The sequence below is a fragment of the Anomaloglossus baeobatrachus genome, chromosome 10 (genome assembly GCF_048569485.1).
Source record: "Anomaloglossus baeobatrachus isolate aAnoBae1 chromosome 10, aAnoBae1.hap1, whole genome shotgun sequence".
Taxonomy (NCBI): Eukaryota; Metazoa; Chordata; class Amphibia; order Anura; family Aromobatidae; genus Anomaloglossus; species Anomaloglossus baeobatrachus.
The window spans coordinates 67600951-67673039 of record NC_134362.1 but is presented as its reverse complement, the minus strand read 5'-3'; the positions used below and the strand labels follow the sequence as shown (position 1 = coordinate 67673039).

General features: G+C 44.0%; 1 protein-coding gene across 1 annotated transcript; it reads left to right on the top strand.

Moving 5' to 3' along the window:
- The first annotated feature begins 38993 nt into the window (after positions 1-38993).
- LOC142254351 (1-phosphatidylinositol phosphodiesterase-like) lies at positions 38994-69833 on the top strand. The gene is made up of 3 exons (XM_075325396.1): positions 38994-39029; positions 47603-47756; positions 69127-69833. The coding sequence occupies exons 1-3, from the start codon at positions 38994-38996 to the stop codon at positions 69831-69833; spliced, it is 897 nt and encodes a 298-aa protein (XP_075181511.1).
- Positions 69834-72089: the final 2256 nt, after the last annotated feature.

Genomic DNA, 72089 nt, shown 5'->3' with positions numbered 1-72089 from the left:
CAGATATTTTCTTTTAATATTTTACGTTTTGGGTTTTTTTACTTAGTCCCTTTATAGGACATTACCTCACAGTGCTCTGATTGCAGCTGCACTATACTGCAATGATCGATCCCTGCAGTACAGTGTAGCAGGTAGAGCTGCACTGTGAAAGCTTCAATGATCCAGTCACCTTGGGTTTTCATGGTGATGACCAGGCCCTCGTGATTACATTGCGGTCACATCAGTTGGAGGGGAGAGGGAGCACGAATCCTTTCCCAAACCCCTACGTGCGGCAATCAATCTCGACTGCGGCATTTAGGGAGTTAAACATCCAGGGACACCGTGTGGACCGTCCCTGGCTGTGAGATACGGGACTCGCTGTTGGGGTGCAGAGTCCCTGACGGCGGTCACAGCAGTGATGCCTGTGTAATCACCAGACGTATATATAAGTCCTTGGTTGGGAACTACCTCCCTTCCAAGACGGATAGGTGCGTCCTAAATGGGTTAATGTCACATCCTGCTCCTTTGGTTTGACTTCCCAAACCAGGCTGCCATTCAGTGGCAGGAATTTATATCCCTATAGGCGTCAAGTGTTATCTTTTTTGTGGGACGAGTTGTACTTTTGAATGGTATTAATGATCATAGTATCATAGTTTTTAAGGTTGAAGGGAGACTCTAAGTCCATCTAGTTCAACCCGTAGCCTAACATATTGATCCAGAGGAAGGCAAAAAAACAAAACAAAACCCCAATGTGACAAACAAGTTCCAATGGGGAAAAAATTTCCTTCCTGACTCCACATCCGGCAATCAGACTAGTTCCCTGGATCAACACCCTGTCATAAAATCTAATATACATAACTGGTAATATTAAATTTTTCAAGAAAGGCGTCCAGGCTCTGCTAAAATGTTAGTAGTGAATCACTCATTACAACATCATGCGGCAGAGAGTTCCATAGTCTCACTGCTCGTACAGTAAAGAATCCTCGTCTGTGATTATGATTAAACCTTCTTTCCTCAAGACGTAGCGGATGCCCCCGTGTTCCAGTCGCAGGCCTAGGTGTAAAGAGATCTTTGGAAAGGTCTCTGTACTGTCCCCTCATATATTTATACATTGTGATTAGATCCCCCCTAAGCCTTCGTTTTTCCAAACTAAATAACCCCAAGTTTAATAACCTGTCTTGGTATTGCAGCCCACCCCTTCCTCTAATAATCTTGGTGGCTCTTCTCTGCACCCTCTCCAGTTCAGCTATGTCCTTCTTATATATCGGTGACCAGAATTGTACACAGTATTCTAAGTGCGGTCGCACTAGTGACTTGTACAGAGGTAGAACTATATTTTTTCATGAACACTTATACCTCTTTTAATACATCCCATTATTTTATTAGCCCTGGCAGCAGTTGCCTGACACTGTCCACTAAAGTGAAGTTTACCATCCACCCATACACCCAAGTCTTTTTCTGTGTCTGTTTTACCCAGTGTTCTACAATTAAGTACATAATCATAAATGTTATTTCCTCTACCCAAGTGCATGACCTTACATTTATCTACATTAAACTTCAATTGCCACTTCTCAGCCCAATTCTCCAATTTACATAAATCTCCCTGTAATATAAAATTATCCTCCTCTGTATTGATTACCCTGCAGAGTTTAGTATCATATGCAAATATTGAAATTCTACTCCGCATGCCCCCAACAAGGTCATTAATAAATATGTTGAAAAGAAGCGGGCCCAATACTGACCCCTGTGGTACCCCACTATGAACTGAGACCCAGTCCGAGTATGTACCATTAATAACCACCCTTTGTTTCCTATCACTGAGCCAGTTTTTAACCCAGTTACACATATTTTCCCCTATCCCCATTTTTCTCATTTTATGTACCAACCTTTTGTGTGGCACTGTATCAAAAGCTTTTGAAAAGTCCATATACACAACATCTACTGCATTTCCCTGGTCCAGGCTTGAACTTGCCTCTTTATAGAAGCTGATCAAATTAGTTTGACAGGATCGATCCCTCATAAACCCATGTTGATACTCTGTCATAAGGTTATTTTTCTTGAGATACTCCAGTATAGCATCTCTCAAGAACCCCTCAAGGATTTTACCAACCGTAGAGATTAAACTTACCGGCCTATAATTTCCTGGCTCAGTTTTTGTCCCCTTTTTGAATATTGGCACCACATTTGCTATGCGCCAGTCCTGCGGTACCGACCCTGTTATTAAGGAATCTGAGAAGATTAAAAATAATGGTCTATCTATCACAGAACTCAATTCCTGTAGTACTCTGGGGTGTATGCCATCCGGGCCCGGAGATTTGTCAACCTTAGTGATTTCGAGGCGGCGGGTTAAGCAGGTAATATTAAAGGGTGAATTTATGGCATCACTGGTCATGTCATCTGCCATGGCATTTTCTTGTATAAAAACCGTAGAAAAAAATTCATTCAGCAGGTTGGCTTTACCCTCATCCCCTTCCACCATTTCACCAAAACTATTTTTAAGGGGGCCAACACTATCGCTTTTCAGTTTTTTACTGTTTATGTAGTTAAAGAATATTTTAGGATTATTTTTACTTTCTCTTGCAAGTAGAAATGATGGGTGAGAACAAAAGCACTCGACTGCTCTTTCTTTACCTCTTTACTCCAGACGAGCTGATCGGACGCTCAGATGGGCTCCACTCAAGTAACAAAGATTTCAATTACTGCTGTCATCAAATAGTTAATTTATTTCAGTAATTCAATACAAAAAGTGAAACGCATATATTATATAGAGTCATTACACACAGAGGGATCTATTCCTATATATTATATAGAGTCATTACACACAGAGGGATCTATACCTATATATTATATAAAGTCATTACACACAGAGTGATGTAGTCCTATATATTATATAGAGTCATTACACACAGAGGGATCTATTCCTATATATTATATAGAGTCACACACAGAGGGATCTATTCTATATATTATATAGAGTCATTACACACAGAGGGATCTATTCCTATATACAGTTAGGTCCAGAAATATTTGGACAGTGACACAATTTTCGCGAGTTGGGCTCTGCATGCCACCACATTGGATTTGAAATGAAACCTCTACAACAGAATTCAAGTGCAGATTGTAACGTTTAATTTGAAGGTTTGAACAAAAATATCTGATAGAAATTGTAGGAATTGTACACATTTCTTTACAAACACTCCACATTTTAGGAGGTCAAAAGTAATTGGACAAATAAACCAAACCCCAAAAAAAATTTTTTATTTTCAATATTTTGTTGCGAATCCTTTGGAGGCAATCACTGCCTTAAGTCTGGAACCCATGGACATCACCAAACGCTGGGTTTCCTCCTTCTTAATGCTTTGCCAGGCCTTTACAGCCGCAGCCTTCAGGTCTTGCTTGTTTGTGGGTCTTTCCGTCTTAAGTCTGGATTTGAGCAAGTGAAATGCATGCTCAATTGGGTTAAGATCTGGTGATTGACTTGGCCATTGCAGAATGTTCCACTTTTTTGCACTCATGAACTCCTGGGTAGCTTTGGCTGTATGCTTGGGGTCATTGTCCATCTGCACTATGAAGCGCCGTCCGATCAACTTTGCGGCATTTGGCTGAATCTGGGCTGAAAGTATATCCCGGTACACTTCAGAATTCATCCGGCTCCTCTTGTCTGCTGTTATGTCATCAATAAACACAAGTGACCCAGTGCCATTGAAAGCCATGCATGCCCATGTCATTGAAGCGACCGGTGGTAGGACCGCGGGTGTGTGTGTATGCTCTAGTCCAACAAAATTTCCATACTCAGATTTTACCGGTAGTAACATTTCTTTACTAGGAAACATATTTATAATACAATCAACCGAACTATCTGCGCACATGAGTATAGTGGAGTCCCTGGATTTTCACTCCTTCCGGGTACGCAGCAAGAAGAAAGGAAAAAAAACAACAAAGAAATGGCGGCAACTTTCCCTACAATCACGTACCAGTCTATCCCGGAAGAAGATGCCGCTCCCACGTCGCAGGCCTGGAGTCTCACGATGATGGGTCCCGGTGCAGCGCTGAAGGGATGCAGCTCCTCGGTCTTTTCCTTTGATCTTCCCCCGCTGGTAACGGATTCTAATCAGTCTTTTAGTTCCGGGGCACGCCGAGCAGAAGAAGGGAGATCACAGCCCCTGCACTTGCACTCTGGGTGCGATGCTCTGCAGTCCGGTTAGATCCTTGGTGAAAACAAAGTCCTGCAGACCGGGAGTGGCAAAAACCACTTCCACAGGGTGATTTCTCCAAGACTCCGGTGGCAAAAGAGCCCTCTGTTCAGGGAGACCACACGCAGCTCTCCTCTGGCTGAGCTCTGGAGCTGAACAACCTTCCCGCACTTTTTTTTTCTTCCTGGTTTTCACACACAAGCTGCAGTAGGGGATTTCCCACCTCTGTGTTTGTGATTGCACAGTCTGACACTGCCCCCTTGTGGGCAATTGCTGAAACAGTATTCAAATCCATTTCTACATTAATGATGCAGTCTGAATTGTTGATCCCATTACACCATCACGTTGCCTCCACCATGTTTTACAGAGGATGTGGTGTGCCTTGGATCATGTGCCGTTCCCTTTCTTCTCAAAACTTTTTTCTTCCCATCATTCTGGTACAGGTTGATCTTGGTCTCATCTGTCCATAGAATACTTTTCCAGAACTGAGCTGGCTTCATGAGGTGTTTTTCAGCAAATTTAACTCTGGCCTGTCTATTTTTGGAATTGATGAATGGTTTGCATCTAGATGTGAACCCTTTGTATTTACTTTCATGGAGTCTTCTCTTTACTGTTGACTTAGAGACAGATACACCTACTTCACTGAGAGTGTTCTGGACTTCAGTTGATGTTGTGAATGGGTTCTTCTTCACCAAAGAAAGTATGTGGCGATCATCCACCACTGTTGTCATCCGTGGACGCCCAGGCCTTTTTGAGTTCCCAAGCTCACCAGTCAATTCCTTTTTTCTCAGAATGTACCCGACTGTTGATTTTGCTACTCCAAGCATGTCTGCTATCTCTCTGATGGATTTTTTCTTTTTTTTTCAGCCTCAGGATGTTCTGCTTCACCTCAATTGAGAGTTCCTTAGACCGCATGTTGTCTGGTCACAGCAACAGCTTCCAAATGCAAAACCACACACCTGTAATCAACTCCAGACCTTTTAACTACTTCATTGATTACAGGTTAACAAGGGAGACGCCTTCAGAGTTAATTGCAGCCCTTAGAGTCCCTTGTCCAATTACTTTTGGTCCCTTGAAAAAGAGGTGGCTATGCATTACAGAGCTATGATTCCTAAACCCTTTCTCCGATTTGGATGTGAAAACTCTCATATTGCAGCTGGGAGTGTGCTCTTTCAGCCCATATTATATATATATAATTGTATTTCTGAACATTTTTTGTAAACAGCTAAAATAACAAAACTTGTGTCACTGTCCAAATATTTCTGGACCTAACTGTATTATATAGAGTCATTACACACAGAGGGATCTATTCTATATATTATATAGAGTCATTACACACAGAGGGATCTATTCCTATATATTATATAGAGTCATTACACACAGAGGGATCTATTCCTATATATTATATAGAGTCATTACACACAGAGGGATCTATTCCTATATATTATATAGTCATTACACACAGAGGGATCTATTCTATATATTATAGAGTCATTACACACAGAGGGATCTATTCCTATATATTATATAGAGTCATTACACACAGAGGGATCTATTCCTATATATTATATAGAGTCATTACACACAGAGGGATCTATTCCTATATATTATATAGTCATTACACACAGAGGGATCTATTCCTATATATTATATAGAGTAACACACAGAGGGATCTATTCTATATATTATATAGAGTCATTACACACAGAGGGATCTATTCCTATATATTATATAGAGTCATTACACACAGAGGGATCTATTCCTATATATTATATAGAGTCACACACAGAGGGATCTATTCTATATATTATATAGAGTCATTACACACAGAGGGATCTATTCCTATATATTATATAGAGTCACACACAGAGGGATCTATTCTATATATTATATAGAGTCATTACACACAGAGGGATCTATTCCTATATATTATATAGAGTCATTACACACAGAGGGATCTATTCTATATATTATATAGAGTCATTACACACAGAGGGATCTATTCCTATATATTATATAGAGTCATTACACACAGAGGGATCTATTCCTATATATTATATAGAGTCATTACACACAGAGGGATCTATTCTATATATTATATAGAGTCATTACACACAGAGGGATCTATTCCTATATACAGTCATATGAAAAAGTTTGGGCGCCCCTATTAATGTTAACCTTTTTTCTTTATAACAATTTGGGTTTTTGCAGCAGCTATTTCAGTTTCATATATCTAATAACTGATGGACTGAGTAATATTTCTGGATTGAAATGAGGTTTATTGTACTAACAGAAAATGTGCAATCCACATTTAAACAAAATTTGACATGTGCATAAGTATGGGCACCTCAACATAAAAGTGACATTAATATTTTGTAGATCCTCATTTTGAAAAATCCCAGCCTCTAGTCGCTTCCTTGAAGAAAAAACAAAAAGCCAGCACCAAATGTGCACTTCAGCACTAAACATTCCAAACTGTACTTATTATAAAAATTTTGAGATTTTTGGCAAAAAATTGCAATTTCTTGAGCTGCCTCGCCACGTCACTTTTGGTCCCTTGAAAAAGAGGAGGCTATGCATTACAGAGCTATGATTCCTAAACCCTTTCTCTGATTTGGATGTGAAAACTCTCATATTGCAGCTGGGAGTGTGCACTTTCAGCCCATATTATATATATAATTGTATTTCTGAACATTTTTTGTAAACAGCTAAAATAACAAAACTTGTGTCACTGTCCAAATATTTCTTGACCTAACTGTATTATATAGAGTCATTACACACAGAGGGATCTATTCTATATATTATATAGAGTCATTACACACAGAGGGATCTATTCCTATATATTATATAGAGTCATTACACACAGAGGGATCTATTCCTATATATTATATAGAGTCATTACACACAGAGGGATCTATTCCTATATATTATATAGAGTCATTACACACAGAGGGATCTATTCCTATATATTATATAGTCATTACACACAGAGGGATCTATTCCTATATATTATATAGAGTCATTACACACAGAGGGATCTATTCTATATATTATAGAGTCATTACACACAGAGGGATCTATTCCTATATATTATATAGAGTCATTACACACAGAGGGATCTATTCCTATATATTATATAGTCATTACACACAGAGGGATCTATTCCTATATATTATATAGAGTCACACACAGAGGGATCTATTCCTATATATTATATAGAGTAACACACAGAGGGATCTATTCTATATATTATATAGAGTCATTACACACAGAGGGATCTATTCCTATATATTATATAGAGTCACACACAGAGGGATCTATTCTATATATTATATAGAGTCATTACACACAGAGGGATCTATTCCTATATATTATATAGAGTCATTACACACAGAGGGATCTATTCTATATATTATATAGAGTCATTACACACAGAGGGATCTATTCCTATATATTATATAGAGTCATTACACACAGAGGGATCTATTCCTATATATTATATAGAGTCATTACACACAGAGGGATCTATTCCTATATATTATATAGAGTCATTACACACAGAGGGATCTATTCTATATATTATATAGAGTCATTACACACAGAGGGATCTATTCCTATATACAGTCATATGAAAAAGTTTGGGCGCCCCTATTAATGTTAACCTTTTTTCTTTATAACAATTTGGGTTTTTGCAGCAGCTATTTCAGTTTCATATATCTAATGACTGATGGACTGAGTAATATTTCTGGATTGAAATGAGGTTTATTGTACTAACAGAAAATGTGCAATCCACATTTAAACAAAATTTGACATGTGCATAAGTATGGGCACCTCAACATAAAAGTGACATTAATATTTTGTAGATCCTCCTTTTGAAAAATCCCAGCCTCTAGTCGCTTCCTGTAGCTTTTAATGAGTTCCTGGATCCTGGATGAAGGTAGATTTGACAATTCCTGGTTAAAAACAATTCCAGTTCAGTTAAGTTTGATGGTCGCTGAGCATGGACAGCCGCTTCACATCATCCCACAGATTTTCAATGATATTTAGGTCTGGGGACTGGGATGGCCATTCCAGAACATTGTAATTGTTCCTCTGCATGAATGCCTGAGTAGATTTGGAGCGGTGTTTTGGATCATTGTCTTGCTGAAATATTCATCCCCTGCGTAACTTCAACTTCGTCACTGTTTCTTGCACATTATTGCCAAGAATCTGCTGATACTGAGTTGAATCCATGCGACCCTCAACTTTAACAAGATTCCCGGTGCCGGCATTGGCCACACAGCCCCAAAGCATGATGGAACCTCCAGCAAATTTTACTGTGGGTAGCAAGTGCTTTTCTTGGAATGCCATGTTTTTTTGCCTCCATGCAAAACGCCTTTTTGTATGACCAAACAACTCAATCTTTGTTTCATCAGTCCACAGGACCTTCTTCCAAAATGTAACTGGCTTGTCCAAATGTGCTTTTGCATACCTCAGGCGACTCTTTTTGTGGTGTGCTTGCAGAAACGGCTTCTTTCACATCACTCTCCCATACAGCTTCTCCTTGTGCAACGTGCGCTGTATTGTTGACCGATGCACAGTGACACCATCTGCAGCAAGATGATGCTGCAGGTCTTTGGAGGTGGTCTGTGGATTGTCTTTGCCTGTTCTCACCATTATATTATATAGTCATTACACACAGAGTGATCTATTCCTATATGTTATATAGAGTCATTACACACAAAGGGATCTATTTCTCTATATTATATACAGTCATTACACACAGAGGGATCTATTCCTATCTAATACATAAAGCTGAATGTGTGTGTGTGTGTGTGTCCGGCATTGGCATCCACACCGTCGCAGCTACAGCCACAAAATTTTGCACACTCACACTTCTGGGCCCCGAGAGCGTCATAGGCTATGTTTTGAGGGGAAATTTTAACCCCGCTCCTTACAGTTATTCACCAAAAAATCTGCCTCCATTAAAGCGAATGAAGCTGGGAGCCACAGTGCAGCCAGAACTTCAGAAGAATGCGCAGCCACGCCCTTATATGGAATGTTGGCGTGCAACAATGCAGCCAGAGAAAGAGACAGACACAGACAGGGAAAGAGGCAGACACAGACAGGGTAAGAAACAGACATAGACAGGGTAAGAGACAGACACAAAGAGACAGACACAGACAAAGAGACAGACTGACAGGGAAAGATACAGACAGGGAAAGAGAGGGAAAGAGAGAGACAGGTTAAGAGATAGACACAGACAGGTAAAGAGACCGACACAGAAAAAGAGACAGACAGACACAGGGAAACAGACAGACAGGGAAAGAGGGAAAGAGACAGACAGAGAAAGAGAGGGAAAGAGAGAGACAGGGAAAGACAGACAGGAAAAGTGACAGAGATAGATAGACAGACAAGGAAAGAGATAGATAGACAGACAGACAGGGAAAGAGATTGAGACAGACGGAGATAGAAACAGAGACAGTCAGAGACAGACAGGAAAAGAGACAGACAGACAAAGAGATAGAGAGAGAGACAGAGAGATATATACAGAGGGGGAGACTGACAGAGAATGGGAGAGAAACAGAGAGCGATAGTTACTATCCCGGGCGTTAATACATTCTATTTTGTTAACAGCAGTTATTAACCCGGGCAAAGCCGGGTAGTACAGCTAGTCTAATATATAGGAATAGATCCCTCTGTGTGTAATGACTCTATATAATATATAGGAATAGATCCCTGTGTGCAATGACTCTATATAATATATAGGAATAGATCCTCTGTGTGTAATGACTCTATATAATATATAGAAATAGATCCTCTGTGTGTAATGACTCTATATAATATATAGGAATAGATCCTCTGTGTGTAATGACTCTATATAATATATAGGAATAGATCCTCTGTGTGTAATGACTCTATATAATATATAGGAATAGATCCTCTTTGTGTAATGTCTCTATATAATATATCAGAATAGATCCCTCTGTATGTAATGTCTCTACAGTGCCTACAAGTAGTATTCAACCCCCTGCAGATTTAGCAGGTTTGATAAGATGCAAATAAGTTAGAGCCTGCAAACTTCAAACAAGAGCAGGATTTATTAACAGATGCATAAATCTTACAAACCAACAAGTTATGTTGCTCAGTTAAATTTTAATACATTTTCAACATAAAAGTGTGGGTCAATTATTATTCAACCCCTAGGTTTAATATTTTGTGGAATAACCCTTGTTTGCAATTACAGGTAATAATCATCTTTTATAAGACCTGATCAGGCCGGCACAGGTCTCTGGAGTTATCTTGGCCCACTCCTCCATGCAGATCTTCTCCAAGTTATCTAGGTTCTTTGGGTGTCTCATGTGGACTTTAATTTTGAGCTCCGTCCACAAGTTTTCAATTGGGTTAAGGTCAGGAGACTGACTAGGCCACTGCAACACCTTGATTTTTTCCCTCTTGAACCAGGCCTTGGTTTTCTTGGCCGTGTGCTTTGGGTCGTTGTCTTGTTGGAAGATGAAATGACGACCCATCTTAAGATCCTTGATGGAGGAGCGGAGGTTCTTGGCCAAAATCTCCAGGTAGGCCGTGCTATCCATCTTCCCATGGATGCGGACCAGATGGCCAGGCCCCTTGGCTGAGAAACAGCCCCACAGCATGATGCTGCCACCACCATGCTTGACTGTAAGGATGGTATTCTTGGGGTCGTACACAGTTCCATCCAGTCTCCAAACGTCACGTGTGTGGTTGGCACCAAAGATCTCGATCTTGGTCTCATCAGACCAGAGAACCTTGAACCAGTCTGTCTCAGAGTCCTCCAAGTGATCATGAGCAAACTGTAGATGAGCCTTCACATGACGCTTTGAAAGTAAAGGTACCTTACGGGCTCGTCTGGAACGGAGACCATTGCGGTGGAGTACGTTACTTATGGTATTGACTGAAACCAATGTCCCCACTGCCATGAGATCTTCCCGGAGCTCCTTCCTTGTTGTCCTTGGGTTAGCCTTGACTCTTCGGACAAGCCTGGCCTTGGCACGGGTGGAAACTTTCAAAGGCTGTCCAGGCCGTGGAAGGCTAACAGTAGTTCCATAAGCCTTCCACTTCCGGATGATGCTCCCAACAGTGGAGACAGGTAGGCCCAACTCCTTGGAAAGGGTTTTGTACCCCTTGCCAGCCTTGTGACCCTCCACGATCTTGTCTCTGATGGCCTTGGAATGCTCCTTTGTCTTTCCCATGTTGACCAAGTATGAGTGCTAATCACAAGTTTGGGGAGGGTCTTAATTAGTCAGAAAAGGCTGGAAAAAGAGATAATTAATGAGCTCATTGTTCTGTTAATGTGAAGCTCATTGTTCTTTGTGTCTGAAATACTTCTTAATACTTTAGGGGAACCAAACAGAATTCTGGTGGATTGAGGGGTTGAATAATAAATGACCCTCTGAATAAACTTTTCACAATTTAAAAAAAAAATTAAAAAAAGAAATAACATTCTTTTTTGCTGCATTTCACACTTCCAGGCTGATCTACAGTCCAAATGTCACAATGCCAAGTTAATTCCGAATGTGTAAACCTGCTAAATCTGCAGGGGGTTGAAGACTACTTGTAGGCACTGTATATATATATATACAGTTAGGTCCAGAAATATTTGGAAAGTGACACAATTTTCGCGAGTTGGGCTCTGCATGCCACCACATTGGATTTGAAATGAAACCTCTACAACAGAATTCAAGTGCAGATTGTAACGTTTAATTTGAAGGTTTGAACAAAAATATCTGATAGAAATTGTAGGAATTGTGCACATTTCTTTACAAACACTCCACATTTTAGGAGGTCAAAAGTAATTGGACAAATAAACCAAACCCAAAAAAAAATTTTTAGTTTCAATATTTTGTTGCGAATCTTTTGGAGGCAATCACTGCCTTAAGTCTGGAACCCATGGACATCACCAAACGCTGGGTTTCCTCCTTCTTAATGCTTTGCCAGGCCTTTACAGCCGCAGCCTTCAGGTCTTGCTTGTTTGTGGGTCTTTCCGTCTTAAGTCTGGATTTGAGCAAGTGAAATGCATGCTCAATTGGGTTAAGATCTGGTGATTGACTTGGCCATTGCAGAATGTTCCACTTTTTTGCACTCATGACCTCCTGGGTAGCTTTGGCTGTATGCTTGGGGTCATTGTCCATCTGTACTATGAAGCGCCGTCCGATCAACTTTGCGGCATTTGGCTGAATCTGGGCTGAAAGTATATCCCGGTACACTTCAGAATTCATCCGGCTACTCTTGTCTGCTGTTATGTCATCAATAAACACAAGTGACCCAGTGCCATTGAAAGCCATGCATGCCCATGCCATCACGTTGCCTCCACCATGTTTTACAGAGGATGTGGTGTGCCTTGGATCATGTGCCGTTCCCTTTCTTCTCCAAACTTTTTTCTTCCCATCATTCTGGTACAGGTTGATCTTTCTCTCATCTGTCCATAGAATACTTTTCCAGAACTGAGCTGGCTTCATGAGGTGTTTTTTAGCAAATTTAACTCTGGCCTGTCTATTTTTGGAATTGATGAATGGTTTGCATCTAGATGTGAACCCTTTGTATTTACTTTCATGGAGTCTTCTCTTTACTGTTGACTTAGAGACAGATACACCTACTTCACTGAGAATGTTCTGGACTTCAGTTGATGTTGTGAACGGGTTCTTCTTCACCAAAGAAAGTATGCGGCGATCATCCACCACTGTTGTCATCCGTGGACGCCCAGGCCTTTTTGAGTTCCCAAGCTCACCAGTCAATTCCTTTTTCATAATTCAATTCAGAATGTACCCGACTGTTGATTTTGCTACTCCAAGCATGTCTGCTATTTCTCTGATGGATTTTTTCTTTTTTTTCAGCCTCAGGATGTTCTGCTTCACCTCAATTGAGAGTTCCTTAGACCGCATGTTGTCTGGTCACAGCAACAGCTTCCAAATGCAAAACCACACACCTGTAATCAACCCCAGACCTTTTAACTACTTCATTGATTACAGGTTAACAAGGGAGACGCCTTCAGAGTTAATTGCAGCCCTTAGAGTCCCTTGTCCAATTACTTTTGGTCCCTTGAAAAAGAGGAGGCTATGCATTACAGAGCTATGATTCCTAAACCCTTTCTCCGATTTGGATGTGAAAACTCTCATATTGCAGCTGGGAGTGTGCACTTTCAGCCCATATTATATATATAATTGTATTTCTGAACATGGTTTTGTAAACAGCTAAAATAACAAAACTTGTGTCACTGTCCAAATATTTCTGGACCTAACTGTATGTATGATATACAGCTTTGGCAAAAATTAAGAGACCACTTCCAAATTTTCAGTTTTTCTGATTTTTCTCTTTATAGGTATATTTTGGAGTGAAATGTAAATTGTTCTTTTATTCTATAAGCTACTGACAAAACGTCTCCGAATTTCCAAGCAAAAAATTTTGGATTTATTTTCTGAAAGATGAGAAATGGTTCAAAATAACAAAAAAATGCATTGCTTTAAGACAACTCAAATAATGCAAAGAAAACAAGTTCATAATCATTTAGAAACAACAATACTAATGTTTTAACTCAGGAAGAGTTCAGAAATCAATATTTTGTGGAATAACCATGATTTTTAATCACAGCTTTCATGTGTCTTGGCATGCTTTCCACCAGTCTTTCACACTGCTTTTGGGTGACCATATGGAACTCCTGGCACAACAAATTAAGCAGTTCTTCTTTGTTTGATGGCTTGTGACTATCCATCTTTCTCTTGATTACATTTCAGAGGTTTTCAATGGGGTTCAGGTCTGGAGATTGGGCTGACCATGACTGGGTTTTGATGTGGTGGTCCTTCATCCACACATTGATTAACCTAGCTGTGTGGCATGGTGCATTGTCCTGCTGGAAAAAACAGTCTTCAGAGTTGGGGAACATTGCCTGAGCAGAAGGAAGCACCAGTTTTTGCAGGATAACTTTGTATGCGGATTGATTCATACGTCCTTTGCAAAGATGTTTGTTGAATTTTCTTTACCTAATTTTCAGCTTTGCCCAACACCTGGTTGTCTAATGGATAGACGAAGACCTGGAGAGGCATACAAGCCACAGTGACTTGCACCCACTGTGAAATTTGGTGGAGGATCAGTGATGATCTGAGGATGCTTCAGTAAGGCTGGCATTGGGCAGGTTAATCTTTGCAAATGACATATGAATCAAGCCGCATACAAAGTTATGACAATTTGGAAGTGGTCTCTTAATTTTTGCCAGAGCTGTATATGTGTGATACATATGTGTGTGATCGGGGTCGGATGGTCCACTCGGGCACCGGGGAATCCCCCGGTGGGCCTCGGGCCCTCATTGGGCCCCTGTGCCTTCTATAGTGCAGGGTAGCTGTACAGGGCCATTGGGCCAGCTGTTTCTCAGGGCCGGCATTTATTGGTGGGTAGGCTGGGCAGCTGAACCAGGGCTCCCACTCTGAGGGGCCCCCAGCCTTTTAATCATAAACTTCAGTGATAGTACAAGTTCTGTACTATCACTAAAGTTTCTGCAGTTGCAGAATGACCTTTGGTACCATCACAGTCATGTGATTCTTCAAAGGTCCTTAACGCTGCACTGTGGGAGTCCAAGCCTTCACATATGCGGTGTCCAGGACCTGGAGAGGCGGGGGCATGCATACATTTGAACAGTGAGGTGACAGGACTGAGGCAGAGGAGATTCTCAACCCCGCACTGACATACCATCATCACTGGGGCTGCAGCTGCAGAGCAGAAGAGGATGCGCAGGAAGCGATAAGAGATCCATGACGAGCTGAAGATGACAAGTACAATAGTTTTAGAAGACGGGGCTGTGGTGGGGCATGAGCAGTGTTACTTTACGAGGGACCTTATGGGGTGATGGGGGACTTTTATGGGGCACATTATGAGGCAGTGAGGGACATTATGGGTTAGTGGGGGACATTATAAAGCAAATTGTCACATTATAAGACAGTGGGGACATTATAAAACAAATTGGGACATTATTGAGCAGTGGGGGACTGTCACGTTGTTCAAAGGGCTAGTAAGACGTAGTACAGCGTATTCCCCACTAGGTGGCAGCAGAGTAGTGAAGTCGGAAGCCGAGGGATAAGGAATGCAGAGGGAAACATAAACAACAGACAGGAGCGGGAAGTCAGGGACTGGGGCAGACAGCCGAACGGGGGAGGGTACAGGTCAGGGCACAGTAACAAGGAGTCAGATAAAACAGGAATCTCACCAGAGCCAGTCACAGGCTGCAGAGCAAAACTATACCCAACACAGGAATGCCAGTGCTGAGACCAGATATATTGTCTCCTGAAACCAGAGCGAGGCTGATGGGAGTTAATTCCTGACATGACCAGGCCAGGTCTGGGAAACTCTGGAGCGGAGAATACCGGTCCTGGATCATGACAGGGACATTATTAATCAAATTGAGACATTATGGGGCAATGAGGGACATTATGAAGCATATTGCGACATTATGGGACATTGGGGGACATTATATTGCAAATTAGGACATTATGGGGCAGTGGGGGACATTATAAAGTAAGTTGGGACATTGTGGGGCAGTGGGGGACATTATGGAGTAAATTGGGACATTGTGGGGGCAATGGGGGACACTGTAGGGCAACGAGGGACATTATGGAGCAAATTATGATATTATGGGGAAATGGATGACTTTATGAAGCAAATTGGGACATTAAAAAGCAGTCGGGGATATTATAGAGTAAATTGGGACATTATGGGGCAGTGGGGAACATTATAGAGTAAATTGGCACATTATGAGGCAGTGAGAGACATTATGGGGCAATGGGGACACTATGAGGCACATTTGGACATTATGGGTCAATGAGGGACATTTTAGGGCCACGGGAACATTATGGAGCAAATTGATTGGGACATTATGGGGCAATGAGGGTCATTATAAGGCAATTAGGAAGGGGATTGTGAAAGCCAGCATAGTATAATGGGGAGCGGGGGGGGGGGGGGGGGGTTGATTTATGCAGTGATGTAGTATCGGGCAGATATTACAGAAAGGGCAAGTTTTGGGGGGGAATTATGGAAAGGGTCACTTTGTGGGGCTTCTTTGGAGAGAAGTAGTGTGTGGGGGGATATTTTGTGCAGGAATCAATTAACAACCCGTTCCGATTCCACTTGTTTCCCTAGACATTATTGAATAAAGGGGGCCAGGATGGGGGACATTATTAAATAATGTGTGTGATATATGTGTGCAATATATATGTGTACAATACATGTGTCTGATATTTGTGTGTGATATGTGTGTGATATCATGTTTGTGATGTATATGTGTGACTTAACGTCTTATGATTCCATTGGTTAATATGCAAAATTATAGCAACATGCCAAAACCTTGCACCCTATTACCAGTACATAAACCTTTCATTCACCAGTGGCAATGGCTGAGTTGCTGCCATCCAATCCTGTACCCTGTCTAAGGTGTCAAAGTGGCTTTTTGACACCCTCCTTGCCACATGCCCCACTTGCACCCCCTAACACCCCCGTCTCATAGTAATGCAATACGGGTAGATATCATCTTTCTATGCTCAAATGTTAGCTAAAATATCCAGCACTCGGGTACTTTGCACGCTGCGACATCGCTAGCCGATGATAGCGATGCAGAGCGCGATAGTACCCGCCCCCGTCGCACATGCGATATCTTGTGATAGCTGCCGTAGCGAACATTATCGCTAAGGCAGCTTCACACGCACTTACCTGCCCTGCGACGTTGCTCTGGCCGGTGTCCCGCCTCCTTCCTGAGGGGGCGGGTCGTGCGGCGTCACAGCGACGTCACACGGCAGGCGGCCAATAGAAGTGGAGGGGTGGAGATGAGCGGGACGTACACATCCCGCCCACCTCCTTCCTTCCGCATAGGCGTTGGAGGCAGGTAAGGAGATGTTCCTCGCTCCTGCAGCTTCACACACAGCGATGTGTGCTGCCGCAGGAACGAGGAGCAACATCGTATCTCCTATTGGTGCGACATTATGAAAATGTCCGACACTACACAGATCATCGATTTACGATGCTTTTGCGATCGTTTATCGGCGCATCTAGGCTTTACACGTTGCGATGTCGTTACCGGCGCTGGATGTGCGTCACTTTCGATTTGACCCCTACGATATCGCAATAGCGATGTTGCAACATGCAAAGTACCCCTTACAGTTGATGTTCCTTTGATGCTTGAGTAAAGTAATTTTTTGTATCAAAATTTTATTAATTAAAGAGGACCTGTCAATTTATATTGTTTAATTTGGTGTCAATATCTCGTTCCTTCTGACTATGTGGTTGCTTTTCTTTTCTTCCATTCCTGAAATATAGCCACTACTCCCCTATATGTAAATCTAGCCTTGTTAGCTGGCGGTGTGATCCTTAAGAAGACCGTGATAGAGAAGAGTTAGTGGCCAAACCTATTTGGTAGAAATACTAGATTTACATACATGGCAGAGGAGCCATATCTCAGGAATTGAGTGGCACGGGAATGAAACAATGCTAAAACTAGGAGTACTGCAACATTTACACCGGGTAAAGAAATACAGTCAGGGCCAGAAATATTTGGACAGTGACACAAGTTTTGTTATTTTAGCTGTTTACAAAAACATGTTCAGAAATACAATTATATATATAATATGGGCTGAAAGTGCACACTCCCAGCTGCAATATGAGAGTTTTCACATCCAAATCGGAGAAAGGGTTTAGGAATCATAGCTCTGTAATGCATAGCCTCCTCTTTTTCAAGGGACCAAAAGTAATTGGACAAGGGACTCTAAGGGCTGCAATTAACTCTGAAGGCGTCTCCCTTGTTAACCTGTAATCAATGAAGTAGTTAAAAGGTCTGGGGTTGATTACAGGTATGTGGTTTTGCATTTGGAAGCTGTTGCTGTGACCAGACAACATGCGGTCTAAGGAACTCTCAATTGAGGTGAAGCAGAACATCCTGAGGCTGAAAAAAAAGAAAAAATCCATCAGAGAGATAGCAGACATGCTTGGAGTAGCAAAATCAACAGTCGGGTACATTCTGAGAAAAAAGGAATTGACTGGTGAGCTTGGGAACTCAAAAAGGCCTGGGCATCCACGGATGAGAACAGTGGTGGATGATCGCCGCATACTTTCTTTGGTGAAGAAGAACCCGTTCACAACATCAACTGAAGTCCAGAACACTCTCAGTGAAGTAGGTGTATCTGTCTCTAAGTCAACAGTAAAGAGAAGACTCCATGAAAGTAAATACAAAGGGTTCACATCTAGATGCAAACCATTCATCAATTCCAAAAATAGACAGGCCAGAGTTAAATTTGCTGAAAAACACCTCATGAAGCCAGCTCAGTTCTGGAAAAGTATTCTATGGACAGATGAGACAAAGATCAACCTGTACCAGAATGATGGGAAGAAAAAAGTTTGGAGAAGAAAGGGAACGGCACATGATCCAAGGCACACCACATCCTCTGTAAAACATGGTGGAGGCAACGTGATGGCATGGGCATGCATGGCTTTTAATGGCACTGGGTCACTTGTGTTTATTGATGACATAACAGCAGACAAGAGTAGCCGGATGAATTCTGAAGTGTACCGGGAAGTACTACAATGCACAGTAAGTCTGGGTTACAACACCTCACTAGACCAGTATAGAGAAGCTATAGCTGGCATTAAAAGAAGTGTCCAGCCAACATATATAGGAGGGAAGCAGCCTCTTTCTTATAGAGAGCCAGTTACCATGGTTGACTGAGCCAAGCGTTCCTGTGTACGGAGGAGCCAGGAGAGCTAGCAATTTTCAGCTTTCCAATCTGTAATGGAAGGCTTTACAACCAAAAGATACCTCTGCCACCACCTATCAATGGAGAGACGATGGATGAGACCCATATGGATGCAAACACTCCAGTCCTTGATTCTCTTGCCCCAGCGCTTGTTGATGGCCACATTTTCCATCATAAGATGCTTTCCAGCCATCCTTGTTTATGGCTTATTAATAGTATTATTGATAGGAGCCATGGCCGTTCCTCTCTGGGACTCTCGCCAGGTGCGCAGCATCTGATTAACCTGCTAATTTTACCTGCGTTCAGAGGACACAGATTGTTTGTTTTCCATTTCACTTTATCAGAATTTTCTCCGGATTCTCGGCTGACATTTGTTTTGAAGGAATCTTGAAGTTTCGATCACTTATTTACCTCCTTGGGTATATAAGGTCCAAAACTGTAAAAAAAAAGTAACTGTACAAAAAGTAAAAAAAAACATTGATGTGAATATAAAATGATGGCGTCATTTGCTTGAGGTTGTCTGAGTTATTGGAAGTTTCATAAGATTCTTTTTATCAGTTGAAAATCTACTTTTCTTTTTGACATCGGTGTAATCAACTCACGGCATTTTTTGTTTAAGTTTCCAGACATTTATTAAAGATATTTTTAGTATCTTGAAGTCTTACTGTGTTACTCTTTTAGTTGACGACTTCTAGGTCTTTAATGCAAAAAAAAAAAAATGTCCATACTCCACCTGTCAATCACACCGTCCCCCTCCTCACCTCTCCTCTAGAGATGAGCGAACCGGTCCCGGTTCGGCTCGAGGTCGGTTCGCCGAACGGAGGCCCCGTTCGAGTTCGGTTCGTCGAACGTTCGACGAACCGAACTCGAACCGCATAGGAAACAATGGCAGGCATTCACAAACACATAAAAAACGCCTAGAAAACACCCTCAAAGGTGTCCAAAAGGTGACAAACAACTCACAACACAACACAAACACATGGGAAAGTGACAAGGACATATACTCATGCGAAAACAAAAGAGCAGGACAAGGAAAAAGAGGAGACACAGATATAGGCATGACACGCCCTTCTAAAATCATGTAAAACACCGCAAGGTGACTCCAAGCGGAGTCTCCCTTTTTTCCAAAAATTGGGCCCCACACACACCCACCCCTTCAGTGGCAGCAGTTGTGCCCCAGTTGTACACTTCACAGCTAGATTTGCATCGAGCACATTCAAAAATACGCCATAATTAACCTGTCCCCAGGATGACACCGGGGTAGGTAAAAGTCTTTGCTGAACCATGACTTGTTCATCTTGGCTCCTTTTAAAAAACACAGCAAGCAAGGGTTACTACAAGCGGAGTCTCCCTTTTTTCCAAAAATTGGGCCCCACACACACCCACCCCTTCAGTGGCAGCACTTGTGCCCTAGTTGTACACTTCACAGCTAGATTTGCATCAAGCACATTCAAAAATACGCCATAATTAACCGTCCCCAGGATGACACCGGGGTAGGTAGCAAAGTCTTTCCTGATCCCAGCTCTGTTCATCTTGGCTCCTTTTAAAAAACACATCAAGCAAGTGTTACTCCAAGCAGAGTCTCCTTTTTTCCAAAAATTGGGCCCCACACACACCCACCCCTTCAGTGGCAGCAGTTGTGCCCCAGTTGTACACTTCACAGCTAGATTTGCATCAAGCACATTCAAAAATACGCCATAATTAACCGTCCCCAGGATGACACCGGGGTAGGTAAAAGTCTTTGCTGAACCATGACTTGTTCATCTTGGCTCCTTTTAAAAAACACATCAAGCAAGGGTTACTCCAAGCGGAGTCTCCCTTTTTTCCAAAAATTGGGCCCCACACACACCCACCCCTTCAGTGGCAGCAGTTGTGCCCCAGTTGTACACTTCACAGCTAGATTTGCATCAAGCACATTCAAAAATACGCCATAATTAACCGTCCCCAGGATGACACCGGGGTAGGTAGGTAGCAAAGTTTTTCCTGATCCCAGCTCTGTTCATCTTGGCTCCTTTTAAAAAACACATCAAGCAAGGGTTACTCCAAGCGGAATCTCTTTTTTTTCCAAAAATTGGGCCCCACACACACCCACCCCTTCAGTGGCAGCAGTTGTGCTCCAGTTGTACACTTCACAGCTAGATTTGCATCAAGCACATTCAAAAATACGCAATAATTAACCGTCCCCAGGATGACACCGGGGTAGGTAGCAAAGTCTTTCCTGATCCCAGCTCTGTTCATCTTGGCTCCTTTTAAAAAACACATCAAGCAAGGGTTACTCCAAGCGGAGTCTCCCTTTTTTCCAAAAATTGGGCCCCACACACACCCACCCCTTTAGTGGCAGCAGTTGTGCCCCAGTTGTACACTTCACAGCTAGATTTGCATCGAGCACATTCAAAAATACGCCATAATTAACCGTCCCCAGGATGACACCGGGGTAGGTAAAAGTCTTTGCTGAACCATGACTTGTTCATCTTGGCTCCTTTTAAAAAACACAGCAAGCAAGGGTTACTCCAAGCGGAGTCTCCCTTTTTTCCAAAAATTGGGCCCCACACACACCCACCCCTTCAGTGGCAGCAGTTGTGCCCCAGTTGTACACTTCACAGCTAGATTTGCATCGAGCACATTCAAAAATACGCCATTCTTAACCGTCCCCAGGATGACACCGGGGTAGGTAAAAGTCTTTGCTGAACCATGACTTGTTCATCTTGGCTCCTTTTAAAAAACACAGCAAGCAAGGGTTACTCCAAGCGGAGTCTCCCTTTTTTCCAAAAATTGGGCCCCACAAACACCCACCCCTTCAGTGGCAGCAGTTGTGCCCCAGTTGTACACTTCACAGCTAGATTTGCATCAAGCACATTCAAAAATACGCCATAATTAACCGTCCCCAGGATGACACCGGGGTAGGTAAAAGTCTTTGCTGAACCATGACTTGTTCATCTTGGCTCCTTTTAAAAACACACAGCAAGCAAGGGTTACTCCAAGCGGAGTCTCCCTTTTTTCCAAAAATTGGGCCCCACACACACCCACCCCTTCAGTGGCAGCAGTTGTGCCCCAGTTGTACACTTCACAGCTAGATTTGCATCGAGCACATTCAAAAATACGCCATTCTTAACCGTCCCCAGGATGACACCGGGGTAGGTAAAAGTCTTTGCTGAACCATGACTTGTTCATCTTGGCTCCTTTTAAAAAACACAGCAAGCAAGGGTTACTCCAAGCGGAGTCTCCCTTTTTTCCAAAAATTGGGCCCCACACACACCCACCCCTTCAGTGGCAGCAATTGTGCCCCAGTTGTACACTTCACAGCTAGATTTGCATCAAGCACATTCAAAAATACGCCATAATTAACCGTCCCCAGGATGACACCGGGGTAGGTAAAAGTCTTTGCTGAACCATGACTTGTTCATCTCTGCTCCTTTTAAAAAACACAGCAAGCAAGGGTTACTCCAAGCGGCGTCTCCCTTTTTTCCAAAAATTGGGCCCCACACACACCCACCCCTTTCAGTGGCAGCACTTGTGCCCTAGTTGCAAACAGGATGTTTTGATTTGCATCAAGCACATTCCAAATCCACAAGCATTTACTCTCCCCAGGATGACACAGGGGTTGTAAATTCCTTCTGGATCCATGACTTGTTCATTTTGATGAACGTCAGTCTGTCCACATTGTCACTGGACAGACGCGTGCGCTTATCTGTCAGCACACACGCAGCAGCACTGAAGACACGTTCAGAGACAACGCTGGCAGCTGGACACGACAAAATCTCCAAGGCGTAACTGGATAGCTCTGGCCATTTTTCTAGATTTGAAGCCCAAAATGAGCAAGGCTCCATTTGCAAAGTCATGGCATCGATGTTCATTTGGAGATACTCCTGTATCATCCTCTCCAGCCGTTGACTATGTGTCAGACTTGTTGTCTCTGGTGGCCTTGCAAAGGAGGGTCTAAAAAAATTATGAAAAGATTCCATAAAATTGCTGTTACCAGCACCAGATACGGTCCTACTATGTAAAAAACAAGACATGCGGGAGGGCACCAAAGATAAGAGAAAATATGTAAATGGGATCAAAAACCACTAGCACATTCTAAGCGAACAATTGAGTACACAAGAGGAAAGAAAATGTGCAAAAAGTGGGATCACCAGAAATAACCATACAATAGCGTTTTATTATATCAAAAAAACATACAAACACACAGATGTTCATTAAAAACAATTAAAAAGCCAAAGCTTATACACATGTTTGGTGCCAATGGTATATGCCACCAAAATACACCCCACCCTCTCAACAAGCCACAAAAAAACCCAAGATAATAAGTCAGGGCAAATGTGACAGCCAAAAAACTTTGCTCAATCAGTAACAAGCAGTAAGTATAACATGATGAATACGACTCAAACAAACAGAGAATAATACTACATACGATTACCTCCAAGCCACATAATAATGACCTGCCTTAGAAGCACATGTCTGGAACAAGTTTAAAGCATGGCACACACCCAGAGAAATTTTGCAAGGGGTAAATGGCAAAACGATTGCGTGAGAAGGGTGGGGTGGTCAGCTTTGGCTTTTTAATTGTTTTTAATGAACATCTGTGTGTTTGTATGTTTTTTTGATATAATAAAACGCTATTGTATGGTTATTTCTGGTGATCCCACTTTTTGCACATTTTCTTTCCTCTTGTGTACTCAAAGATACGGTCCTACTGGTACGGGTAGACTGTTGAAGATGACGAGACCGTCCCATGTTTGGCAAGTTACAACTGGGAGAATCACTCCCTGCACCTGCACGGTTGTTTGGTGGAAAAGCCGAGCTAAGATCGAGTAACAGCTTCTGCTGATACTCCTGCATACGTGCGTCCCTTTCTATGGCTGGAATTATGTCACAAAATTTGGACTTGTACCGGGGATCTAATAGTGTGGCAATCCAGTAGTCATCATCACTTCTAATTTAGACAATACGAGGGTCATGTTGGAGGTAGTGCAACAAGAAGGCACTCATGTGTCTTGCGCAGCCATGCGGACCAAGTCCACGCTGTGTTTGTGGCATAGAGGTGCTAACCGTTCTTTCTTCCTCTGACATCTCCCCCCAACCTCTTTCAACAGAAATTTGACCAAGGTCTCCCTCATCCGCTGAGTCTTCCATGTCCATGGACAGTTCGTCCTCCATTTCTTCATGTTGTCCTGCACCTTCCTCAACATTTAGCCTGCTACCATGCGCCCTTGTTGATCCCTGTCCCCCATGGTCCCATGCCTGCCGCGTTGGTGATGATGAACGTCTGGACCTTGGTAATGTTGTTGTCCCTTGCGCATATGAATCCTCCTGTAGTTCCTCCCCTTCCTGTTTTCCCACCCCCTGACTCCGAATAGTGTTCAGCGTGTGCTCCAGCATGTAAATGACTGGAATTGTCATGCTGATAATGGCATTGTCAGCGCTAAACATATTCGTCGCCATGTCGAAACTGTGCAGAAGGGTGCATAGGTCCTTGATCTGAGACCACTCCATCAGGGTGATCTGCCCCACCTCTGCATCTCGTTGGCCCAGGCTATACGTCATGACGTATTGCACCAGGGCTCGGCGGTGCTGCCACAGTCGCTGTAACATGTGGAGAGTTGAATTCCAGCGTGTCGCCACATCGCATTTCAGGCGATGAACCGGCAGGCCGAAAGACTTCTGGAGCGATGCAAGTCGCTCAGCTGCGGCGCTTGAACGGCGGAAGTGAGCAGACAGTTTTCGTGCCCTGTTCAGAAGGCCATCTAGGCCGGGATAGTGTGTTAAAAATTGCTGGACAACAAGGTTCAACACGTGAGCCATACAAGGCACGTGTGTCACCTTGCCCAGGCGAAGGGCTGCACCCAGGTTTGCAGCATTGTCGCACACGGCCTTACCAGGCTGCAGGTTGAGTGGAGACAACCATTTATTAAACTCGGACCACAGAGCTGACCACAACTCCTCAGCTGTGTGACTCTTATTCCCAAGACATGTCAAGCTAAAGACCGCCTGATGCCGTTGCGCTCTGCTGCCAGCATAGTAATGAGGCGTGCGTGATTCCTTCTGCGCAGTGAGAACGCTGGTGGCCTGACCAGGCAGGCTTGGGGTGGAGGTGGAGGACCCAGATGAGGTGGAGGAGGCAGAAGCAGTGGCGGAACTTGGACAGACAGAGGATTGACACACAAGTCGTGGTGGGGACGGCAAGACTTGTGCAGCAGACCCTTCAACATCTATCACCATAGTTACCCAGTGCCCAGTCAGCGACATGTAACGTCCCTGTCCATGCTTACTGGTCCAAGTATCGGTGGTGAAATGCACCCGTTCACACACAGAGTTTCTCAAGGAAGCGGTGATGTTGTGTGCGACATGCTGGTGTAGCGCGGGCACACCTTTCTTAGAGAAGTAGTGGCGACTAGGCATCTGGTACTGGGGCACAGCGACAGACATAAGGTCTCTAAAATCCTGTGTGTCCACCAGGCGGAAAGGCAGCATTTCGGTAGCCAAGAGCTTACAGAGGGTAAAGTCAACCTCTTAGCTTTGTCATGGGTCGCAGGAAGTGGCCTTTTATTTGACCACATCTGAGGGACAGAGATCTGGCTGCTGTGTGTAGACGGTGTTGAGTAGGGTGTCCCTGGAAAAATGCAGGTTTGTGAGGAAAGTGCAGGCGGAGACATGATGTTGCCTTCATCCAACGTTGGTGCTATCGATGTCTGAGAGAGCTGTACACACTCACTTGTTTCCCCTTCCAAACCAACTGACGACCTACCAAGCAAACTGCCTGTTGCGGTTACAGTGGTGGAAGTTGTGCGTGGAAAAACAGGTGTGACAGCTGTCCCCACAGTCCTAGAAGATGAAGAGCGCGCGGATGCACTGGAAGGGGCAGGCGGTGGATGGTTCGCTCCGCTAGGCCGCATTGCAGCAAGGTGAGCTTCCCACCGGGACATATGATATTTATTCATGTGACGATTCATGGAAGAAGTTGTCAAACTGCTGAGGTTTTGACCTCTACTAATAGAACCATGACAAATTTTACAGATCACATAATTTGGGCGATCTTTTGCTATGTCAAAAAAGGACCAGGCTAGGCAAGGCTTAGAGGGTATGCGACCTGTTGATCCACCCCGACTAGTGCTCAGAGGCAGAGTGGTGGCTGAGGATGCAGTTGTAGACGTGCTACCAGTACTCCGACTCTGTCCAGGAAGGCGCAAGGTAACTTCGTCATCAGTTGCATCCTCCTCCACCACCTCTGTTGACCTCCTCGAGTGCCTGACTGTGGGTTGACAGTAGGTGGGATCTAGAACTTCATCATCAATTGTTGTGTTTGCACTCCCCTCCCCCTCAGACCAAGCCTCTTCTTGCCCTGACCGAATATTTAAGTTGTCATCCCAATCGGGTATCTGCGTCTCATCTTCATCAGTATGTTCCTCATTGTCTATAACCACAGGTGTTACAGTTTGTGACAAAGGGTCAACATTATGCTCAGAAACTTGGTCCTCACGGCCTGAATCAGAGTCACAAAGGTTCTGGGCATCACTGCAGACCATTTCATGTTCTGTACTCACTGTAGCTTGGGAGCAGACCTCTGATTCCCAGGCTATAGTGTGACTGAACAGCTCTGCAGACTCAGCCATCTCAGTTCCACCATACTGTGCAGGGCTGATGGACACTTCAGAGCTGGGAGAAAGCAAGTTTGATTGGGATGACAACTCAGAGGACTGGTGTTTTTTGGATGCGGTACTTGAAGTGGCTGAGAGGGCACTTGTTGGACCACTTGAGATCCATTCAAGCATTTTCCTTTTTTGGCCATCATCTACCTTTGTTCCTGTTGTTCGTGTCCGTAAAAAAGGGAGCACATCGGATTGTCCACGGTAAGTAGTAGACATCTTACTTTTGCTGGTAGATGGTCTATCTTCAGCAGATGATAATGGAGCTTTGCCACCTTCCCCACGGACAAAACCTTTTCTTCCTTTTCCATCACGCCTCTTCCCCTTTCCACCAGCATCTGTCATTTTGCCACTCATGTTGATTGCGACAAGATTGTGCACTGAAAATGTGGTAGTAAAAATTGAGAGGTGGTGTAGATTGCAGCGGTGGTCTAGCTTTATTAACAGCAGAATAATAAAGAATAAATATCCCTGACAATGCAACTACGGCCCTTAAACTGGCTGCATAAATTGCTAGTATAATGGATTAGTAACTATGAGTTGGAGTGTGCAATGCAGGCAGACGTGCTGCAAATGTCTTTGCACTAGTGTGACTAGACAAAAGTCCAATAGCCACGTTTAGGATGCCACTAGGTACACTGAGTGTTTGCTAGTATAATGGCTTAGTTATAATGAGTTGGAGTGTGCAATGCAGGCAGACGTGCTGCAAATATCTTTGCACTAGTGGGACTAGACAAAAGTCCAATAGCCACGTTTAGGATGCCACTAGGTACACTGAGTGTTTGCTAGTATAATGGCTTAGTTATAATGAGTTGGAGTGTGCAATGCAGGCAGACGTGCTGCAAATGTCTTTGCACTAGTGGGACTAGACAAAAGTCCAATAGCCACGTTTAGGATGCCACTAGGTACACTGAGTGTTTGCTAGTATAATGGCTTAGTTATAATGAGTTGGAGTGTGCAATGCAGGCAGACGTGCTGCAAATGTCTTTGCACTAGTGGGACTAGACAAAAGTCCAATAGCCACGTTTAGGATGCCACTAGGTACACTGAGTGTTTGCTAGTATAATGGCGTAGTTATAATGAGTTGGAGTGTGCAATGCAGGCAGACGTGCTGCAAATGTCTTTGCACTAGTGGGACTAGACAAAAGTCCAATAGCCACGTTTAGGATGCCACTAGGTACACTGAGTGTTTGCTAGTATAATGGCTTAGTTATGAGTTGGAGTGTGCAATGCAGACAGACGTGCTGCAAATGTCTTTGCACTAGTGTGACTAGACAAAAGTCCAATAGCCACGTTTAGGATGCCACTAGGTAAACTGAGTGTTTGCTAGTATAATGGCTTAGTTATAATGAGTTGGAGTGTGCAATGCAGACAGACGTGCTGCAAATGTCTTTGCACTAGTGGGACTAGACAAAAGTCCAATAGCCACGTTTAGGATGCCACTAGGTACACTGAGTGTTTGCTAGTATAATGGCTTAGTTATGAGTTGGAGTGTGCAATGCAGGCAGACGTGCTGCAAATATCTTTGCACTAGTGGGACTAGACAAAAGTCCAATAGCCACGTTTAGGATGCCACTAGGTACACTGAGTGTTTGCTAGTATAATGGCTTAGTTATAATGAGTTGGAGTGTGCAATGCAGGCAGACGTGCTGCAAATGTCTTTGCACTAGTGGGACTAGACAAAAGTCCAATAGCCACGTTTAGGATGCCACTAGGTACACTGAGTGTTTGCTAGTATAATGGCTTAGTTATGAGTTGGAGTGTGCAATGCAGGCAGACGTGCTGCAAATAACTTTGCACTAGTGGGACTAGACAAAAGTCCAATAGCCACGTTTAGGATGCCACTAGGTACACTGAGTGTTTGCTAGTATAATGGCTTAGTTATAATGAGTTGGAGTGTGCAATGCATGCAGACGTGCTGCAAATGTCTTTGCACTAGTGGGACTAGACAAAAGTCCAATAGCCACGTTTAGGATGCCACTAGGTACACTGAGTGTTTGCTAGTATAATGGCTTAGTTCTAATGAGTTGGAGTGTGCAATGCAGGCAGACGTGCTGCAAATGTCTTTGCACTAGTGGGACTAGACAAAAGTCCAATAGCCATGTTTAGGATGCCACTAGGTACACTGAGTGTTTGCTAGTATAATGGCTTAGTTATAATGAGTTGGAGTGTGCAATGCAGGCAGACGTGCTGCAAATGTCTTTGCACTAGTGGGACTAGACAAAAGTCCAATAGCCACGTTTAGGATGCCACTAGGTACACTGAGTGTTTGCTAGTATAATGGCTTAGTTATAATGAGTTGGAGTGTGCAATGCAGGCAGACGTGCTGCAAATGTCTTTGCACTAGTGGGACTAGACAAAAGTCCAATAGCCACGTTTAGGATGCCACTAAGTACACTGAGTGTTTGCTAGTATAATGGCTTAGTTATAATGAGTTGGAGTGTGCAATGCAGACAGACGTGCTGCAAATGTCTTTGCACTAGTGGGACTAGACAAAAGTCCAATAGCCACGTTTAGGATGCCACTAGGTAAACTGAGTGTTTGCTAGTATAATGGCTTAGTTATAATGAGTTGGAGTGTGCAATGCAGACAGACCTGCTGCAAATGTCTTTGCACTAGTGGGACTAGACAAAAGTCCAATAGCCACGTTTAGGATGCCACTAGGTACACTGAGTGTTTGCTAGTATAATGGCTTAGTTATGAGTTGGAGTGTGCAATGCAGGCAGACGTGCTGCAAATATCTTTGCACTAGTGGGACTAGACAAAAGTCCAATAGCCACGTTTAGGATGCCACTAGGTACACTGAGTGTTTGCTAGTATAATGGCTTAGTTATAATGAGTTGGAGTGTGCAATGCAGGCAGACGTGCTGCAAATGTCTTTGCACTAGTGGGACTAGACAAAAGTCCAATAGCCACGTTTAGGATGCCACTAGGTACACTGAGTGTTTGCTAGTATAATGGCTTAGTTATGAGTTGGAGTGTGCAATGCAGGCAGACGTGCTGCAAATATCTTTGCACTAGTGGGACTAGACAAAAGTCCAATAGCCACGTTTAGGATGCCACTAGGTACACTGAGTGTTTGCTAGTATAATGGCTTAGTTATAATGAGTTGGAGTGTGTAATGCAGGCAGACGTGCTGCAAATGTCTTTGCACTAGTGGGACTAGACAAAAGTCCAATAGCCACGTTTAGGATGCCACTAGGTACACTGAGTGTTTGCTAGTATAATGGCTTAGTTATGAGTTGGAGTGTGCAATGCAGGCAGACGTGCTGCAAATGTCTTTGCACTAGTGGGACTAGACAAAAGTCCAATAGCCACGTTTAGGATGCCACTAGGTACACTGAGTGTTTGCTAGTATAATGGCTTAGTTATAATGAGTTGGAGTGTGCAATGCAGGCAGACGTGCTGCAAATGTCTTTGCACTAGTGGGACTAGACAAAAGTCCAATAGCCACGTTTAGGATGCCACTAAGTACACTGAGTGTTTGCTAGTATAATGGCTTAGTTATAATGAGTTGGAGTGTGCAATGCAGACAGACGTGCTGCAAATGTCTTTGCACTAGTGTGACTAGACAAAAGTCCAATAGCCACGTTTAGGATGCCACTAGGTAAACTGAGTGTTTGCTAGTATAATGGCTTAGTTATAATGAGTTGGAGTGTGCAATGCAGACAGACGTGCTGCAAATGTCTTTGCACTAGTGGGACTAGACAAAAGTCCAATAGCCACGTTTAGGATGCCACTAGGTACACTGAGTGTTTGCTAGTATAATGGCTTAGTTATAATGAGTTGGAGTGTGCAATGCATGCAGACGTGCTGCAAATGTCTTTGCACTAGTGGGACTAGACAAAAGTCCAATAGCCACGTTTAGGATGCCACTAGGTACACTGAGTGTTTGCTAGTATAATGGCTTAGTTATGAGTTGGAGTGTGCAATGCAGGCAGACGTGCTGCAAATATCTTTGCACTAGTGGGACTAGACAAAAGTCCAATAGCCACGTTTAGGATGCCACTAGGTACACTGAGTGTTTGCTAGTATAATGGCTTAGTTATGAGTTGGAGTGTGCAATGCAGGCAGACGTGCTGCAAATATCTTTGCACTAGTGGGACTAGACAAAAGTCCAATAGCCACGTTTAGGATGCCACTAGGTACACTGAGTGTTTGCTAGTATAATGGCTTAGTTATAATGAGTTGGAGTGTGCAATGCAGGCAGACGTGCTGCAAATGTCTTTGCACTAGTGGGACTAGACAAAAGTCCAATAGCCACGTTTAGGATGCCACTAGGTAAACTGAGTGTTTGCTAGTATAATGGCTTAGTTATAATGAGTTGGAGTGTGCAATGCAGGCAGACGTGCTGCAAATATCTTTGCACTAGTGGGACTAGACAAAAGTCCAATAGCCACGTTTAGGATGCCACTAGGTACACTGAGTGTTTGCTAGTATAATGGCTTAGTTATGAGTTGGAGTGTGCAATGCAGGCAGACGTGCTGCAAATATCTTTGCACTAGTGGGACTAGACAAAAGTCCAATAGCCACGTTTAGGATGCCACTAGGTACACTGAGTGTTTGCTAGTATAATGGCTTAGTTATAATGAGTTGGAGTGTGCAATTCAGGCAGACGTGCTGCAAATGTCTTTGCACTAGTGGGACTAGACAAAAGTCCAATAGCCACGTTTAGGATGCCACTAGGTACACTGAGTGTTTGCTAGTATAATGGCTTAGTTATGAGTTGGAGTGTGCAATGCAGGCAGACGTGCTGCAAATATCTTTGCACTAGTGGGACTAGACAAAAGTCCAATAGCCACGTTTAGGATGCCACTAGGTACACTGAGTGTTTGCTAGTATAATGGCTTAGTTATAATGAGTTGGAGTGTGCAATGCAGGCAGACGTGCTGCAAATGTCTTTGCACTAGTGGGACTAGACAAAAGTCCAATAGCCACATTTAGGATGCCACTAGGTACACTGAGTGTTTGCTAGTATAATGGCTTAGTTATGAGTTGGAGTGTGCAATGCAGGCAGACGTGCTGCAAATATCTTTGCACTAGTGGGACTAGACAAAAGTCCAATAGCCACGTTTAGGATGCCACTAGGTACACTGAGTGTTTGCTAGTATAATGGCTTAGTTATAATGAGTTGGAGTGTGCAATGCAGGCAGAGGTGCTGCAAATGTCTTTGCACTAGTGGGACTAGACAAAAGTCCAATAGCCACGTTTAGGATGCCACTAGGTACACTGAGTGTTTGCTAGTATAATGGCTTAGTTATAATGAGTTTGAGTGTGCAATGCAGGCAGACGTGCTGCAAATGTCTTTGCACTAGTGGGACTAGACAAAAGTCCAATAGTCACGTTTAGGATGCCACTAGGTACACTGAGTGTTTGCTAGTATAATGGCTTAGTTATAATGAGTTGGAGTGTGCAATGCAGGCAGACGTGCTGCAAATATCTTTGCACTAGTGGGACTAGACAAAAGTCCAATAGCCACGTTTAGGATGCCACTAGGTACACTGAGTGTTTGCTAGTATAATGGCTTAGTTATGAGTTGGAGTGTGCAATGCAGGCAGACGTGCTGCAAATATCTTTGCACTAGTGGGACTAGACAAAAGTCCAATAGCCACGTTTAGGATGCCACTAGGTACACTGAGTGTTTGCTAGTATAATGGCTTAGTTATAATGAGTTGGAGTGTGCAATTCAGGCAGACGTGCTGCAAATGTCTTTGCACTAGTGGGACTAGACAAAAGTCCAATAGCCACGTTTAGGATGCCACTAGGTACACTGAGTGTTTGCTAGTATAATGGCTTAGTTATGAGTTGGAGTGTGCAATGCAGGCAGACGTGCTGCAAATGTCTTTGCACTAGTGGGACTAGACAAAAGTCCAATAGCCACGTTTAGGATGCCACTAGGTACACTGAGTGTTTGCTAGTATAATGGCTTAGTTATAATGAGTTGGAGTGTGCAATGCAGGCAGACGTGCTGCAAATGTCTTTGCACTAGTGGGACTAGACAAAAGTCCAATAGCCACGTTTAGGATGCCACTAGGTACACTGAGTGTTTGCTAGTATAATGGCTTAGTTATGAGTTGGAGTGTGCAATGCAGGCAGACGTGCTGCAAATATCTTTGCACTAGTGGGACTAGACAAAAGTCCAATAGCCACGTTTAGGATGCCACTAGGTACACTGAGTGTTTGCTAGTATAATGGCTTAGTTATAATGAGTTGGAGTGTGCAATTCAGGCAGACGTGCTGCAAATGTCTTTGCACTAGTGGGACTAGACAAAAGTCCAATAGCCACGTTTAGGATGCCACTAGGTACACTGAGTGTTTGCTAGTATAATGGCTTAGTTATGAGTTGGAGTGTGCAATGCAGGCAGACGTGCTGCAAATGTCTTTGCACTAGTGGGACTAGACAAAAGTCCAATAGCCACGTTTAGGATGCCACTAGGTACACTGAGTGTTTGCTAGTATAATGGCTTAGTTATGAGTTGGAGTGTGCAATGCAGGCAGACGTGCTGCAAATATCTTTGCACTAGTGGGACTAGACAAAAGTCCAATAGCCACGTTTAGGATGCCACTAGGTACACTGAGTGTTTGCTAGTATAATGGCTTAGTTATAATGAGTTGGAGTGTGCAATGCAGGCAGAGGTGCTGCAAATGTCTTTGCACTAGTGGGACTAGACAAAAGTCCAATAGCCACGTTTAGGATGCCACTAGGTACACTGAGTGTTTGCTAGTATAATGGCTTAGTTATAATGAGTTTGAGTGTGCAATGCAGGCAGACGTGCTGCAAATGTCTTTGCACTAGTGGGACTAGACAAAAGTCCAATAGTCACGTTTAGGATGCCACTAGGTACACTGAGTGTTTGCTAGTATAATGGCTTAGTTATAATGAGTTTGAGTGTGCAATGCAGGCAGACGTGCTGCAAATGTCTTTGCACTAGTGGGACTAGACAAAAGTCCAATAGCCATGTTTAGGATGCCACTAGGTACACTTAGTGTTTGCTAGTATAATGGCTTAGTTATAATGAGTTGGAGTGTGCAATGCAGGCAGACGTGCTGCAAATCTCTTTGCACTAGTGGGACTAGACAAAAGTCCAATAGCCACGTTTAGGATGCCACTAGGTACACTGAGTGTTTGCTAGTATAATGGCTTAGTTATAATGAGTTGGAGTGTGCAATGCAGCCAGACGTGCTGCAAATGTCTTTGCACTAGTGGGACTAGACAAAAGTCCAATAGCCACGTTTAGGATGCCACTAGGTACACTGAGTGTTTGCTAGTATAATGGCTTAGTTATGAGTTGGAGTGTGCAATGCAGGCAGACATGCTGCAAATATCTTTGCACTAGTGGGACTAGACAAAAGTCCAATAGCCACGTTTAGGATGCCACTAGGTACACTGAGTGTTTGCTAGTATAATGGCTTAGTTATAATGAGTTGGAGTGTGCAATGCAGGCAGACGTGCTGCAAATGTCTTTGCACTAGTGGGACTAGACAAAAGTCCAATGGCCACGTTTAGGATGCCACTAGGTACACTGAGTGTTTGCTAGTATAATGGCTTAGTTATGAGTTGGAGTGTGCAATGCAGGCAGACGTGCTGCAAATATCTTTGCACTAGTGGGACTAGACAAAAGTCCAATAGCCACGTTTAGGATGCCACTAGGTACACTGAGTGTTTGCTAGTATAATGGCTTAGTTATAATGAGTTGGAGTGTGCAATGCAGGCAGACGTGCTGCAAATGTCTTTGCACTAGTGGGACTAGACAAAAGTCCAATAGCCACGTTTAGGATGCCACTAGGTACACTGAGTGTTTGCTAGTATAATGGCTTAGTTATAATGAGTTGGAGTGTGCAATGCAGGCAGACGTGCTGCAAATATCTTTGCACTAGTGGGACTAGACAAAAGTCCAATAGCCACGTTTAGGATGCCACTAGGTACACTGAGTGTTTGCTAGTATAATGGCTTAGTTATGAGTTGGAGTGTGCAATGCAGGCAGACGTGCTGCAAATATCTTTGCACTAGTGGGACTAGACAAAAGTCCAATAGCCACGTTTAGGATGCCACTAGGTACACTGAGTGTTTGCTAGTATAATGGCTTAGTTATAATGAGTTGGAGTGTGCAATGCAGGCAGAGGTGCTGCAAATGTCTTTGCACTAGTGGGACTAGACAAAAGTCCAATAGCCACGTTTAGGATGCCACTAGGTACACTGAGTGTTTGCTAGTATAATGGCTTAGTTATAATGAGTTTGAGTGTGCAATGCAGGCAGACGTGCTGCAAATGTCTTTGCACTAGTGGGACTAGACAAAAGTCCAATAGCCACGTTTAGGATGCCACTAGGTACACTGAGTGTTTGCTAGTATAATGGCTTAGTTATAATGAGTTTGAGTGTGCAATGCAGGCAGACGTGCTGCAAATGTCTTTGCACTAGTGGGACTAGACAAAAGTCCAATAGCCATGTTTAGGATGCCACTAGGTACACTGAGTGTTTGCTAGTATAATGGCTTAGTTATAATGAGTTGGAGTGTGCAATGCAGCCAGACGTGCTGCAAATGTCTTTGCACTAGTGGGACTAGACAAAAGTCCAATAGCCACGTTTAGGATGCCACTAGGTACACTGAGTGTTTGCTAGTATAATGGCTTAGTTATGAGTTGGAGTGTGCAATGCAGGCAGACGTGCTGCAAATATCTTTGCACCAGTGGGACTAGACAAAAGTCCAATAGCCACGTTTAGGATGCCACTAGGTACACTGAGTGTTTGCTAGTATAATGGCTTAGTTATAATGAGTTGGAGTGTGCAATGCAGGCAGACGTGCTGCAAATGTCTTTGCACTAGTGGGACTAGACAAAAGTCCAATAGCCACGTTTAGGATGCCACTAGGTACACTGAGTGTTTGCTAGTATAATGGCTTAGTTATGAGTTGGAGTGTGCAATGCAGGCAGACGTGCTGCAAATATCTTTGCACTAGTGGGACTAGACAAAAGTCCAATAGCCACGTTTAGGATGCCACTAGGTACACTGAGTGTTTGCTAGTATAATGGCTTAGTTATAATGAGTTGGAGTGTGCAATGCAGGCAGACGTGCTGCAAATGTCTTTGCACTAGTGGGACTAGACAAAAGTCCAATAGCCACGTTTAGGATGCCACTAGGTACACTGAGTGTTTGCTAGTATAATGGCTTAGTTATAATGAGTTGGAGTGTGCAATGCAGGCAGACGTGCTGCAAATATCTTTGCACTAGTGGGACTAGACAAAAGTCCAATAGCCACGTTTAGGATGCCACTAGGTACACTGAGTGTTTGCTAGTATAATGGCTTAGTTATAATGAGTTGGAGTGTGCAATGCAGACAGACGTGCTGCAAATGTCTTTGCACTAGTGTGACTAGACAAAAGTCCAATAGCCACGTTTAGGATGCCACTAGGTACACTGAGTGTTTGCTAGTATAATGGCTTAGTTATAATGAGTTGGAGTGTGCAATGCAGGCAGACGTTCTGCAAATGTCTTTGCACTAGTGGGACTAGACAAAAGTCCAATAGCCACGTTTAGGATGCCACTAGGTACACTGAGTGTTTGCTAGTATAATGGCATGGCTTAGTTATAATGAGTTGGAGTGTGCAATGCAGGCAGACGTGCTGCAAATGTCTTTGCACTAGTGGGACTAGACAAAAGTCCAATAGCCACGTTTAGGATGCCACTAGGTACACTGAGTGTTTGCTAGTATAATGGCTTAGTTATGAGTTGGAGTGTGCAATGCAGGCAGACGTGCTGCAAATATCTTTGCACTAGTGGGACTAGACAAAAGTCCAATAGCCACGTTTAGGATGCCACTAGGTACACTGAGTGTTTGCTAGTATAATGGCTTAGTTATAATGAGTTGGAGTGTGCAATGCAGGCAGAGGTGCTGCAAATGTCTTTGCACTAGTGGGACTAGACAAAAGTCCAATAGCCACGTTTAGGATGCCACTAGGTACACTGAGTGTTTGCTAGTATAATGGCTTAGTTATAATGAGTTTGAGTGTGCAATGCAGGCAGACGTGCTGCAAATGTCTTTGCACTAGTGGGACTAGACAAAAGTCCAATAGCCACGTTTAGGATGCCACTAGGTACACTGAGTGTTTGCTAGTATAATGGCTTAGTTATAATGAGTTTGAGTGTGCAATGCAGGTAGACGTGCTGCAAATGTCTTTGCACTAGTGGGACTAGACAAAAGTCCAATAGCCATGTTTAGGATGCCACTAGGTACACTGAGTGTTTGCTAGTATAATGGCTTAGTTATAATGAGTTGGAGTGTGCAATGCAGCCAGACGTGCTGCAAATGTCTTTGCACTAGTGGGACTAGACAAAAGTCCAATAGCCACGTTTAGGATGCCACTAGGTACACTGAGTGTTTGCTAGTATAATGGCTTAGTTATGAGTTGGAGTGTGCAATGCAGGCAGACGTGCTGCAAATATCTTTGCACTAGTGGGACTAGACAAAAGTCCAATAGCCACGTTTAGGATGCCACTAGGTACACTGAGTGTTTGCTAGTATAATGGCTTAGTTATAATGAGTTGGAGTGTGCAATGCAGGCAGACGTGCTGCAAATGTCTTTGCACTAGTGGGACTAGACAAAAGTCCAATAGCCACGTTTAGGATGCCACTAGGTACACTGAGTGTTTGCTAGTATAATGGCTTAGTTATGAGTTGGAGTGTGCAATGCAGGCAGACGTGCTGCAAATATCTTTGCACTAGTGGGACTAGACAAAAGTCCAATAGCCACGTTTAGGATGCCACTAGGTACACTGAGTGTTTGCTAGTATAATGGCTTAGTTATAATGAGTTGGAGTGTGCAATGCAGGCAGACGTGCTGCAAATGTCTTTGCACTAGTGGGACTAGACAAAAGTCCAATAGCCACGTTTAGGATGCCACTAGGTACACTGAGTGTTTGCTAGTATAATGGCTTAGTTATAATGAGTTGGAGTGTGCAATGCAGGCAGACGTGCTGCAAATGTCTTTGCACTAGTGGGACTAGACAAAAGTCCAATAGCCACGTTTAGGATGCCACTAGGTACACTGAGTGTTTGCTAGTATAATGGCGTAGTTATAATGAGTTGGAGTGTGCAATGCAGGCAGACGTGCTGCAAATGTCTTTGCACTAGTGGGACTAGACAAAAGTCCAATAGCCACGTTTAGGATGCCACTAGGTACACTGAGTGTTTGCTAGTATAATGGCTTAGTTATGAGTTGGAGTGTGCAATGCAGACAGACGTGCTGCAAATGTCTTTGCACTAGTGTGACTAGACAAAAGTCCAATAGCCACGTTTAGGATGCCACTAGGTACACTGAGTGTTTGCTAGTATAATGGCTTAGTTATAATGAGTTGGAGTGTGCAGAGGACAGGAGGGTACAGTGCCAGGGTTGTGGGGCTCTGGGTAGAGGAATGGAAGCCTGCCTTTCTATTCCCTCCTAATGGGGAAATGCAGCGACGAAATCCCTGACCTTAGCTACACAGACGCTGTCTCTGTTTTCAGGACCTGTCACCTATGGCTCTGACCCTGCCGGTACGAGCCCTTAAAAGGACTTATAGAAAGTGCTATCCCTAAGCTGTCCAGCGCTGTGTATGGAGCGCATACAGCAGTATCGGCGATAGGACAAAGGACGGAGCTGCGCCAGTGATGTCTGACACCAAGGATGCAGAAGGCAGATAATGGCGTGCTGGAGGAAAATGTCCGGTTTTATAATGCAGGGACATGTGACATGGACATCCTATCACACATGCCGTTGCTTCTCTGGCTAAAAGTCCACTTAGCTGTGTGTGTGTCTGGGATTGGCTGACATGCTGGCCCGCCCCACAAGACGCGCGCGCTTAGGGAAGGAAGACAAGGAAAAAAAAAAAAAATGGCGATCGCCATTATACAAACAGCAGTGATCTGAAGGCGCTGTTCACGCACACTATACACTGAAATGTCATAATAGTGTGAGTCACAGAGTGACTTACACTATTACAGCGGAAAGCCAGCTAGGAATTAGCTGTTTTTTTTTTCTGCTAGAACCGTTCTCGAACGTTTCTAGAACTATCGAGCTTTTGCAAAAAGCTTGAGTTCTAGTTCGATCTAGAACAGGCCCCAAAATCACTTGAGCCTAGAACTGGAGAACCTCGAACCTAGAACCGCGCTCAACTCTACTCTCCTCACTCCAAGGGAGACATTACTGATAGCTGCAGATCTATCTACAAAACAGAAAAGAGCCAAAGAGGGAGCGCAGAAGGGACTGAACCGGGAGCAGGTACAGATCATCAAATACAGCTACACATATATATATATATATATACTACAACGCAACCTGTATATACACAGCACAGACAGAATATATACACTGCTACCCTGTGTCTTGTTTATACACAGCCTATATAAAAAATAAATTTGTGATCATCCATGCCTTCATAATTTCAGATCTTTGTTGCAGTCATGGATCGACCTGTCGTACTACTGCTCTGTGTCCTGGTGAGTCTATTGTTTTTAAAAATGCACCTATGTATAAGAATATAACTACTATAACACTGCCCCTATGTACAAGAATTTAACTACTATAATACTGCCCCTATGTACAAGAATATAACTACTATAATACTGACCCTATGTACAAGAATATAACTACTATAATACTGCCCCCTATGTACAAGAATATAACTACTATAATACTGCCCCTATGTACAAGAATATAACTACTATAATACTGCTCCTATGTACAAGAATATAACTACTATAATACTGCCCTCTATATACAAGAATATAACTACTATAATACTGCCCCCTATGTACAAGAATATAACTACTATAATACTGCCCCCTATGTACAAGAATATAACTACTATAATACTGCTCCTATGTACAAGAATATAACTACTATAATACTGACCCTATGTACAAGAATATAACTACAATAATACTGCCCCTATGTACAAGAATATAACTACTATAATACTGCCCCTGTGTACAAGAATATAACTACTATAATACTGCCCCTATGTACAAGAATATAACTACTATAATACTGCCCCTTATGTACAAGAATATAACTACTATAATACTGCCCCTATGTACAAGAATATAACTACTATAATACTGCCCCTATGTACAAGAATATAACTACTATAATACTGCTCCTATGTTCAAGAATATAACTACTATAATACTGCTCCTATGTACAAGAATATAACTACTATAATACTGCCCCTATGTACAAGAATGTAACTACTATAATACTGATCCTATGCACAAGAATATAACTACTATAATACTGCCCCCTATGTACAAGAATATAACTACTATAATACTGCCCCCTATGTACAAGAATATAACTACTATAATACTGCCCCCTATGTACAAGAATATAACTACTATAATACTGCTCCTATGTACAAGAATATACTGTAACTACTATTATACTGCTCCTATGTACAAGAATATAACTACTTTAATACTGCTCCTATGTACAAGAATATAACTACTATAATACTGCTCCTATGTACAAGAATATAACTACTATAATACTGCTCCTATGTACAAGAATATAACTACTATAATACTGCTCCTATGTACAAGAATATAACTACTATAATACTGCCCCCTATGTACAAGAATATAACTACTATAATACTGCTCCTATATACAAGAATATAACTACTATAATACTGTTCCTATGTACAAGAATATAACTACTATAATACTGCTCCTATGTACAAGAATATAACTACTATAATACTGCCCCCTATGTACAAGAATATAACTACTATAATACTTCTCCTATGTACAAGAATATAACTACTATAATACTGCCCCTATGTACAAGAATATAACTACTATAATACTGCCCCATGTACAAGAATATAACTACTATAATACTGCCCTTATGTACAAGAATGTAACTACTATAATACTGCTCCTATGTACAAGAATATAACTACTATAATACTGCCCCCTATGTACAAGAATATAACTACTATAATACTGCTCCTATGTACAAGAATATAACTACTATACTACTGCCCCCTATGTACAAGAATATAACTACTATAATACTTCTCCTATGTACAAGAATATAACTACTATAATACTGCCCCTATGTACAAGAATATAACTACTATAATACTACCCCATGTACAAGAATATAACTACTATAATACTGCCCTTATGTACAAGAATGTAACTACTATAATACTGCTCCTATGTACAAGAATATAACTACTATAATTCTGCCCCCTATGTACAAGAATATAACTACTATAATACTGCTCCTATGTACAAGAATATAACTACTATACTACTGCCCCCTATGTACAGGAATATAACTACTATAGTACTGCTCCAATATAAAAGAATATCATTATTATACGCTAATACTGCCCTTTTGTACAAGAATTTTACTACTATATCAAAAAAAATATTGTAAGTTGACCACAATGTATATAATAATGATCATTGTACTTTACATTACATCTTTGGTTGGTAAATACCTCGCTACTATGTATACTTGGAATATATTTGATTGATTTGAGGGTTTTTTTTTGCTCCAATCACTACTGCCTCCTACGATTTATGTATTTTATTGTGGTGATTGAGTGAATGGCACTAGCTATTACAGAGATTGGTCTTTGAGACTCTATAGCCTGATTCAGCTGTAGTTCAGACCTCTGTTTTTAGCATGGGCGTATACATAATAAATTAATATGTGCAATATGGAGATAGGCATTTGAACCTTATTGTCTGGTTCAACTGCAGCTTAGACCCCTGCATTTAGCTATAATATATAATATGCACAATTGATTATCATGTACATGCCTATTATTATATTATATATGCTATAGTAATATCTTCTGTTTACTCACTCCCACCATTATATGGTTATCACATGTTCTCACATGATTATATATGTGTGATTCTATGATTACGTAACTGTGTGACGCCCCCTTTTTTCAGTCACAGTGTGTCTTTTAAAGATAGATGTAATGTTCAGTTTATAATATATGAATAAAAATTGATTTTATGACCTTTGTTCGGTTAATTTGTTTTGGTGATTTATATAAATCCGAATGGTCTCATTGATCCAATATACCCGCACATATAATGCGATCTATATACAAGACTGTTTGACTGATTGATTATTTTGTGATGTGATATGGGTATTTTTCTCTCTAACTATTGGTGTTTATCATTGTACTGTGTTTTGCACAGGTTGTTCGAGCAAATGGATCTTAAAGCCAGGGAGACCAGCTGGCTGAGTCAGATCAATCAAGTTTTTAATGACACAACTGTTGCTGGGCCTAGTGGTACACAGGTCGATAATATTACACATGATTTGAAGGATCTCCTGTTAAAAAAGACCAAACTGTGGTGGAACAGAGCATTTTTAGAGAATTATGTACTTAAACAGATTATTCCTAGAGGTCTCCGTGTCAGAGTCATACCCTCTTTTGAAGTTGATGACGATGTTTTTAAAAAAACATGGGAAAGCATATGTTCTGATGCATCTCGGAAATTCATGGAACTACTTATCAGTCTGAATACTAAAAAATTATGTGATATAGATAAAACACTTAATGAAATGTATACTTCAGCTCAGACTGAATTATCCACAGAACAATACACTTCACTCATAGACCAAATGGATAAAAACCTGGATTCCTGGGTAAAGGATATTAAAACAAATCACGCTAATAAATACGCAAGAGATGCCCGTGATTTTGCAAATAATAAAGTCTACATGTGGAGAAAACCAATGATACGGAATTCCAACAAAGACCGAACCCCCTCCATTGTATCCATTTCTTCCAGCACCTCAGCAAGTGCCGTATCGGAGGTCTCTAATCAAGCACCTCCTATGTCTAACAATGTGACGCCAAAACGCAAAAGAGATCATAGATCTAATTTTGTTTTTTCACCTAAAAGAGCATATGGACATTCACCTGAATATAAAAGAAATTTTCAAAAGGTAATTAATTTAAGTTCACATGTCCTTTCAGATTCTGACCTTTCTCTTCTTAGTAGAGGTCTTTCCTTTTGCCCTGCGGAGAGATTTGATAAATTTACGGCCATCAAGGACCTGCATATGTTTGCTAGGTCCTTGATGTTCAAAAAATTCTTTCATAATGAATCTACATCAGTTCTTTTTCCCACAGAGACAGAACAGGCGGCGTTAGGTGTGTTGGAGGAATTGGCTCAGGAACACAATATGATGGAGGGAGGTAAGATCCCCAGTAGCATTAAGGCTAGATCAACTAAATTTCCACCTTTGTCGACATACCCTAATTTGGACTTATTTGTTAAAACTGTAAGTCAAGAATTTGATACTATTCCTTCTTTCATTAGAAATAATAATCTCAGTTTAGATGAAAGTAAAAGTATTCAGAAACTTGAGAAATTATCAGATGTGGTAATAAAACCTGCCGACAAAGGTGGAAATGTCGTTGTCTGGCCTAAATCCATGTATGAAGCAGAAGCCTTTAAACAGTTGAATAACCCAGTATGCTATAAAAAAAATGACTTTTAATCCTTTGATTAAATTCCAGGTCGAACTTTTCAATATCCTGAAACTGGCAAGGGACAATAACACCATTACAAAGGATTTATCTTTGGCATTACAGGTGTGTGAGCCTACAATACCAACGTTTTATCTTTTACCTAAACTTCATAAGAATATCAAGGTTCCCCCTGGTAGACCAATTATATCTGGTAAAAACAACTATCTAGATCATATTAACAAATTCATTGATGCCAAACTTCAACCTTTGGTTGAATGTCTCCCATCCCATACTCGGGATACTAGTGATTTTCTGAGGAAGATTGAGGGACTCCACATCGACGACCAATCATTGATGGTCACATGCGATGTGGAGTCTCTTTATACTAACATTAAACATACGGATGGCTTAAAGGCGACTCAATTCTTTTTGAGTACCTCTTTAATATCTCCTGTTATGCAAAAACTCATTCTTCAATTGCTGGAATTCACGTTATCCCACAACTTCTTTACCTTTAAGGGGTCCTTTTAACTCCAGACTCAGGGCACAGCTATGGGGGCGGCCTTCGCGCCCTCGTATGCTAATTTGTTCCTGGGTCTGTGGGAGAGGGACCTCTTCCTGTCAGATCATGAGCCATCAATGGACCGCGTCCTTTTCTGGACGCGGTACATTGATGACATCATGATCTGGCAGGACACTGAGGATGAATTACATCAATTTATGGATATTCTAAACAAAAATGAATATAATATTCACTTAACCTACCGAGCTGATAAAAGTTCTGTTGATTTTTTGGATGTTGTGGTGAAACGGGATGAGTCAAATTACCTTCATACTGACCTTTTTCGTAAATCTACAGCAACTAACTCACTTCTTCATGCCAGTTCTTCCCACCCTCCGGCCTTGATTAGAGCCATTCCTACAGGACAATTTCTGCGATTACGCAGGATTTGTTCCAATGACTCTGACTATGAAAAACGGGCTGCTGAACTTAGTGATAGGTTCTTTGAGAGAGGCTATAGTCGTAGATCGGTAAAAAAGGCCTTCAATAGAGCAAAACATACCTCTAGACAGAATCTACTTTACAATTCAGAACCTAAAAAAACTACCACTAATCAAGTAAGATTTATTACTAAATTCAATTCACAATACTCTTATTTGTATTCTTGTCTCGAGAGATTTTGGCCAATACTCACCTCTGACCCAGTTTTTTCAAAATATCTTGATGCCAGACCAAGTATTACCTTTAGGAGGTCAACTAATCTACGTGATAGATTAGTTCAGAGTCATTATAATATCAAATCTACTACTTTTCTTGATCAATACCATCAACCTTGGGGAAGTTCCCCGTGTGGCAACTGTGTCGCATGCCCCAATATTATCAAAGAGAATACTTTTATGGACTCTGATGGCAAAAAGACATTCAATATCACACATTCAATTACATGTGCTACAAAAGCTGTGATATATTATGCCACTTGCCCGTGCAACCTTATTTATGTAGGCCTCACCTCCCGCCAACTCAAAGTCAGAATACGGGAACATGTTAATGGAATTTCTGCAGCCAGGGACATTACGGATTTATCTGTCCTTAAAACGATTCCCAAACACTTTAAACTGTACCATGACTGTGATGCATCAACTTTTTTAGTGAGAGGGATTGATCATATTAAACCCCATATCAGGGGTGGTAATATTAAAAAACAATTAGCAAGACTTGAGGCTAAGTGGATATGGACTCTGAACACGGTGTCCCCTTTAGGACTTAATGAGAATCTTAGCTTTGTTCCCTTTCTATGATAATTTATTGGTCAAATTAGTAACGGGTATTCCAATATTGTGTAATTATTCATGGTATATATATGTCTTTCTTATATGTATACTTGATTTTAATTAGTTTTTAATTTTTTATTCATTTTTATTAGTTTTTATCCAATTTGGACCTATTTGATGAAAAATCTACAGTGGCCATTCATCTAAAGAATGAGAATTTGTGGGAGAATTTGTGAATCTTACATTTACAATACATATATTTTCCACCAAGTCATCTGTGTATATTACCTTTGTCTTATGAAGTAATATTTATTGTTTATTATGTGTTTTTTACTATGATGCAATATTTAATTACTGTATATTCTGTACGTTTGGACTGCATAAGTGGGTTTACATGTATGTTTAATATGAATATATAGAGATATTTATTCTATTTATTGGTTATAAGAATGTTCACCATTTATATTTATTCATCTATCATGGTTGCACTTGATTATGTGTTTGGTGACCATATTGATTGGTCATAAACACTTTTTTCACATGAATTTTCTATATTGGATTTTATGATCCAGTTGTGGACCATAGTCTTTTCTGTGATCACTTACATATATAATTTACCACTTTCTTCCCTCACTTTGTCACTTCCCTTGTCCTCACTTTTATATGGGTTTATTTCTTGGTCCATGTACTGGATTATACTATCTTTAGTTAATAATAATGTTTTGTGTTTATGCATTTATATATTTTGAATGGATGGTTAGTGTGAGAGTATGTATGTGTATTCATATAGACATGTATGTATGTATGTTTGTATAATGATATGATTCTATGGGAATGTGTATATCGAACATTTTTTGATGTGCCCATAATGTGTTTATATGCTTATATTTACATTTTATAATGTGTGATTTTTTGTCTGAATATAGTCTATTCGTTCTTAGCGTGGAATTTATATATAGCGTAGAAGTACACATGATATAGTTGCCTGGGATTTTTTTGCCCCAATATGTGATTCAATATATACATCACATGATTTTTGTGGGCGCATATCATGAATGAAACTGCACGGAAACGTAATCACTTTTCCCATTTCAGCTCCATTTGGCTTATATCCACAATATGTACGTTATAGGTGGAAGTTCTCTTGATATTGCTTGGAACTTGGTTTATTTCCTTCTATATACATCTTATTGTATTGTTATGGAACTGCGGTGTGTGTTCCCGCCCCATGCATGACGTATTATTATTATATACATGTGACATTCTGTGGGCGTGTCGGATTGCGGTTGTGACCACTTTCCCATACCATCGGTTTTATTTAGATATATGGTTAAAACCTTTTTTGATATACTTGGAACGTTTATACACTTCCTTCCATATATGTTTTATCCTAAAACCATATCGCCATTAAGTTATATGATACACTCCCGCCCAATACATGACGTACTACTATATGTCATGTGATACTCTGTGGGCGTGCTTGACTGTAGCTGTGACTACTTTTTCCATAACACGGCCCTAGGTGGTTCGTATTTACAATATGTATGATATACGGTTAAAACCGTGTTAATACCTTTTGGAACGCTCATAGAGGCTTCTTTCATACACTTTATCTTAGGATTATAGCGGTATGGAGCTACGAGTTACGTCCCCGCCCCATACATGACGTACCATTACATATCATGTGACACTTAGGGGGAGTGTTTGACTGCGGTTGAAATCGGCTTTAATAGCCAATTCTGACCATCGTGCTGTGTTCGTATTGTACTTTTGTATAATACTTACTAAGTCTGTATTTGTTGGATATTTTGTCATATTTATCATCCTTATCATAACACTACACTGTTGTGATTGGACGAGCCCTTTATGACATGTATTGGTTTTCCCACGTGATATCCTATGATGTCCGCCCACTACGTAAGCTCATACCCTTTCATCTATTGGTCATCCACATATATTTAAACTCTTGTGTATTTAGATGACTCCACCCCCTGAGGAAGACGGCAACGAAACGTGCGCGCGTCGGGGTGTGGGCGTCCTATTCATTACCAGGTGGCAGCACTACATCTTTGGTTGGTAAATACCTCGCTACTATGTATACTTGGAATATATTTGATTGATTTGAGGTTTTTTTTTGCTCCAATCACTACTGCCTCCTACGATTTATGTATTTTATTGTGGTGATTGAGTGAATGGCACTAGCTATTACAGAGATTGGTCTTTGAGACTCTATAGCCTGATTCAGCTGTAGTTCAGACCTCTGTTTTTAGCATGGGCGTATACATAATAAATTAATATGTGCAATATGGAGATAGGCATTTGAACCTTATTGTCTGGTTCAACTGCAGCTTAGACCCCTGCATTTAGCTATAATATATAATATGCACAATTGATTATCATGTACATGCCTATTATTATATTATATATGCTATAGTAATATCTTCTGTTTACTCACTCCCACCATTATATGGTTATCACATGTTCTAACATGATTATATATGTGTGATTCTATGATTACGTAACTGTGTGACGCCCCCTTTTTTCAGTCACAGTGTGTCTTTTAAAGATAGATGTAATGTTCAGTTTATAATATATGAATAAAAATTGATTTTATGACCTTTGTTCGGTTAATTTTTTTTGGTGATTTATATAAATCCGAATGGTCTCATTGATCCAATATACCCGCACATATAATGCGATCTATATACAAGACTGTTTGACTGATTGATTATTTTGTGATGTGATATGGGTATTTTTCTCTCTAACTATTGGTGTTTACATTAGGGTATTGGGGTGTTCGGAGACCAGAATCCAGCCTTTGATCGTACAGAAGTGCCATCAGTCACGTGGCCAGACTGGATGTCCTACCTTCCAGACAACGTGCCCCTCTCTGCCTTGGCCATACCAGGAACCCATGATACAATGGCTTTTTTTGGAGGTCCTCTCGTTGAATGTCAAAGCTGGAACCTAATAAACCAATACAATTCTGGAGTTAGATTCTTGGACATCCGGTGTCGTCATTACCAAGATCGGTTGCCCATTTTCCATGGCGTGTTCTACCAGCGTACGGATTTCATCCAGGTTCTCACTGATACCGTGAACTTCCTGACAGAGCACCCACGGGAGACTATTTTAATGTTTAATCCCTTTAGCGCTTAGCTTAGGGATTTCATGATAGCACAAAGCCTAATTTTACGAGACATTTTAGCAAGGAATGGGTTAACAGCTCAGGTGTTATGTGTTTTTCTGCCTAGTAACGCGAGCAGCTGTTGGGGGACCAATCAGCTGTCTGCGCGCCTATTTTGACAGCTGTGGTTGGTGTATAGATATGTTGCTGAGGCAAAATTTGGCTATATAAACCCCTGGTTTCTCCTCAGCTGGTCATTCCAGCTGTTGAAAAGGAAGAATCTTCGGGATGGAAGAGCTGCTCCAGCAAGTGCTGAAGAGAGCGGGCGAAGCCGACGGCGCGGAGTGGATGAAGATGTGCCTGGCCGGAGATGGTTCTGTGGCCGCCGCTGTTTCAGCCGCGGCGGGATCATCGGTGGTGCAGCGGGATGTCAGCCCAGGTGTCGCCGGCGCCGAGGAAGAGCGGAGAACGAAGAGGAGCAGGAAACATAGAGAAACATACTCACCGCCGGCTGTCGCTGGAAGATCTGGTGGTGGTCAGAAGTCGGGCGGCCGGGCTTCGGGTCGCTGAATGAAGAAGTCTGCAGCGGCGGTGTCGGAGTCGGAGAGGATCGCCGCCAGAAGAAGCCGTTCCCGGACATCGCGTGACTGTCATCAGCCGCGTCACGGGGACGCGACCGGAAGTGACGCTGAGGTGGGCGGTGCTTCCGGGATACAGGAGGAAGCAGGAAGCTCACTCTCAGCAGTGTCCGGTGACCGGCGGCCGAGTAGCAGGGTGCCGCCAGCGCTACCGCAAAAGAGCTATCATGGTGCGGCGGCGGTCCTGCAGGCTTGGTCGTCGGGTGAATCGGAAAGCGGCGAGGCAACAGGATCGGCTGACCAGGTGGCAGGAGCAGAGGGCGACATCGCGGATCGGCAGGAGGCGCCGGTCGTTATCGAGGAACGCTTCAGGAGCGGTGAGAAACCAATTAAGGATAATTGTAATAGTGTGTTACTAAACAATGTTGATTCTTTGAGGGAAGTAATTGGCTCCATAGTTTCGGAGCTATTACATAGGGAGGGTAGTTCCACACATGTTAGTACACACTCTAGTAGTTCAGCTCCTAGTTATAATGGTATTCCTCAATCATCTTTTAAGGAAGCCATTATATGTCAGCCCTCTCCTTTGGGCTTTCATCTATCAGTTAATGTTAAAGAAAAAATTTGGAATAAGGAATATGTGGATTTGTTTTCTTTATTACCTAGTAAGGAGCAGTATCGCTCTGGCTTTGACACCAAGGGTGAAAGCGATGATAAGAAGAAGGTGGTTAAGTCGTTTCACAATTGGTTGCAGGCCTTTGCGATTTATGCTGCGGTTTTGGGTGAAAAGGAGCATAATAATTGTAGTGGGCTCTTCCAGCATTTGGATTCAGTGCTGGAGGCTTACCGCAATTTTGTAGGTACTGCCTGGTTGTCTTATGATGAATCATTTCGTCAGAAGATGGCAGTGCACTCTAATATGCGATGGGGTAATAAGGATGTTGGGCTTTGGCTTAATCTCATGTTACCCCAGAGATCTGGATTTGTCAGACAAAATGCTAATACGCCGGTTAAGAAAGGCTTTTGTTTTGCCTTTAATGAATCAGGGTGTAAATGGCTGACAAATTGCAGATTTAAGCACGAATGCTCAGGGTGTGGGGGTTCCCACCCTCTGTTCAAATGTTTTAAAAGGGGATTGCAGGTAGGCCAGCAATCCGCTAATAATTCTCGTGAGTTTTTTCTTAAAAGCTCAGACCCCAGTGATATGGGAAAGAATGCTCCCATGGTTAAAACGCTACCCCGACAGGGAGAAAGCCACCATAGTTCGTAATGGTTTTCAATTTGGTTTTCCTGTTCCTAGTTTTAAGGGTACAGGTTGTCTTCTTGTTCCTAATTTACTTTCAGCTAGATCTCAAGATGTATTTTTGTTTGATCACATCAAAAAAGAGATTAGCCTAGGTAGGCTTGCAGGTCCATTTGCTGGCCCTCCGTTTCCAAACTTTCGGATATCACCGTTAGGTATTGTCCCTAAAAAAGAGGTTGGTTCCTTTAGGGTAATACATCATTTGTCTTATCCTAAAGGTCAATCTGTCAATGACGAGGTGGACAAGGCTGTAGCTTCGGTTCACTATGCTACATTTGATATGGCGGTTGACCTTTTGAGAAAGTTTGGTCAAGGACCGTTGTTAGCAAAGTCGGACATAAAATCTGCGTTTCGTTTATTACCCGTTCATCCAAGCGGTTTTAATTCCTTAGGTTTTTGTTTTGGGGGTGAATTTTATTTTGATAGGTGTCTACCCATGGGTTTTTCCTTGTCGTGTTTTTATTTTTAATGTTTTTCTTCCTTTTTAGAATGGGTTGTACAGGATTCTGTGCCTAATGGCGGAATCTTGCATTATCTTGACGATTTTTTGTTTGTTGGTTCAGGTAGTTCAGATGTGTGTTTTGTCATGTTGGAAAGGTTTTTGTTATTCATGCAGTTTTTTGGTGTTCCAATAGCCGATGAGAAGACAGTTCACCCCTGTCATAGTTTAGAGTTTTTAGGGATTTCTATTGATTCTGTAGCCATGCAGTGTCAGTTACCGGGTAGTAAATTGGTGAAATTACAAGGGCTGGTTGAGTCAGTGGTGTTTAAGAAGAAGGTGACATTGAAGGAGATGCAGTCTTTGTTGGGTTCCTTGAATTTTGCTTTGAGGATCATTCCTATGGGTCGTGTTTTTTGTAGGAGGTTGTATGATAGTATCATTGGTTTGAAGTCAGCTAATGCACACATTAGGGTGTCAGCAGAAATGAGGTCTGATTTGTTAGTGTGGCGCAGATTTTTGTTGGAATTTAATGGTATTACTTGTTTCCAGGAAGTTTTTTGCTCAGCAAAGGAATTGCAGGTAGAAATGGATGTTGACAGTGTGTATGGGTTTTTGGTTAGCTACAAAGGAAATTGGTGTGCAGAGCCTTGGCCGTTGAAATGGTGTTAGCTAGGTTTGAACGCAAAAGAATTAGTGGTTGAGCTGTTCTCTATCTTTGTGATTTTGTTTTTATGGGGTGAGGGGTTAGTGAATAGGCGTATTGCGTTTCAGTCTGCAAATAAAGGGGTGGTTTTCTGCATTAATACTTTATCATCTAAATGTATATGGGCTGCAAAAGTATTGAGGCAGATAGTTTTTCTTTGCTTTAGATTCAATATTTGGTTGAAGGCGTCTTTGGTGTATGACAGCTCGGCATCTGCTTGTCCTTTTTTGCAGCTCTTGGAAGACAGAAATGCGGTGTTTCAAGTGGAAGGAAGTGTGAGACGGCATTGCCCAGAGGAATTATGGGACATTCTTTGGATTTAATTCCTCATTTTATTAGGAATTCGATTGCTGTTAGTACTTGGAAGGCTTATGTGGTTGCATGGGAGAGATGGTCAGATTTTTGTAGAGTAAAAGGTTTTGAGTGTTATGTGGCAGAAGCTTCAACAGCGTTGGCATATATACAATTTGAGTTAGCTAATGATATTAGTTACTCAGCGCTGCATAAGGCACTGGCTGGTATTTCTTTCTTTCTTAAGTTATACGGTAATGAGTCTTTGAATTCCTTTTTTCCAGTTAAGCAAATTCTCAAAGGTCTAAAAAGGGTTAATAATCGCCCTGATGATAGACGTCCAATATCCTTTGATATGTTAGTAATGCTATGGCATGCTTTAGGGGTTATTTGCAAGGATGCCTTTGAAGCAAGCCTATTCCGATCGGCGTTTGTACTGGCTTTCTTTGCGGCTTTAAGGGTAGGGGAGATGATGTCCCCTAGTAAGAATAGAATAGGTGGTTTGAGTTTTCAGGATGTCAGAGTATTTGAATCATATTGCTTAATTTTTATTGCTGTTTCAAAAACGGATCAGGAAGGTAAGGGGCATTGGATTAAGTTATTTCGTGTGAAAGATTCCCCTGTGTGTCCAGTTCTGAATTTGCAGCGGTGGGTTTCTTTACGCCCTCCGGTTCAAGGTCCATTTTTTGTTCACTTCTCTGGTTTACCTGCTACAATATTTCAGTTCGGTTCTTTGTTAAAACAGTGCTTAGTTCATTTAGGTTTGGGTCATTGCAAAATTTCTTCTCATTCATTCCGGATTGCAGCGGCTATTGCGGCCGCTTCATTGGGGTTGAGTGGAAGGAAAATAATGCAGTTGGGTAGATGGAATTCGGGTCGATATAAAATTTATGTTCGTCCTGAGCTTTTGCTTAATTAATTACTGCTTGAATTTTCAGAACCCATGATCGTTTGGATTGTTGGGCATTCCTACATATATTGGGCCCAGAAGAGGGCTGCAATGCGTATTTATAGTGAAAATTTAACATTCTCCTCTGAACATGTTATTATTCATTGGTTCGGTCACAGAGGAATGAAATGGGATCAGTTAGTCGTTGAATTGAAGAGAAGGATGTATTCTACGCCTGTTCCGGATTTAATTATATGTCATTTAGGTGGGAACGAAATTGGTAAGGTAAAAACATTGGACCTTATATCACAGATGCAGCGGGACATTATTTTTATTAAAAATGTTTTGCCTGATGCAAGTTTTGTTTTTTCTGAAATTATTCCTAGGATCGCCTGGACTTCAGCTGGGTTTTTGTTTTTTGAAAAAATCAGAAAAAGGGTTAATCGGGTTATGGAAAAATTTCTTAGAGTTACGGGTGATTTTTCATTTCGACATATTGATTTAGAGGGGTTTTTATGTGGGTTTTATAGAGACGATGGAGTACACCTGTCCGACATAGGTATGGATATTTTTAATTTGGGTTTGCAAGGTATTGTAGAGAGATGGCTGTGCGGTGGTATGGGGGGTCACTAATAGTCATTAGTGTCCTAGTGGGGGAAAATCGCTCAGATGTCTGAGTGGATTTGGTTTTTAGTTATGGAATGTTGTATGTTTTTTGGAGTTGTAAATTAAAATTTTGAATTATATTGTGATTTAATTAGGTTACTCTTAATAAATCAGCACGGCCAATATTTACCAAATCAATATCAGTGTCCAGTGTCAGTTTTATTTTGTGAGTGAATGAATGGTTTTTGTGCTATCATGTTTAATCCCTCACGTGGCCAGACTGGATGTCCTACCTTCCAGACCACGTGCCCCTCTCTGCCTTGGCCATACCAGGAACCCATGATACAATGGCTTTTTTTGGAGGTCCTCTCGCTGAATGTCAAAGCTGGAACCTAATAAACCAATACAATTCTGGAGTTAGATTCTTGGACATCCGGTGTCGTCATTACCAAGATCGGTTGCCCATTTTCCATGGCGTGTTCTACCAGCGTACGGATTTCATCCAGGTTCTCACCGATACCGTGAACTTCCTGACAGAGCACCCACGGGAGACTATTTTAATGTTTAATCCCTTTAGCGCTTAGCTTAGGGATTTCATGATAGCACAAAGCCTAATTTTACGAGACATTTTAGCAAGGAATGGGTTAACAGCTCTGGTGTTATGTGTTTTTCTGCCTAGTAACGCGAGCAGCTGTTGGGGGACCAATCAGCTGTCTGCGCGCCTATTTTGACAGCTGTGGTTGGTGTATAGATATGTTGCTGAGGCAAAATTTGGTTATATAAACCCCTGGTTTCTCCTCAGCTGGTCATTCCAGCTGTTGAAAAGGAAGAATCTTCGGGATGGAAGAGCTGCTCCAGCAAGTGCTGAAGAGAGCGGGCGAAGCCGACGGCGCGGAGTGGATGAAGATGTCCCTGGCCAGAGATGGTTCTGTGGCCGCCGCTGTTTCAGCCGCGGCAGGATCATCGGTGGTGCAGCGGGATGTCAGCCCAGGTGTCGCCGGCGCTGAGGAAGAGCGGAGAACGAAGAGGAGCAGGAAACATAGAGAAACATACTCACCGCCGGCTGTCGCTGGAAGATCTGGTGGCGGTCGGAAGTCGGGCGGCCGGGCTTCGGGTCGCGGAATGAAGAAGTCTGCAGCGGCGGTGTCGGAGTCGGACAGGATCGCCGCCAGAAGAAGCCGTTCCCGGACATCGCGTGACTGTCATCAGCCGCGTCACGGGGACGCGACCGGAAGTGACGCTGAGGTGGGCGGTGCTTCCGGGATACAGGAGGAAGCAGGAAGCTCACTCTCAGCAGTGTCCGGTGACCGGCGGCCGAGTAGCAGGGTGCCGCCGCCGCTACCGCAAAAGAGCTATCATGGTGCGGCGGTGGTCCTGCAGGCTTGGTCGTCGGGTGAATCGGAAAGCGGCGAGGCAACAGGATCGGCTGACCAGGCGGCAGGAGCAGAGGGCGACATCGCGGATCGGCAGGAGGCGCCGGTCGTTATCGAGGAACGCTTCAGGAGCGGTGAGAAACCAATTAAGGATAATTGTAATAGTGTGTTACTAAACAATGTTGATTCTTTGAGGGAAGTAATTGGCTCCATAGTTTCGGAGCTATTACATAGGGAGGGTAGTTCCACACATGTTAGTACACAATCTAGTAGTTCAGCTCCTAGTTATAATGGTATTCCTCAATCATTTTTTAAGGAAGCCATTATATGTCAGCCCTCTCCTTTAGGCTTTCACCTATCAGTTAATGTTAAAGAAAAAATTTGGAATAAGGTGTCACAAACCACCGGGGGGGTCACTCAGAAATCCCCCGCGCTGGCTACCAGTACGTCACAATCGGGGGGTAACAAGTGGGGGTCACCCCTCCTTTATACCTCCCGACCGACAGACAGAGCACGTGACGCGCTCTCTAGCGCCCCTCTTATAGTCAGGCCAATTATGGAATTGCCCGACCATAAGCAAGGAGGCCGCTATACTACTTATGCCGATTATTGAAGGGTCCCCGGTGAGAGTAAGGTATATATTCCCCCGACCTCCGCGGGCGGAATATATAATATCTTCCCGAGTCTCACTGGCCTCCCCACAATAATCCTTGGCACAACTCGCTGCCACCAACCGCTTCACGGTAACTATTAGCCGAACACACAGACGTGGGATTCAAGATCGAGATAACAGAACAGCCCAAGATTAATTATATAATTTAATCAGCCTAAAGCACACTAGAACTACAATATATACAATAGGGAATCTACAGAATATACATATGTCAGAGTACAGTTACAGATAAAGCATGGTTTACAACAGGTATGCAATTCAATCAGTTACCTTGTGCGTCTGGCCACAGGGGGGCGCTGTAGACCAGGTTTCTAGGAACTCCCGCAGATGTTTCCTGCACGTGCCCCCAGCGAAAGAACCTTGGAAAATGGCCGAAGTAGGGTTATCAACCTGGGCCAATCCAGGTCCCCTCCTACCTTCGTGACCTCACAGGGAGCACTGCTCCACCCCTGGCTTGAGTTATGGACAATATCCCAACATGGAATATGGGCCATAACTTTGCCTGGGAGCGTCGTAGGCGGACGCCAATGCTCTCATTGTGACAGTTATGAATTTAGCTACAGAACGAGGGGACTCATGACCTGTCTGCCAGTTCCCCATTGGCTGATATCACGCCTGGGGCATTTCCCAATGTCCTGCTCCCATAAAAAGGGTGTGCCGGCATCGTCCGCGTGCGGAGACACCATTTTTATGGTTGCCATATTTATCGGAAATATGGCTTGCGAGATATGAACCATTTTTTACTGGAGTCGTTCTGTCTGGCTACTTCCAGAGCCTTGCTAATTAGATAGCAGCTCCTACTACAGGGTGACGGCAGGGAGTCATCCTGTGTCCATTGTTCCCACACCACCTCATCTCCATATCACAGGACATGGCCATGGAGGTGTAAGTGGAACACTGAGAACAAGAAGGGAGGGGGCACTGCCAGGGAGTGATGAGCGATTATGACTGGAGTCATAATTCATCTTCATATCCCGGGATTTGCCTCACACCTCCCCCCTTTTGAGGGCGCTAGGGGGCAGCACACTCCGGTGTTCCCCCGTGCGCCCGTCCGCGACCTCTCCTTGTCGGGACAGCCCGTCTGCGTTACCGTGGTCACGGCCCCTTTTGTGGCGAATGGTGAAGTTGTATTGCTGGAGCGCAAGGCTCCATCGCAACAATCGCCCATTCGTCCCAGAGACGGTGTGCAACCAGCTGAGGGGATTGTGGTCCGTCTCCACGATGAAGTGGCGCCCGTATAGATAGGGTTGCAGACGCTGCAGGGCCCACACTATGGCCAGGCACTCCTTCTCCATCGTGGAATAGGCAACTTCCCTTGGTAACAGCTTCCTGCTCAGGTACAAGACTGGGTGCTCTTGGCTCGCAGAGTCCACCTGGCTGAGCACCGCACCGAGGCCGAAGTCACTGGCGTCGGTCTGTACTACAAACGGCCGCGTGAAGTCGGCTGCCTGTAGCACGGGCGGGCTGGACAGGGCGTCCTTTAGGGCCCGGAAGGCTGTCTCGCAGTCCATTGTCCAATCGACTGCAGAGGGCAGCTTCTTCTTGGTGAGATCCGTCAAGGGCTTTGCCAGGCTACTATAGCATGGAACAAACCTCCTATAGTACCCAGCGGTCCCCAAGAAGGACATCACCTGCTTCTTGGTCCTGGGGGTGGGCCAGGATGCGATGGCTTCCACTTTCTCAGGCTCGGGCTTCAGTGTTCTCCCACCTACCCGGTGACCGAGGTACTGGACCTCGCTCATGGCCAGCTGACACTTTCCCGGCTTGATGGTCAAACCTGCCCGGTGGATCCGCCTGAGCACCTGTGCTAGATGCTCTAGGTGGTCCTCCCAGGTGGGACTGAAGACGGCAATGTCATCTAGGTACGCGGCCGCGTACCCTTCAAGTCCCTTGAGCAGGGTGTTGACCATCCGCTGGAAAGTGGCAGGGGCATTCCTCATCCCGAATGGCATCACCGTGGACTCGTACAGTCCAAATGGGGTAATAAAGGCAGAGCGTTCCCTGGCCTTGCGAGTCAGGGGGATCTGCCAATATCCCCGGCTCAGGTCCATGATGGTCAGGTACTGAGCCCCGGCCAACTGATCGAGCAGGTCATCGATGCGTGGCATTGGGTACGCATCGGCGACCGTGACAGCATTGAGCCCCCTGTAGTCCACGCAGAACCGAGTGGTTCTGTCCTTCTTAGGGACGAGGACTACAGGCGAGGCCCAAGCGCTGTTGGATGCCTGGATCACCCCCAGCTTCAGCATCTCGTCAATCTCCTGGCGCATGTGTTGCTGCACCTCCAGGGAGACCCGATATGCTGAACGCCGGATCGGGGGATGATCCCCAGTGTCCACGTGATGGACAGCCAAGTCAGTCCTTCCGGGCTGGTTGGTAAACAACCCCCGGAAGGGGAGGAGGGTGGCCCACAGCTGGGACCGTTGGTCTTCCAAGAGCTGGTGGCCAACCTCCACATCCTCAATGGATCCGCCTGCCCTAACCTGGGCTAGCATATCCAAGAGGGTTTCCGCTTCTCCCTCCTCGGGCAGGTTGCACACTGGGAGCGCACATGCCTCCCGCTCATGATGTGCCTTCATCATGTTCACATGGAAGGGCTTCCGCCTTCCACGGGCAGGGTCCAGGGTGACCAGGTACGTTACAGGGTTGAGCTGCTGGTACACGAGGTATGGGCCTTCCCAGGCTGCCTGAAGCTTGTCCTGTGGTACGGGGACCAGTACCCACACCTTTTGACCCACTTGGTAGGTCCTCTCACAAGCGTTCTGGTCGTACCAACGCTTCTGATCGGCCTGGGCTTGAGCCATATTGTCGTGTACCAGTTGCGTCAAGGCCTGCATTTTGTCCCGGAAGCGCATGACATACTCGATAACCGACACTCCAGGGGTGGCCAAATCCCCTTCCCAAGCCTCTTTCACCAGAGCCAGGGGGCCCCGCACACGTCGCCCGTACAGGAGCTCAAACGGTGAGAATCCTGTTGAGGCCTGTGGAACCTCCCGGTAAGCAAATAACAGGTGTGGGAGATACCGCTCCCAGTCACGCCCATGGGAGTCGACCAACATCTTAAGCATCTGCTTTAAGGTGCCATTGAACCGCTCGCACAGGCCATTAGTCTGTGGATGGTACGGGCTGGCCACCAGATGTCGCACCTGGACTTGCTTACAGAGGGCCTCCATCAGCTGGGACATGAATTGGGTCCCCCGGTCAGTGAGCATTTCCTGGGGAAAACCCACTCGGGAGAAAATCTCCAGCAATGCGGTGGCCACCTTGTCAGCCCGAATGGACGACAAGGCCACTGCTTCTGGGTACCGGGTGGCATAGTCCACTACCGTCAGTATGAAGCGTTTCCCGGAGCTGCTGGGGATGGCCAGCGGGCCGACCAGATCCACAGCCACCCTCCTGAAAGGCTCATCGATGATTGGCAGAGATACTAGTGGGGCTTTGGGGTGTGGCCCCGCCTTCCCCACTCTCTGACAGGTTTCACACGAACGGCAGTAGGCAGCCACATCGGCCCCCATTTTTGGCCAGTAGAAATGCTGGTTTAGCCTGGCCTTGGTCTTAGCGATCCCTAGGTGTCCGGCCATCGGAATCTCATGTGCGATCCGCAACAACTCCGTCCGGAACGGCTAGGGTACCACCAACTGTCGGTCCCTGGGCCACGCCTCCGGTGAACCCTGCTGGACCGTGGCCCGGTACAGCCGTCCTTGGTCCCAGACCACTCGCTCCGGGTCCGAGTCCGAGGGAGGCTGTGCCGCCTGCTCCTTAAGAGCTTTCAGGCTGTCATCAGCTTCTGACGCTGCCTGAAACCCCTGACTAGATGTGGCCAGAATCGACGAGACTGTCACATCTTCAGTCAGTACCCCGGGACCTGTGTCCTGGCCTCCACCTGACTCGGCTGCCACTTGGTCAGAAGGGGAAGAGCTATCGGACCTCCGGGAGGCTCCTTGGCTTCCAGCACTCCCACTGCGGGTGACAGCGGCCACAGCCGCTGCGACCGTGGGTCGTGCCTGCTCCTCCTCCGTTCCTGACCAAGTCGCCGGTTCAGGCAGACCTACCTGGCTTCCTGACACCCCGGTTGTGGGGGAACCATGCACCGAGATCTTACCTGGGAGCACTTCCGCTCCTGGACCGGCCCCAATCTCACCTGCCTGTTCCCCTCCTGCAGCAACAGAACCCCGCTGTGAAATCTCTGGGGACCCCACATTTGCTGTGGTAGCCCCCACCCCACACACTGGTCCTCCCCCTGCAGCACCCTGCTCTCTGCTTATCCCTGCAGAGGGCAACAGATCCCAGCTCACAGGCTGGTTACTTGTAGAGGCATTGTCACACCTTTCTCTGACCCCCTCCCCTGTCACAGCTGCAGCTGAGTGTGTGTCTATGGTGTCTATGCAAGCAGAAATATCAGAGTTCACTCCCTCCTCCCTTACATCATTCATAGATAACACATTAACATTGTTAGGAGCCATGTCAGTACGGGCTGAAGGTTCAGCCCTTGGGGGGGGCCCAAACTGGGAGGTTATCTGCCCCAAATCTGTCCCAAGTAGCACGTTTGCAGGCATCCGATCAGTTACCCCCACCTCCCTCACCCCCCGCCCTGCGCCCCAGTCCACATAAATGTCAGCAACAGGCAGCGCCGGGTCAGTGCCTCCAATCCCGGAGACAGCGAGGGTTTTTCCAGGGATCAAGTCTTGGGGGGACACCATCTCAGGCCGCACCAGAGTCACCTCCGAGGCGCTGTCTCGCAGTCCTATGGTCACAGACCGGCCGACGGTGACAGGTTGGAAGCTGTCCAGGGACCTACCACCACCCCCACCCACACAATACACCTTGGGCGGCCCTTGGGACGGGGACGGAGCCGGGGCCTTGGGACGCTGAGGGCACATGGCCTTGAAGTGTCCAGGTAGGTTGCACTGGTGGCACCGTCTTGGTTCTGCCACGGGCCTGGAGAGGGGAGTTGAGGGGGACACCCCCTGCAGTCTGGGGGCAGGTGGGGCAGTCGCAGAATTCATCTTACCCCCTCTCCAGGTGCTGCTGGTGGCCGCTCTCCTGGCCTCAGGGGCCCGGTTGTTGGTGTAGTCATCGGCAAGGGCAGCTGTAGCCGTGGACCCCTTTGGCTTCTGGTCTCGGATGAACTGGCGGAGATCCTCAGGGCAGTTCCACAAGAGTTGCTCCGTGATGAACAAGTCCAGGATCTCCGGTCCGGTGGAAAGCTGCAGGCCTTGGGTCCAGTGGTCGGCAGCTCGGGCAAGTGCCCGCCGGTGGTCAGCCCAGGAGTCCTTTGGTCCCTTCTGTAGGCTCCGGAACTTCTTGCGGTAGGACTCTGGAGTGAGGTTGTACTGTTGGATCAGGGCCCGCTTGATGGTGTCGTAGCCCTGATCCGCCTCAGCAGGCAAGTCCCCAAGGATATCCAGGGCCTTACCCCTTAAACGGGGGGTCAGGTATTTGGCCCACTGGTCCTTGTCCAGATGGTGCTGCAAGCAAGTCCGTTCAAAAGCAGTCAAGAAAGAGTCCAAGTCTCCATCCTTCTCCAGCACTGGGAAGTCCTCAACACGGACCTTTGGAAGTTTGGTGTCTCGAAGGTCACGTGTGGCTGATGAGGGCCGGAGCTGAGCTAGCTGCAGCTGGTAGTCACGGTCTGCCTGTCGCTCTCGCTCTCGCTCTTCACGCGCTGCCTGCCGCTCTCGCTCCGCAGCCTCACGCTCTGCGTGCCGCTCCGCAGCCTCAGCGTCACGCGCTGCCTGCCGCTCTGCCCTGCGCTCTGCCAGGAGTTCCTTGTAGCCCTTCTGGTCTCCAGCCTGGAGAAGGGCCATAGCCATTTGAAGAAGGCTATCCGAGCCTCCCAGGCTCGGTGGAATGGCACGTGGTGATCTGCGGCACGCTGCAGAGCTAGGCGATTCACTGTCCCTTTCAGAGCGGAGGGCTGGCATCTGGCTCGTTGAGGACCCTTGGGTGAGCTGCTCCTCATCTTGTCCAGCAGTGCCAGGTTGTGCAATGTCCTCTGCAGAGCTGTTTTCTGGCGTCGAGCTCCTGGAGGACTCGTGGGCAACCTCCTCATTGCTGTCCACAGCACCGTCCTCCCTCTCTTCGGCTCCTGCCTTAGCATTGGCCAGTTGCATAGCTCTGCTCCTGGTGCCATCAGCCATTCTTGCAGACTTTTGGTCACTGACACAGAACTGACACCTGATGCCTCCACACACCTTACAGTATCTGCACTCTGACACTCTAGTGTTGAGCTAGTCTGAAGACCCCAGCAGCCACAGCTGCTGCAGGCAGTCTTTAGTGTCTGGGAGTATGGGTCTCACACTCACACACACTATTATCTCGATCCCACCGCTATGCCACCAATATGTCACAAACCACCGGGGGGGTCACTCAGAAATCCCCCGCGCTGGCTACCAGTACGTCACAATCGGGGGGTAACAAGTGGGGGTCACCCCTCCTTTATACCTCCCGACCGACAGACAGAGCACGTGACGCGCTCTCTAGCGCCCCTCTTATAGTCAGGCCAATTATGGAATTGCCCGACCATAAGCAAGGAGGCCGCTATACTACTTATGCCGATTATTGAAGGGTCCCCGGTGAGAGTAAGGTATATATTCCCCCGACCTCCGCGGGCGGAATATATAATATCTTCCCGAGTCTCACTGGCCTCCCCACAATAATCCTTGGCACAACTCGCTGCCACCAACCGCTTCACGGTAACTATTAGCCGAACACACAGACGTGGGATTCAAGATCGAGATAACAGAACAGCCCAAGATTAATTATATAATTTAATCAGCCTAAAGCACACTAGAACTACAATATATACAATAGGGAATCTACAGAATATACATATGTCAGAGTACAGTTACAGATAAAGCATGGTTTACAACAGGTATGCAATTCAATCAGTTACCTTGTGCGTCTGGCCACAGGGGGGCGCTGTAGACCAGGTTTCTAGGAACTCCCGCAGATGTTTCCTGCACGTGCCCCCAGCGAAAGAACCTTGGAAAATGGCCGAAGTAGGGTTATCAACCTGGGCCAATCCAGGTCCCCTCCTACCTTCGTGACCTCACAGGGAGCACTGCTCCACCCCTGGCTTGAGTTATGGACAATATCCCAACATGGAATATGGGCCATAACTTTGCCTGGGAGCATCGTAGGCGGACGCCAATGCTCTCATTGTGACAGTTATGAATTTAGCTACAGAACGAGGGGACTCATGACCTGTCTGCCAGTTCCCCATTGGCTGATATCACGCCTGGGGCATTTCCCAATGTCCTGCTCCCATAAAAAGGGTGTGCCGGCATCGTCCGCGTGCGGAGACACCATTTTTATGGTTGCCATATTTATCGGAAATATGGCTTGCGAGATATGAACCATTTTTTACTGGAGTCGTTCTGTCTGGCTACTTCCAGAGCCTTGCTAATTAGATAGCAGCTCCTACTACAGGGTGACGGCAGGGAGTCATCCTGTGTCCATTGTTACCACACCACCTCATCTCCATATCACAGGACATGGCCATGGAGGTGTAAGTGGAACACTGAGAACAAGAAGGGAGGGGGCACTGCCAGGGAGTGATGAGCGATTATGACTGGAGTCATAATTCATCTTCATATCCCGGGATTTGCCTCACATAAGGAATATGTGGATTTGTTTTCTTTATTACCTAGTAAGGAGCAGTATCGCTCTGGCTTTGACACCAAGGGTGAAAGCGATGATAAGAAGAAGGTTGTTAAGTCGTTTCACAATTGGTTGCAGGCCTTTGCGATTTATGCTTCGGTTTTGGGTGAAAAGGAGCATAATAATTGTAGTGGGCTCTTCCAGCATTTGGATTCAGTGCTGGAGGCTTACCGCAATTTTGGAGGTACTGCCTGGTTGTCTTATGATGAATCATTTCGTCAGAAGATGGCAGTGCACTCCAATATGCGATGGGGTAATAAGGATGTTGGGCTTTGGCTTAATCTCATGTTACCCCAGAGATCTGGATTTGTCAGACAAAATGCTAATACGCCGGTTAAGAAAGGCTTTTGTTTTGCCTTTAATGAATCAGGGTGTAAATGGCTGACAAATTGCAGATTTAAGCACGAATGCTCAGGGTGTGGGGGTTCCCACCCTCTGTTCAAATGTTTTAAAAGGGGATTGCAGGTAGGCCAGCAATCCGCTAATAATTCTCGTGAGTTTTTTCTTAAAAGCTCGGACCCCAGTGATATGGGAAAGAATGCTCCCATGGTTAAAACGCTACCCCGACAGGGAGAAAGCCACCATAGTTCGTAATGGTTTTCAATTTGGTTTTCCTGTTCCTAGTTTTAAGGGTACAGGTTGTCTTCTTGTTCCTAATTTACTTTCGGCTAGATCTCAAGATGGATTTTTGTTTGATCACATCAAAAAAGAGATTAGCCTAGGTAGGCTTGCAGGTCCATTTGCTAGCCCTCCGTTTCCAAACTTTCGGATATCACCGTTAGGTATTGTCCCTAAAAAAGAGGTTGGTTCCTTTAGGGTAATGTGGAGCCCTTCAGGTGCGGTGCAGCAGGGTACTACCCTTAGGGACTCCACGGGATGGAACGGTCGGGTCACAGGTAGGGAACCTTCGTTTTGGGATTTGCCGTGACGCCACTCTCAGAATTGCGGTCAGTGAGGACCACCACTGCAGGTTAAGGGATGCATGGGGCTGATGGTGGGTGCAGTCAGTATAATAGCCTCCTGAGAGTGAGGCAAGCCCCAGGCCCCTGTGTATGTGTGTGGGACCACAGGTCGCAGAATGACTCAAACACAGTCCAAGTAGTCTTTTAACGTGTTTACTCACTGTTTAGAGGTCACGGTGAGATGCCCGGGCGACACTGTGATAACCAGGTGGAACCAGGAATTCCAGGAGGCCGTTCTGAGGGTAGCTGTCCACTCGCCCTCCTTGCACTCTTTCTGTTTGGGAGGATCCCTTGCCTGAAGCGTGGTAGGACTCCTCCAGGGAAGCTGTTACTACCCTGCTCCCCTCTCTCTGGCCCGTCTGCCGGCAGCGTGGCCTTGGTGGGATCGCTTCTGGCCCTGTCCCCTTATGGGCCTGGTGATTGCTGCTTGGCTCGAGCTCTGTGTAGTCGTGGTGAGGGCATGAAGTACCCCCCCCCACCTGTAGGTTAAGCAGCTCTGGATGATTTGCTGCCCGTACTGGGGATCTGTTTCCCCTTGCGTGCTCGGATACCAGGATCTCCGTACTCAGCCACCCCTCTCTCTGGATGTCTTTCAGGCCGACCCACGGTGCCCTTTCTCCCCCGCTTTCAGCTACTGCACTCCTCAGGACCTGTCTTACACGAGAGCCCCTCTGCTCCCTTCCACACACCTCAACCTCCAGCTCCCGACTTCCCTCACTTCCTCTCTGCCCTGCTTCCTAGCAACCAGCCTCGGAGCACACCCCTTGCTGGGAATTGAAAGTTAACCCCTACTGGCTACCCAAGGGTCCCCTCTAGTGATGTGGGAGACCTGGTCACTATGTGTTTGTGTGTGCACCTCATCCTGGCCTTTGGAGATTACCTGGAGGCATTGTCCCCGCATGGGTGCAATACTCTGTGGTGCCTGACCAGGTCAGGGGCGCCACAGTAATACATCATTTGTCTTATCCTAAAGGTCAATCTGTCAATGACGAGGTGGACAAGGCTGTAGCTTCGGTTCACTATGCTACATTTGATATGGCGGTTGACCTTTTGAGAAAGTTTGGTCAAGGAGCGTTGTTAGCAAAGTCGGACATAAAATCTGCGTTTCGTTTATTACCCGTTCATCCAAGCGGTTTTAATTCCTTAGGTTTTTGTTTTGGGGGTGAATTTTATTTTGATAGGTGTCTACCCATGGGTTTTTCCTTGTCGTGTTTTTATTTTGAATGTTTTTCTTCCTTTTTAGAATGGGTTGTACAGGATTCTGTGCCTAATGGCGGAATCTTGCATTATCTTGACGATTTTTTGTTTGTTGGTTCAGGTAGTTCAGATGTGTGTTTTGTCATGTTGGAAAGGTTTTTGTTATTCATGCAGTTTTTTGGTGTTCCAATAGCCGATGAGAAGACAGTTCACCCCTGTCATAGTTTAGAGTTTTTAGGGATTTCTATTGATTCTGTAGCCATGCAGTGTCAGTTACCGGGTAGTAAATTGGTGAAATTACAAGGGCTGGTTGAGTCAGTGGTGTTTAAGAAGAAGGTGACATTGAAGGAGATGCAGTCTTTGTTGGGTTCCTTGAATTTTGCTTTGAGGATCATTCCTATGGGTCGTGTTTTTTGTAGGAGGTTGTATGATAGTATCATTGGTTTGAAGTCAGCTAATGCACACATTAGGGTGTCAGCAGAAATGAGGTCTGATTTGTTAGCGTGGCGCAGATTTTTGTTGGAATTTAATGGTATTACTTGTTTCCAGGAAGTTTTTTGCTCAGCAAAGGAATTGCAGGTAGAAATGGATGTTGACAGTGTGTATGGGTTTTTGGTTAGCTACAAAGGAAGTTGGTGTGCAGAGCCTTGGCCGTTGAAATGGTGTTAGCTAGGTTTGAACGCAAAAGAATTAGTGGTTGAGCTGTTCTCTATCTTTGTGATTTTGTTTTTATGGGGTGAGGGGTTAGTGAATAGGCGTATTGTGTTTCAGTCTGCAAATAAAGGGGTGGTTTTCTGCATTAATACTTTATCATCTAAATGTATATGGGCTGCAAAAGTATTGAGGCAGATAGATTTTCTTTGCTTTAGATTCAATATTTGGTTGAAGGCGTCTTTGGTGTATGACAGCTCGGCATCTGCTTGTCCTTTTTTGCAGCTCTTGGAAGACAGAAATGCGGTGTTTCAAGTGGAAGGAAGTGTGAGACGGCATTGCCCAGAGGAATTATGGGACATTCTTTGGATTTAATTCCTCATTTTATTAGGAATTCGATTGCTGTTAGTACTTGGAAGGCTTATGTGGTTGCATGGGAGAGATGGTCAGATTTTTGTAGAGTAAAAGGTTTTGAGTCTTATGTGGCAGAAGCTTCAACAGCGTTGGCATATATACAATTTGAGTTAGCTAATGATATTAGTTACTCAGCGCTGCATAAGGCACTGGCTGGTATTTCTTTCTTAAGTTATACGGTAATGAGTCTTTGAATTCCTTTTTTCCAGTTAAGCAAATTCTCAAAGGTCTAAAAAGGGTTAATAATCGCCCTGATGATAGACGTCCAATATCCTTTGATATGTTAGTAATGCTATGGCATGCTTTAGGGGTTATTTGCAAGGATGCCTTTGAAGCAAGCCTATTCCGATCGGCGTTTGTACTGGCTTTCTTTGCGGCTTTAAGGGTAGGGGAGATGATGTCCCCTAGTAAGAATAGAATAGGTGGTTTGAGTTTTCAGGATGTCAGAGTATTTGAATCATATTGCTTAATTTTTATTGCTGTTTCAAAAACGGATCAGGAAGGTAAGGGGCATTGGATTAAGTTATTTCGTGTGAAAGATTCCCCTGTGTGTCCAGTTCTGAATTTGCAGCGGTGGGTTTCTTTACGCCCTCCGGTTCAAGGTCCATTTTTTGTTCACTTCTCTGGTTTACCTGCTACAATATTTCAGTTCGGTTCTTTGTTAAAACAGTGCTTAGTTCATTTAGGTTTGGGTCATTGCAAAATTTCTTCTCATTCATTCCGGATTGCAGCGGCTACTGCGGCCGCTTCATTGGGGTTGAGTGGAAGGAAAATAATGCAGTTGGGTAGATGGAATTCGGGTCGATATAAAATTTATGTTCGTCCTGAGCTTTTGCTTAATTAATTACTGCTTGAATTTTCAGAACCCATGATCGTTTGGATTGTTGGGCATTCCTACATATATTGGGCCCAGAAGAGGGCTGCAATGCGTATTTATAGTGAAAATTTAACATTCTCCTCTGAACATGTTATTATTCATTGGTTCGGTCACAGAGGAATGAAATGGGATCAGTTAGTCGTTGAATTGAAGAGAAGGATGTATTCTACGCCTGTTCCGGATTTAATTATACAGTTAGGTCCAGAAATATTTGGACAGTGACACAATTTTCGCAAGTTGGGCTCTGCATGCCACCACATTGGATTTGAAATGAAACCTCTACAACAGAATTCAAGTGCAGATTGTAACGTTTAATTTGAAGGTTTGAACAAAAATATCTGATAGAAATTGTAGGAATTGTACACATTTCTTTACAAACACTCCACATTTTAGGAGGTCAAAAGTAATTGGACAAATAAACCAAACCCAAACAAAATATTTTTATTTTCAATATTTTGTTGCGAATCCTTTGGAGGCAATCACTGCCTTAAGTCTGGAACCCATGGACATCACCAAACGCTGGGTTTCCTCCTTCTTAATGCTTTGCCAGGACTTTACAGCCGCAGCCTTCAGGTCTTGCTTGTTTGTGGGTCTTTCCGTCTTAAGTCTGGATTTGAGCAAGTGAAATGCATGGTCAATTGGGTTAAGATCTGGTGATTGACTTGGCCATTGCAGAATGTTCCACTTTTTTGCACTCATGAACTCCTGGGTAGCTTTGGCTGTATGCTTGGGGTCATTGTCCATCTGTACTATGAAGCGCCGTCCGATCAACTTTGTGGCATTTGGCTGAATCTGGGCTGAAAGTATATCCCGGTACACTTCAGAATTCATCTGGCTACTCTTGTCTGCTGTTATGTCATCAATAAACACAAGTGACCCAGTGCCATTGAAAGCCATGCATGCCCATGCCATCACGTTGCCTCCACCATGTTTTACAGAGGATGTGGTGTGCCTTGGATCATGTGCCGTTCCCTTTCTTCTCCAAACTTTTTTCTTCCCATCATTCTGGTACAGGTTGATCTTTGTCTCATCTGTCCATAGAATACTTTTCCAGAACTGAGCTGGCTTCATGAGGTGTTTTTCAGCAAATTTAACTCTGGCCTGTCTATTTTTGGAATTGATGAATGGTTTGCATCTAGATGTGCACCCTTTGTATTTACTTTCATGGAGTCTTCTCTTTACTGTTGACTTAGAGACAGATACACCTACTTCACTGAGAGTGTTCTGGACTTCAGTTGATGTTGTGAACGGGTTCTTCTTCACCAAAGAAAGTATGCGGCGATCATCCACCACTGTTGTCATCCGTGGACGCCCAGGCCTTTTTGAGTTCCCAAGCTCACCAGTCAATTCCTTTTTTCTCAGAATGTACCCGACTGTTGATTTTGCTACTCCAAGCATGTCTGCTATCTCTCTGATGGATTTTTTCTTTTTTTTCAGCCTCAGGATGTTCTGCTTCACCTCAATTGAGAGTTCCTTAGACCGCATGTTGTCTGGTCACAGCAACAGCTTCCAAATGCAAAACCACACACCTGTAATCAACCCCAGACCTTTTAACTACTTAATTGATTACAGGTTAATGAGGGAGACGCCTTCAGAGTTAATTGCAGCCCTTAGAGTCCCTTGTCCAATTACTTTTGGTCCCTTGAAAAAGAGGAGGCTATGCATTACAGAGCAATGATTCCTAAACCCTTTCTCCGATTTGCATGTGAAAACTCTCATATTGCAGCTGGGAGTGTGCACTTTCAGCCCATATTATATATATAATTATATTTCTGAACATGTTTTTGTAAACAGCTAAATTAACAAAACTTGTGTCACTGTCCAAATATTTCTGGACCTAACTGTATGTCATTTAGGTGGGAACGATATTGGTAAGGTAAAAACATTGGACCTTATATCACAGATGCAGCGGGATATTATTTTTATTAAAAAATTTTTGCCTGATGCAAGTTTTGTTTTTTCTGAAATTATTCCTAGGATCGCCTGGACTTCAGCTGGGTTTTTGTTTTTTGAAAAAATCAGAAAAAGGGTTAATCGGGTTATGGAAAAATCTCTTAGAGTTACGGGTGATTTTTCATTTCGACATATTGATTTAGAGGGGTTTTTATGTGGGTTTTATAGAGACGATGGAGTACACCTGTCCGACATAGGTATGGATATTTTTAATTTGGGTTTGCAAGGTATTGTAGAGAGATGGCTGTGCGGTGGTATGGGGCGTCACTAATAGTCATTAGTGTCCTAGTGGGGGAAAATCGCTCAGATGTCTGAGTGGATTTGGTTTTTAGTTATGGAATGTTGTATGTTTTTTGGAGTTGTAAATTAAAATTTTGAATTATATTGTGATTTAATTAGGTTACTCTTAATAAATCAGCACGGCCAATATTTACCAAATCAATATCAGTGTCCAGTGTCAGTTTTATTTTGTGAGTGAATGAATGGTTTTTGTGCTATCATGTTTAATCCCTCACGTGGCCAGACTGGATGTCCTACCTTCCAGACCACGTGCCCCTCTCTGCCTTGGCCATACCAGGAACCCATGATACAATGGCTTTTTTTGGAGGTCCTCTCGCTGAATGTCAAAGCTGGAACCTAATAAACCAATACAATTCTGGAGTTAGATTCTTGGACATCCGTTGTCGTCATTACCAAGATCGGTTGCCCATTTTCCATGGCGTGTTCTACCAGCGTACGGATTTCATCCAGGTTCTCACCGATACCGTGAACTTCCTGACAGAGCACCCACGGGAGACTATTTTAATGAGGCTGAAGGAGGAGTATGAACCGTATCAGAACACCAGGAGCTTCTACCAGAGTGTGGACGAGGTTTTAAAGCAGATTGGTGAACGCTGTTTTTTTCGATCAGATAGACTTCCAACTTTAGGAGAAGCGAGAGGCAAAGTGGTAATCCTACAAAACTTCCCATCGAGAGGTGAAGGTCCAGATTTTGGCCCTCCATATCCTGGACCCATGAGTATTTCAGATGATTATCAAGTCAGTGATGACTCGGTCAAATGGGCCGAAGCGGCGAGGCATCTAACAGTCACTCAAAATGGAGATCCCGAAAAAGCTTACCTGACCTACTGCTCGGGAACCCACTGGCTTCTCTACACACCGGAGTCTCTGGCTCGGAAGATCAACCCAAGAGTTCTTGACTATCTTAATCTTAAATCGTCATTCGCAAGCAGAAGGAGGTCGGTTGGGGTAGTAATTATGGACTTTCCAGGGGCGGAACTGGTGAGACGAATAGTTTTGGATAATTGGGCATGATGAAGATAATTGGGTCCAGATTGAGTTTTGGCAAAGAAAAGCATAATAAAGAATATCATCTCTGATTGGTCAATGTTATGATTATGGAGAACCGCTGGGTGGTAGAACACACTTACTGTGAGGTAATGCTCACAAATGAGGCGCCAGTTACTTCTGAAGTGGCTATAAGCAACCAGAACAATCTTACTGTGAGGTAATGCTCACAAATTAGGTCCCAGTTACTTCTGCAGTGCGTAAAGCCAACCAGAATATTACTGTGAGGTAATTCTCACAAATGAGATCCCAGTTACTTCTGCAGTAGCTATAGGCTACCAGAACGATCTTACTGTGAGACAATTCTTACAAATTAGGCCCCAGTTACTTCTGCAGTGCTTAAAGGCAACTTGAATGATTTTACTGTGAGGTAATGCTCACAAATGAGATCCCAGTTACTTCTGAAGTGGCTATAGACAACCAGAACGATCTTACTGTGAGGTAATGCTCACAAATGAGGCCCCAATTACTTCTGCAGTGGCTATAGGAAACCTGAACGACCTTTCTGAGAGGTAATGCACACAAATGAGGCCCCAATTACTTCTGCAGTGGCTATAGGCAACCACAACAATCTTACTGTGAGGCAATGCTCACAAGTGAAGCCCCAGTTACTTCTGCAGTGGCTAAAGGCAATCAGAATGATCTTAATGTGAGGTAATTCTCATAAATGAGTCTCCATTTACGTCTGCTCTAGTTGTTGACAGCCATTGCTATAATTACAGACTCGAGAGTGGCTTATCATGTTGCTCCACCTTTGTGACTATATGGTTGCTTCCCCTTTAAGAGCGACTTTTTGGGCTCTGTGTCTTTAATTCTTTAAAACCCTTTGGGCAAAAACTGTCAGCAGCATCAAAGGTGAAACCTGCACTATAGTTGCTATAGGTAACCACAACCAGAACTATCTTACTGGCAGGCAACTCTCATAAATGAGGTCCCAGGTAATTCTGCAGTGCCTAAAGGCAACCAGAACGACCTTACTATGAGGCAATGCTCAGAAATGAGGCCCCAGTTACTTCTACAGTACCTTAAGGCAACCCAAATGATTTTACTGTGAGGTAATTCTCACAGATGAGACCCCAGTTACTTCTGCAGTGCCTAAAGGCAATCAGAATGATCTTCCTGTGAGGCAATTATCCTAAATGAGGCCACAATTTCTTCTGCCATGTCTATAGGCAAAATGATCTTACTGTGAGGTGATTCTCATAACTGAGGCCGCAGTTACTTCTGCAGTTGCTATAGGCAACCAAAATGACCTTACTGTGAAGCAATTCTCATAAGTGAGGCCCCAGTTATTTTTGCAGTGTCTATAGGAAACCAGAACGATCTTACTATGAGGCCACTGTTACCTGTACACTGGTTGTTGACAGCCATTGCTATAGTTACAGATTTTAAAGCGACTTATCAGGTTGCTCCACCTTAGCGACTATATGGGTGCTGCCCCTTTAAAAGCGACTTTTTGCGCGCCGTTGCTCTAATTCTTTAAGACCCTTTGGGCATTCAACACAGAGAGACACCTATTTTCTATATATATATATATATATATATAGGTAATGGACGCCTAATAGTATAAACACAACCGGGCCTTTATCTAAAAGGGAAACTCTGTTTGCTGCCCATAGCAACCAATCAGAGCTCAGCTTTTATTTTTTATACAGCCCTGATAAAATGAAAGCTGCTCTGTGATTGGTTGCTATGGGCATGGCAGGTTTTGTAGCCAGGAGGGCAGGCATCGGGGGGATGTATCTGGACTCGGGCACATACAGAACTGGAGGGTTAGGGACATTTACACAGGGGGGAAGACATACGAGAAATTAGGCACAGTGTGAGCACGTCCTGGCTGAGAATATCCTCGGCACCAGGCATGCCTGATGAAGAGACCTGAGTAGTCTCGAAAGCTTGCAATTATTACTATCTTTTCAGTTAGCCATTAAAAGGTATCAACCACTGAGGACTTCAGTTCTTTTAAACAATTTTTTATCTCTACTGGCTAATACGGTACAACGATATATTTTACCTGTATTAGAATACCTAAACATTTTATGCAATGCCTAGGAAAAGTATAGAACAACGCAGGTATTTCATACCTTGCCTGAAAAGGACAGGGAAAGTATACATTGCCTAGGTATTCTATAGAATGCCTGTAACATATATATTTCTTCATATCTGCCGTTGTGTAAAATTAGTGTGATGGTTCACAGATTAATAAAAGATGACAGAATGGAG

Bases quoted from the DNA above. Each gene is read 5' to 3' on its own strand.
- LOC142254351 (XM_075325396.1), top strand. From the start codon at position 38,994: ATGGATCGACCTGTCGTACTACTGCTCTGTGTCCTG. The intron at 39,030-47,602 runs GTGAGTCTATTG...TGTTTACATTAG, and splicing joins TACTACTGCTCTGTGTCCTG to GGTATTGGGGTGTTCGGAGA. The intron at 47,757-69,126 runs GTCCTCTCGTTG...CTTTTTTTGGAG, and splicing joins TACAATGGCTTTTTTTGGAG to GTCCTCTCGCTGAATGTCAA.